Source organism: Malus domestica, chromosome 02, assembly GCF_042453785.1.
Source record: "Malus domestica chromosome 02, GDT2T_hap1".
NCBI lineage: Eukaryota > Viridiplantae > Streptophyta > Magnoliopsida > Rosales > Rosaceae > Malus > Malus domestica.
In genome coordinates this window covers 27,075,590-27,146,375 of record NC_091662.1, presented here as the reverse complement: position 1 = coordinate 27,146,375, position 70,786 = coordinate 27,075,590, and the positions used below count along the sequence as shown (strand labels likewise).

Genomic DNA, 70,786 nt, shown 5'->3' with positions numbered 1-70,786 from the left:
AAGTAATCATGTCGGGGATCTGGCTCTCGAAATTCGGAAAGTGGTGCCTCTTCGATTTTTGAGAAAGCAATTCTGTTGGAAGTCTAGCTCTTGAGATTCAAAGAACGGTGTTTCTTTGATTTTTGAGAAAGTAATCATGTTGGGAGTCTGGCTCTTGAGATTCGGAGGGCGGTGTCTCTTCGATTTTTGAGCAAGTAATAATGATATTCCTTTACCCTTCTTGGTCATAGCAATGTAGTGGGAGCTGCAAGCTTCACATGTTTTAACTTTGTCAGAGTGCTTTGAAAAAGTGGTCTGTGGTATCTGGAAAGTTGATGTTGCGTGTGAAGATTGCAGACAAATTTTATCCAAGGAAATCTGGCTCTCGAAATTCGGAGAGCGGTGCCTCTTCAGTTTTCGAACAAGCAATCATGTCGGGGATCTGGCTCTCGAGATTCAGAGAACGGTGCCTCTTCGATTTTTGAGAAAGCAATCCTGTTAGGAGTCTGACTCTTGAGATTCAAATAGCAGTGTCTCTTCGATTTTTGAGAAAGTAATCCTGTTGGGAGTCTGGCTATCAAAATTCGGAGAGTGGTGCCTTTTCGATTTTTAACCACGTGGTCGTGGGTTCGATTCCCACAGACGGCGTCAAATGTTGATGCACAAAATCAGTGGGGACTTTGGTACAACAGAAAATGTTAAGTTTGTGACCTTCGCTAGATTGCTCCGGTCACTAGTGTGGATAAGTATGTAAATGAATAGGGACATGGAAGCAAACACAAGATGTACATGGTTCACCCAGATTGGCTACGTCTACGGAGTAGAGGAGTTCTCATTAATTGTGACCTTTAGTGAGTACTAGTGAATGATTTAGTACAAATGACATTAGGAAATATTGTGAGAGAATGATCTCTATTTATAGAAGAGAGATTCTAGTTTCATTCTGACATTGACACGTGTCGTGTTGTGATTGGCTTCTGATGTTGACACGTGTCGCGCTATGATTAGCTTCTGGTGTCGACACGTATCGTGCTATGATTGGCCTCCTGGTTGTAGGGAAACTCTTCTGGGTCCTTAATGGTATAACGTTGACCGGTGCTCATTAGTTTCGGGATTAGTCAAGTATGACACAAACACATCCCAACTTTACTTTGCTTGTTTATATATATTGTGTTTCATAAATTAATATAATAACAACAATAACAAATAACTTAATTATTTCTTAAACATAATAATGCGTTGTGGTTAATATATTGGAGAAACTATATTTATAAGGGATGTGATATCCACACGCTCCTTTTTACTTCTCTCACACTTTTTTATTTTTCAGCCGTCGGATATGATGAATTGAAGAATATCAAAGATAGAAAATAACAAATGATGTGGGAGAAGTAAAAAGAGGTGTGTGGATAGCATGCTCAATTTATAAAAGTATTATTACTTTAATTTAAAGTAGGAAAAAAATTGCACTATTCATCTTTACGATGAAATGAGACTTCAATATGAACTTATTCAACCCTTTTGTCATCATCCATTTCCGGATTGGTCCTTTCTTCACAGTTGGGTTGCATGTTGGGCCGGGTGCGGTAGTGAAATGACCCTTTAGCCGCTTGATTCCAGATCCAACGGCCACCAAATGTGGGCATTTTTGGTCATTTCTCCTTAGGAGGTTGGGGTGGTTTGTCCGTCTCAATCGGTTGGGTTGAGAGGGTGGGCTAGCAGAATATCAAGGAGGGATTTGGGGTAGACAAAGTGATTTCAAGGAGGGGTTTGGGTTGATAGAGCTTTTAAAAATATCTCTCCACCTTGAGCCCAGCGGCTATCCATTTTTCATCTCTTGCATACTCAAACCTAGCCGCTCCACCTCTCTTTATAAAAGAATAGCTATCAAACCCTTCCAATCCGATTCGACCATAACTCTGCAACAATGGTGAAGGAGGAGAAATATCTAAAAAAGGATTGGCTAAATTTCATAATACATTAAAATATGTGAGTGACCGTTACAACATAAAGGAAGTGCCCAAACTAGTGCAAAGCACGTGCAACAAAATACCAACTGGATCCTAAATTAAACCTTACAAAACAGCCCATAACTAGAGATAGGCAACTGTTATAGTGGACGGGTAACCGCGGTTATTTACTCATAATCGTTTATATTCATACCCGCATAACCGTTTACCCGTTGGGTAATTGTATAAACAGTTATATCTATACCCACAACCGTTTATAAACGGTTAACTATACCCATAGCCGTTTGCCCATTTAACCATAACCGTTTACCCATTTAACCATAATTTTACCCGTTTTTGAACATGTTTATCCTTTTTTTTTTACCCATTTACCTATTTTTTCACCCGTCTACATGTTTTTTTTTTAACAACTTGAAAATTACAAAAGAAAAACTTGTCATAATTTTCATTTTCTGACAATTAAACACTATTATAGGTACATTTTAGTTTGTATTTCCCTATTTTAATCATTTAAATACTCAAACAATTCCAATAATTGAAATAATAGTTTACGAACGATATTTTTCTGCTACACCCAAGCAAGTCTTTAATTATAATCCATATGATTACAAAGTAAAGCTTCTAAAAACAAAAATTAGTCATTATAATCCATATGGATACCCATTATAACCACGGGTAGTTCATTTGATCATCTTCTTTTCAATGCATTTTAAACAATTCTCTGTTTTATACCGATACAGATACAAAGTGTTTTATTTGAACAATTCTCTGTTTCCTTCCTCTCATGCAATACAAAACCAAAAACGTCCAATTTAATTTCCGTTGCAGGTTCAAGAGAATATTATTGATGCAAAGTAACCCTCGAAAGAATTTTTTTTTTTTTTCAGTAGAAATAGAGTACCTGGTGAATCAGGACCGATGGATACTCGTTATAAATGCGGGTAAACAGTTATTCATAATCGAAATTGTGAATTTTACATAAGCGGGTAATCTCGGTTACTTAAACCCATAAGTATTTTGCTCATCCTCACCCATGACATAAAAAAGCCCAACCATTACATTTTATTTAATCTTAAGCCCAATCGTTCTTACCATTTTCCTCCCTTTCTTGTTCTTCAACTCCGATTCCAATCAAAACTTGTGCTCCATATTTCAGTAGCCCCTTCCCCTCAACCTTCTGCCAACATTGCAAGGTTTTAATGATTCCGACTGTGATTCAAAATTGGAAGGATATTTCAGAGATTTTCAAGGTTTGGTTTATCTGTTTTAGTTAAACTCTCGTATTCTTGTGTTTGTATCTCAGCCACCAATTTAATTTCCTTTCCCACACCTTTTGCATGTTGAAGTCCACTTGAACATAATCTCCCTAGAACCTACGAGATTGGTTCCGCCAACACCCAGCATCGAGGTTGGTCTCAAACCATTCATCATCATTTCAGAGTTCATGTCTCGGCCTTCCCAAACGCATCCTATTGCTGTTTAAAATATTTTACGGTTCCTTTGCTTTTTAGGTATTCTAATGCTGATTGGGCTGAGTGTCGGATTTCTTGCTATTTCATCGGCCAAATCATGTCTCTTGGAGCTCCACCAAACAACCCACCCGCTCAATTGCCGACTTTTGCTTGTGCCGAATCTTTGTGGCTTACCTTTGTTCTTCGTGAACTTCGGTATCACGTGTCTACTTCAAGTTTATTGTTTCGTGACAACTACCACTTACTGTTGGGTTACGGCTCAAAGTTAAGATGATGCAAAAATTAGGTTTGTGTCGTCTGTTTCTTTTTTGTGTCCTAATTGGGTTTGGATTTGACGTTTTGGTTGGATTCTTTACTTGGTGGGGAGATTGTGTTAATTACCTATGTGATTAGGATTTAGATTTACTTCCAATTAGGATTAGTATTCTTATTGTAACCTAACTCTTATGCACTATAAATAGAACCTCAGGGTTAGCGTATTTTGTGTGCCTTACCATTAGTTTAGAGAGTTTTCTCTAATTCAGTTTTGGATGAAGGTCACCGTTTGGAATCATGAGTGGAAAATTCATGGCTCATTCGTTTAGCAATTTGTTGAGAATTAATTTGAGTTAGAGAACAATTTGGGAGAATCTTCTTCGTTTGTTTGAGTTCTCTACTCGTTTGGTTTATGGTTTGTAATTTGTGAGATTTGGGTTGTGAGAGTTAAACACTCTTTTGTAACCTCTGTTTGTTTAGTGAAATTCTTCACCATGCTTCGCCCTGGGCATAGGCTTTGCACCAAACCACGTTAAATCTCGTGTTCAGATTTTAAGATTGTTTGTTTTAGCTTTCGTGCGACGTTGATATTTGGTACTTTGTTAAAATTCACTTTCGTTTGTGCATAAAAATAAAACACTTACATGCCCAGTAATTCGATGTTTCATAATTGGACTAATAATTAAAACGTTATGTCACTCTACTAGTTGGTGATTTTGCCACGACAATCTATCCTACCAGGGGCTGGAAAAAACTCACAAAGGCATTTTAACCTATCACTAGCCACCATCATATGATTCACTAGTGCCAAGAATCAAACCAAAGACGTATTGTGTGAAAGACAAATTTGTAATTCGTTTCCCGACTACTGTGCCACCCTGTGATGGTCGGAGGGAATCAAACCCTTGAGTTAGCATAATTCGTTAAGTTATGGAATTTGACGCTAGTTTATTATCTCTCCGAGCCCCGATAAATCTAATGGAAAAGACAAACTTGATAACACAAGAATGAATAAGAAGCTAAAAAAGATATGTGTTTATCCGTTCTCTTCGGTTAATCACAACAATGTTCTCAAAATCTGTCACCCAGCTTCGTTTCCGTCGCTAAACTTTCTTTTTAGATGTGGCTAAATCTGGCGAGGTAATGTGATGTAAAGTGGGCATATTCATATGCATTTCCCTTTTTTTCTTCTGGTCGTGCAAATCCATTTCTTCCACATCCCTCACCACCCTTCCTTCCCATACTTCATACAATTCTTTCTTGTATTTTCCCTCCATCTCCAACAAAAAAAAAATACTAATAGCGAAATAGGCATTAAAAGGGCACTAAGTTTTTATAAATCAACTCTAAAAAAGAAATATATATCTCTTAAATAAAACTAAAAACGATACGAATATCATAGGGGTCGGGTTTTATTGACTGAGCTTTCAAACGTACAACAAAAACATGATTTGAAGTTAAGATTGAGCAGGATCACCATATTTCAGTAGGATGTCCCGGTGCCAGAACACTATACTACACAAGTACAGCATGGTTATTTGTTTAGAAATTTAGAAGCTTACACCTTTTGCTACTTTATCCTTGTTCCTTGTCATTGCATTTCAAGTTGTAAGCGTTGTTACTCCACCTTCTTCACAATCTCTTCCAGTGCTTCCCACAATTTTGGGTCATCAAAATCTTTAATAACAAAGGAGGCTCCCGCATTAATCAATGCTTCCTCGGGGTTCCTTGTGCCTAAACCCACTACTGGCATTCCGGCTGCTACTCCAGCCTTCACTCCCAAAACAGAATCCTTGACAACCAAAAGTTGAGCAGAGATGAGCGCAATGTATGTCAAAATTTTACTGAAGATCGAATGCTATTGTTAATTGCACAGCACAAAGTTCTGAGAGACAAACCTCAAAGATGAAAGCATGCTCGTTTGACAGGTTAAGCTTTTCAAGAGCCGTCAAGTAAGGATCAGGAAATGGTTTTGCTCGTATGCATTCCTCTCCAAGAACAACAATTTCAAAGAAATCCGTGAGCTTCAACTTTGATAATATTAGCTCGGCATTTAGTTTTGTAGCATTTGTTACTGCAGCCCTTCTGAAGCCTGGTTTTTCAATCCATTGGCGCAACCTAGGGAGGCCCTTAAGAGGTTCTATCTTTTCAGATATAAATCTGCAACATCACACTCAGTAAATCAAGTTGAGACAAGAGATAGGGTCTTTTATAATTGAAAGAAATAATTCCACAACTTGATACAGAAATAGAATTCCCTATTAGTCAACGAAGATTGTAGTTGATACAGTTTAAGATAGTTTCCTTCCATCCACAGAAGTCTAACAAATAATACCAATGTGTCATATACCCGAAATGTATTTAATATCAAGCATGCAGTTTCTTGACAGATTTTTGAAGTTACCTTCGGAACATGGCTTCCTTATCTACCAAAAACTGTCTTGCTCTTTCGATATCCCAATCAGGAAAGAGGATACTACAAAGATACTCATTATGAACTCCAGCTATCTTCTCACTGAAGAATTCCTCAGTGATAGGAACCCCACCATTAAAACCTACCTGTGGTACACCAAAGAGTGAGTTGGAGAAAAGTGCAGTGTTTGTGCATATGTGTGAGAGAGAGTGTGTGATTCGGAGAAAAATGCCGTGTTTGTGCATATGTGAGAGAGAGAATGAGAGAGAGAAGCCTACTTCTTGAAGCATTTCACGGAAAGCATAATAATGGAAGGGATCTGAATCACACAATGTTCCATCAATATCAAATAGAATTGCTTCTAGAGGTGCGACACAAGCTAGAGAAGATTTTCTGTCATCACAAAATAGAAGGTGATTAAAGCAAGCAATCAGTCACAAAAGTTGAAAGTATATGAAGGTGATGAAACTAAGTTGCTATGTCTAGTGGTTCGGCCCAATGAAGCACAACAGTTTGTTCTAAAAGTAAACATTACTTTAGGTTAACATATATCACAGTTAAAAATCTTTAAATGCTAGATAAGATACTATAGCTTTCTTGCCAATTGTGGTGAGTCTTAACATTTCACAAAATGCATACACAAAGATCTCTTAATAAAACTACGAATATTATAGGATGCAGAAAATTATCGCAGTGCTAAGAAAGATTATGAGCTTCGGCCTTTTGTCCCGCTTAGCCTTTTTTTGAGTTTAAGGTATACTAAGTTGGCAAAGTAAAGCTGATAACAACAGAAGACAAATAACTTTTCAAACGTATCACTGTGCACACACGGCAAATAGATTTGCAATCAAAATCCCCTTAGTCCCAGGATCAATGTCTGAAGGGGTCGAACCCTTTGAGCGAATAAGAATATACATATTTGTTAAGGTAGGATAAGGATCGAACTTTTTCAACTGTCCATTATATCAACCATTGATCCCCATGCCTACCATTTGAAGTCCTAAATAATTTCACTTCCTAAATAATTTCACTTATTATATCAACCACCGGAGACAGAAAACCTTTTAAACGCTTAGAAAGACGCCAATCCCCAACCCAAACCACAAGCAAGGGGAAAAGAAAGGTTTTAGTTAGACAGAACAGAACTTTTCCTGAAGTTGACAAGGAGCGGATTTCCGCTTAGTATGCGGGTTTCCAAATGTTAATAAGAGTTCAAACACATACAGCTTTACATTAAAGGTCTAGTGAATCGCCAGCGAAAAGGCTGATGCAACCTGTTCAGCTAAGCAATTTGCCAACCATCCCAAACAAAATTAAAAAAGAAACAAATTGACAATTTTGTTTGTTTGCTTGTTCAGAATCAAGATTGGAATTCATAAGAACAATGCTATTCTCAATCAAGCCGATTCCTGTAAACCGGAATTCAAACTAAATCACTCAAATTATTTTCATGACATAAAATGTTCATAGCTAATGAACAAGGACAGCAATGCTCTTCTAAAGATATAATTTTTGCTCAACAATTATACTTCCATGCAATACGACGAAAACTCTAACAAACACTGATTCATACAAAAGTTACCACATTTATGAAAAAAATAACAACATCAGCAGAAAATTATGCTTTGCAGAATCAAAAATAATTTTTTAAAAAAAAGCAAGAAAATAAAAGAAATACCTATCGAGCGGGTGAGCATTTGATGAAAGGGAGGCCATTGTTAGTGAGGTAGATCCGGATTTAGTGGGGTTGCGTGTGTGAGTTTTCTGGATATGGGTTTTGGGAAAGTGGTGAGAAGGAACAAGACGAGAAGAAGGGAGAGCGAGCATAGTATGGAACGTGAGACGACCTCTCTCCACTTTTATGGGGTTGTCGATTTTTTTTTTCCTTCTTTTTTCTTCTTTTGAAATGGAATATGCTATCTAAGAGTTGCAAAATGCCATTTTAATTTGAAAGAAGAAGAAGAATCAATGGCTTGAGCAAAAAAAAAAGAATAAATGCTTTTTATTTGGAAAAGAACTATGATGCACGGATACTTCTGTTTGGTCCCGTATCCCGTATCCGATACTTGATCAGATACGATACTTGCCTGATACTCTCGGATACTCGTCTGACACGTATCCTGGTTGATGGACACGAATTTGACATGATGGATATGTGTATCCTACATTTAGGATACACGTATCCTACTTTTAAGATACATTTACACTTTCAAAAAAATGTAATGAGGAAGAGAAAATTAATAGGAGACATCTATAATTGAAATTTGCTAAATACAAAGAGCTTCCCTCTAATTAAAACCATGAATACGACTCTCACACTTCTTCTACTGTATAAAGAGGATTAGATTTCGAACTTTCCTTATCTAACAACTCAAATGTACTTGAATTTGAATGATGAATTATGTTTTAAAATGTATATTTTTGTTGCTATATACATTTTTATTTGCCGTATCCATAGCGTATCGTAACTTAATTTTTAGAGATTTTCCGTATCGCCGTGTCGTGTCGTATCGTATCGCCGTATCCGTATCCGTATCCATGCTTCATAGGAAAAGAAGAATACATACCATCTTCCCTCCTGTCCTGAGGAAGTCCGGTGAATAAATGACATCTTATTTGGAGAGGAATAATTAGTGCCGGCGAATAAATCTAACGGCCCACATACACCGGTCAGAGGATCCCGACCAATTGTCTCGGAGAAGATCCAAATCCAATAAAGCTTCCAAAAATCTCTCTCCCACCTCGAGCCCAGCGCCACCCTGCTTTCTTCTCTTGCATACTCAAACCTAGCCGCTCCACCTCTCTTTATAAAAGAATAGCAATCAAACCCTTCCAATCCGATTCGACCATAACTGTGTAACAATGGTGAAGGAGGAGAAATGTCTAAAAAAGGATTGGCTAAATTTCATAATACATTAAAATATGTGAGTGACCGTTACAATATAAAGGAAGTGCCCAAACTCGTGCAAAGCACATGCAACAAAATACCAACTGGATCCTAAATTAAACCTTACAAAACAGCCCATAACTAGGGATGGGCAATAGTTATGATGGGCGGGTAACCACGGTTATTTACCCATAACCGTTTATATTCATACACATATAGTCGTTTACCCATTATGTAATCACATAAACGGTTATATCCGTACACATAACCGTTTATAAACGGTTAACCATAACCGTTTACCCATTTACCCGTTTTTAAACCCGTTTATCCTTTTGTTATTCATTTACCTATTTTTTCACCCGTCTACATGTTTTTTTTAACAACTTGAAAATTACAAAAGAAAAATTTGTCATAATTTTTGTTTTCTGACAATTAAACACCGTTATAGGTACATTTTAGCATGCATTTCCCTATTTGAATCATTTAAGTACTCAACAATAATTGAAATAATAGTTTATGAACGATATTTTTCTGCTATATCGAAACAAATCTTTAATTATAATTCATTTGATTACAAAATAAAGTTTCTAAAAGAAAAAAGTAGTCATTATAATCCATATGGATACCCGTTATAACTGCGGGTAGTTAATTTGATCATCTTCATTTCAATGCGTTTTAAACTTCCTCTAAGTTTGAAAGACCAATTCTTTTATACAGATACAGAGTGTTTTATTCGAACAATTCTCTGTTTCCTTCCTCTCATGCAATGCAAAAACAAAAAAGTCCAATTGAATTTCCATTGCAGGTTCAAGAGAATATTATTGATGCAAAGTAACCCTCGAAAGAATTTTTTTTTTTTTTTTTTTTCAGTAGAGATAGAGTACTTGGTGAATCAGGACCGATGAATACTCGTTATAACCTCGTGTAATACCCATAAACCACTCATTTAAATTTCATGGATAAATGGTTATACCTATAACCATTTGGTCATCTAAACGGTTACCCATAACCGTAACTGTGAACTTTAAATGGACGCCATGGGTATTTCGTAACATAAAAAAGCCCAACCATTACATTTTATTTAATCTTAAGCCCAATCGTTCTTACCACTTCCCTCCCTGACTTGTTCTTCAACTCCGATTCCAATCAAAACTTGTGCTCCAACTTTCAGTAGCCCCTTCCCCTCAACCTTCTGCCAATATTGCAAGGTTTTGATGATTCCGACTGTGATTCAAAATTGGAAGGATATTTCAGAGATTTTCAAGGTTTAGTTTATCTGTTTTAGTTAAACTCTCATATTCTTGTGTTTGTATCTCAGCCACCAATTTAATTTCCTTTCCCATACCTTTTGCATGTTGAAGTCCACTTCAACATAATCTCCCTAGAACCTACGAGATTGGTTTGGGTTCTAGTTTTCCACATCAACCCGACGAATCCGCCAACACCCAGCATCGAGGTTGGTCTCAAACCATTCATCATCATTCATCATCTCAGGTCCCTTAATAGATTTGCCGCTGCTTATTGGGCTGAGTGTATTCATCATCATTTTAGGTATTCTAATGCTGATTGGGCTGAGTGTCGGATTTCTTGCTATTTCATCGGCCAAATCATGTCTCTTGGAGCTCCACCAAACAACCCCCCGCTCAAGTGCCGACTCTTGCTTGTGCCGAATCTTTGTGGCTTACATTTGTTCTTCGTGAACTTCGGTATCACGTGTCTACTTCAAGTTTATTGTTTCGTGATAACTACCACTTACTGTTGGGTTACGGCTCAAAGTTAAGATAATGCAAAAATAGGGTTTGTGTTGTCCGTTTCTTTTTGGTGTCCTAATTGAGTTTGGATTTGACGTTTTGGTTGGATTCCTTACTTGGTGGAGAGATTGTGTTAATTACTTATTTGAATAGGATTTAGATTTACTTCCAATTAGGATTAGTATTCTCATTGTAGCTAAGTCCTATGCACTATAAATGGAACCTCAGGGTTAGTGTTTTTTGTGTGCCTCACCATTAGTGTAGAGAGTTTTCTCTAATTCAGTTTTGGATGAAGGTCACCGTTTGGAATCATGAATGGAAAAATCCATGGCTCATTCGTTTGGCAATTTGTTGAGAATCAATTTGAGTTAGAGAACAATTTCAGAGAATCTTCTCCTTTTGTTTGAGTTCTCTACTCGTTTGGTTTAGAGTTTTTAATTTGTGGGATTTGGGTTGTGAGAGTTAAACACTCTTTTGTAACTTCTATTTGTTTAGTGAAATTTCTCACCATGCTTTGCCTTGGACATAGGCTTTGCACCAAACCACGTTAAATCTCTTATGTTCAGATTTTAAGATCGTTTGTTTTAGCTTTCACGCGACGTTGATATTTGGTACCTTGTTAAAATTCGCTTCCATGTTTGTGCATAAAAGTAAAACACTTACATGGCCAGTAATTCGGTGTTTCATAATTGGACTAAGAATTAAAACGTTATGTCACCCTACTAGCTGGTGGTTTTGCCACGACAATCTACCCTATCAGGGGCTGGAAAAACTCACAAATGCATTTTAACCTCTCACTGGCCACCATCATATGATTCACCGGTGCCAAGAATCAAACACAGGACGTACTGTGTGGAATACGATCTTGTAATTCATCTCCAACTACTGTGCCACCTTGTGATGGTTGGAGGGAATCAAACCCTTGAGTTAGCACAATTCTTTAAGTAAGGGAATTTGACGCTAGTTTATTATCCCTCCGAGCCCTGATAAATCTAACGGAAAAAAACAAACTTGATTAAACAAGAATGAATAAGAAGCTAAAAAAGATATGTGTTTATTCGTTCTCTTCGGTTAATTACAACAATGTTCTGAAAATCTGTCACCCAGCTTCGTTTCCGTCTCTAAACTTTCTTTTTAGATGTGGCTAAATCTGGCGAGGTAATGTGATGTAAAGTGGGCATATTCATATGCATTTCCCTTTTTTTTCTTGTCGTCGTGCATATCCATTTCTTCCACATCCCTCACCACCCTTCCTTCCCATTCTTCGTACAATTCTTTCTTGTATTTTCCCTCCATCTCCAACCAAAAAAAAATACTAATAGCGAAATAGGCATTAAAAGAGTTTTTATAAATCAACTCTAAAAACGAAATATATATCTCTTAAAACTAAAAACGATACGAATATCAAAGGGGTCGGGTTTTATTGACTGAGCCTTCAAGCGTACAACAAAAACATGATTTGAAGTTAAGATAGAGCAGGATCACCATATTTCAGTAGGATGTCCCTGTGCCAGAACACTATACTACACAAGTACAGCATGGTTATTTATCTAGAAATTTAGAAGCTTACACCTTTTGCTACTTTATCCTTGTTCCTTGTCATTGCATTTCAAGTTGTAAGCGTTGTTACTCCACCTTCTTCACAATCTCTTCCAGTGCTTCCCACAATTTTGGGTCATCAAAATCTTTAATAACAAAGGAGGCTCCCGCATTAATCAATGCTTCCTCGGGGTTCCTTGTGCCTAAACCCACTACCGGCATTCCGGCTGCTACTCCAGCCTTCACTCCCGAAACAGAATCCTTGACAACCAAAAGTTGAGCAGAGATGAGCGCAATGTATGTCAAAATTTTACTGAAGATCGAATGCTATTGTTAATTGCACAGCACAAAGTTCTGAGAGACAAACCTCAAAGATGAAGGCATGCTCGTTTGACAGGTTAAGCTTTTCAAGAGCCGTCAAGTAAGGATCAGGAAATGGTTTTGCTCGTATGCATTCCTCTCCAAGAACAACAATTTCAAAGAAATCCGTGAGCTTCAACTTTGATAATATTAGCTCGGCATTTAGTTTTGGAGCATTTGTTACTGCAGCCCGTCTCAAGCCTTGTTTTTCAATCCATTGGCGCAACCTAGGTAGGCCCTTAAGGGGTTCTATCTTTTCAGATATCAATCTGCAACATCACACTCAGTAAATCAAGTTGAGACAAGAGATAGGGTCCTTTATAATTGAAAGAAATAATTCCACAACTTGATACAGAAATAGAATTCCCAATTAGTCAACGAAGATTGTAGTTGATACAGTTTAAGATAATTTCCTTCCATCCACAGAAGAAGTCTAACTAATAATACCAATGTGTTATATACCCGAAATGTATTTGATATCAAGCATGCAGTTTCTTGACAGATTTTTGAAGTTACCTTCGGAACATGGCTTCCTTATCTACCAAAAACTGTCTTGCTCTTTCGATATCCCAATCAGGAAAGAGGATACTACAAAGATACTCATTATGACCTCCAGTTATCTTCTCACTGTAGAATTCCTCAGTGATAGGAACCCCACCATTAAAACCTACCTGTGGTACACCAAAGAGTGAGTTGGAGAAAAGTGCAGTGTTTGTGCATATGTGTGAGAGAGAGTGTGTGATTCGGAGAAAAATGCCGTGTTTGTGCATATGTGAGAGAGAGAATGAGAGAGAGAAGCCTACTTCTTGAAGCATTTCACGGAAAGCATAATAATGGAAGGGATCTGAATCACACAATGTTCCATCAATATCAAATAGAATTGCTTCTAGAGGTGCGACACAAGCTAGAGAAGATTTTCTGTCATCACAAAATAGAAGGTGATTAAAGCAAGCAATCAGTCACAAAAGTTGAAAGTATATGAAGGTGATGAAACTAAGTTGCTATGTCTAGTGGCTCGGCCCAATGAAGCACAACAGTTTGTTCTAAAAGTAAACATTACTTTAGGTTAACATATATCACAGTTAAAAATCTTTAGATGCTAGATAAGATACAGCTTTCTTGTCAATTGTGGTGAGTCTTAACATTTCACAAAATTAAAAAAGAACAAATTGACAATTTTGTTTGTTTGCTTGTTCAGAATCAAGATTGGAATTCATAAGAACAATGCTATTCTCAATCAAGCCGATTCCCGTAAACCGGAATTCAAACTAAATCACTCAAATTATTTTCATGACATAAAATGTTCATAGCTAATGAACAAGGGCAGCAATGCTCTTCTAAACATATAATTTTTGCTCAACAATTATACTTCCATGCAATACGACGAAAACTACTAATATTTTTGCTCAAAAATCTTTAAATGCTAGATAAGATACAGCTTTCTTGTCAATTGTGGTGAGTCTTAACATTTCACAAAATGCATGCACAAAGATCTCTTAATAAAACTACTAATATTATAGGATACAGAAAATTATCGCAGTGCTAAGAAAGATTATGAGCTTCAGCCTTTTGTCCCGCTTAGCGTTTTTTCGAGTTTAAGCTATACTAAGTTGGCAAAGTAAAGCTGATAACAAGTAAACAGAAGACAAATAACTTTTCTAACGTATCACTGTGCACACAAGGCAAATAGATTTGCAATCAAAATCCCCTTAGTCCCAGGATCAATGTCTGAAGGGGTCAAACCCTTTGAGCGAATAAGAATGAACATATTTGTTAAGGTAGGATAAGGATCGAACTTTTTCAACTGTCCATTATATCAACCATTGATCCCCATGCCTACCATTTGAAGTCCTAAATAATTTCACTTCCTAAATAATTTCACTTATTATATCAACCACCACTGGAGACAGAAAACCTTTTAAATGCTTAGAACGACGCCAATCCCCATCCCAAACCACAAGCAAGGGGAAAAGAAAGGTTTTAATTAGACAGAACAGAACTTTTCCTGAAGTTGACAAGGAGCAGATTTCCGCTTAGTATGCGGGTTTCCAAATGTTAACAAGAGCTCAAACACATACAGCTTTACATTAAAGGTCTAGTGAATCGCCGGCGAAAAGGGCTGATGCAACCTGTTCAGCTAAGCAATTTGCCAACCATCCCAAACAAAATTAAAAAAGAACAAATTGACAATTTTGTTTGTTTGCTTGTTCAGAATCAAGATTGGAATTCATAAGAACAATGCTATTCTCAAACAAGCCGATTCCTGTAAACCGGAATTCAAACTAAATCACTCAAATTATTTTCATGACATAAAATGTTCATAGCTAATGAACAAGGACAGCAATGCTCTTCTAAACATATAATTTTTGCTCAACAATTATACTTCCATGCAATACAACGAAAACTCGAACAAACACTGATTCATACAAAAGTTACCATATTTATGAAAAAAATAACATCAGCAGAAAATTATGCTTTGCAGAATCAAAAATAAATTTAAAAAAAAAAGCAAGAAAATAAAAGAAATACCTATCGAGTGGGTGAGCATTTGATGTAAGGGACGCCATTGTTAGTGAGGTAGATCCGGATTTAGTGGGGTTGCGTGTGTGAGTTTTCTGGAGATGGGTTTTGGGAAAGTGGTGAGAAGGAACAAGACGAGAAGAAGGGAGAGCGAGCATAGTACGGAACGTGAGACGACCTCTCTCCACTTTTATGGGGTTGTCGATTTTTTTTTTTTCCTTCTCTTTTCTTCTTTTTGAAATGGAATATGCTATCTAAGAGTTGTAAAATGCCATTTTAATTTGAAAGAAGAAGAATCAACGGCTTGAGCCAAAAGAAAAAAAAAAAGAAAAAAAAAAAAGAATAAATGCTTTTTATTTGGAAAAGAAGAATAAATGCCACCTTTCCCCCTTCCCCCCGCGCCCCACGACCCGGTCGCCGAGCGAATAAATGTCGTCTTATTTTGGAGAGGAAGAATTAGTGCCATCTTATTTGATAGGAAAATAAGGATAATACTACATATCCAATCCACTCCTTCTAAATAATATGGTTTTATCATTCAAATGGAAAATCATTTAAACAGTTTATCTTAAATATTTTACTTGGTATTCATTTCGATTTTATACATTCGAATAATTCTACAAACTTCAATTGCAATGATTTTTTAAGAGATAGTACTTGGATGAAAATTTTAAAATATGTACGATGAAAATACTCTCTGAACTTTAAAATTTAAATTTAACTAAAATACCATTTTATTTGATAGAAGAAAACTTCAATTTTAGTATATTTTATTGATCTTATTTACGATAAAATTGAGCAATGCCTCTAAATTGCAATTTGTAGGCTTTATTACACTTTTTTTACGCTTTCAATTTAATTCTGAATTTCCTAACTTTTACTTAGTGCCAAAAGTCTTCGCGCTGTTAAACCTAAATTAAGTTGAAATTGTGAATGTTGGATTAGGGGTTTTGGATGGTTTTAAAATGAACCACGAGTTTTCAGTTTTAGAAATTTACATGAGTTCTTAAAATTGCATCAGTGTAAACTTTATGTCAAATTGATTTTTCAGTCTACCGTAACTAAATGATATGATAATTGTTGATATTATTCTATATACTGATGTGGCTATGTGATGCCCACATTACCTTATTAAGATTGAATGAGTGAAATTTTTGCTAGTAAAGTCGACAATATTCTATTTTTAAAATGGTAGTTATTGTTTAATGTCATAAAAGCAGTATGAATGTCCACTGTAAAAGTAGTGGGATGACCTACATGAAAACTTTGTAAGATGGATGATTAAATTTCACTATTCATTTTTAGACTTTGTGAATAATGTTTCGCTTTCCTATTTAGGTGTGCCACTTTACTATATAATGTCAAATGAAAAACCTCTATATAAAGAAGTGAGTTTGCATCAGTGGACATTAGAAAACAACATCATTTTTTCCTTGCAAACAACAAAAGCTCAAAAGTCAAAACAGAAAGCAGGAAGGAATTATACAAATTTCTCTCACTTATTTTCTTATGTATTCTTCTCCCTTTATCCAACATAAGTAAAGAAAACAAGACAGAGCGATTTATCTTGTTCCACTTCGATTTCTAGCAAATGTTCTTTCTCTTTTTTGCCTATTTTTAACACGTTATCTAGCACGGTGCCCTAATCCTAACTAGTTTTCATCTCCTTCATTGAAAAATGTTTCCTATAATTCGACATTGGAAGGGAGTCAAAGATGTTTTACGATATCTTCATGAGACAACATACAGGGTCCTATCTACTCCGAGAAACCCATAAATGACCAGAATCTTATTGGATATGCAAATATTGTTTTTCTCTTCGATCTGCCTAAAGCCCGCTCACAAATTGGATGTGTTCACTTATGGAAATACAACAATCTCATGGCGCTCAACAAAGCAAACACTAGTTGCTACATTTTTCAATCACCTAGAACTACTTGCTCTCCATGAAGTAAATCGAGAAAGTTTTTTTTGTTAAGATCAATGATTCATCACATCCAGAATTCATGAGGTTTACCTTAAAAAGCACACTCATGTATTGCTCAAATGAAGAAAGGATTCATTAAACGCGATAAGACTAAACATATATCTCCAAAGTTGTTCAACACACATGACCTTCAGAAAGCTAAAGTTATTAAAGTCAAATAGTCAAACAAATTCAATCCAACAATAATCTAACAGACTTATTCGCCAAATCTCTACCAAAGTGTACATTCTAGAAGCAGGTGCATGGTATCAGATTACATCAACTTATTAATCAGTCAAATTGAAGTGCGGAATCAGGGGGAGTACCCAAGACATGTGTGTTGTACTCTTTTTTCTTTGACTAGAATTTTCCCCATTGTGTTTTTCCTAGCAATGTTTTGATGAGGCAACAAAAGTGCACTCAACACTATATAAATGATCCAAGGAAAGTTGTATTCTTTTCCCTCAACTACGATTTTTCTCATTGAGTTTTTTTTCGAACAAGGTTTCAATAAGACAACCGATATTGATATATAGGCATCCAAAGAAGAGTGTTGTAAAACCAATATGAATGTCCACTATAAAACTAGTGGGATAGCCTACACAAAAACTTTGGAAGATGGATGATTGAAATTCACTATTCATTTTCAGACTTTGTGAATAATGTTTTGCTTACTTATTTAGGTGTGCCATTTTTTACTGTATAATGTCAGACAAAAAACCTCTAAATAAAGAGGTGAATTTGTGCCATTGTTACATTGAAACAACTTCACTTTTTTTCTTACAAACAACAAAAGCTCAAAGCAGAAAGTAAGAAGAAATCATACAAGTTTCACTCACTTATTTTCTTCTGTATTTGTCTCCCTTACCCAACAAAAGTAAAGAAAACAAGACAAAGTGATACTTATCATGTTCCATTTTGATCTCTAGCAAATGTTCTCTCTTTTGACTATTTATAACATTTAAACTAATTTTTATATTTTCTATGTTTACACCGTATAAAATACTTATTTTCTTTATAAAAAAATATTCTTTTATAGTTTATCTCTATTATTATATATATTTTAGGAAAAATTACACTTAGAGTATACTTTCAATACTTAATTATATATTGAGACAACACATTTCAAGAAAGGACATCTTTAAAACCCGCATAAGATGACGTCATGTCTGGTTTTTCTGTTAGAAACTAAGTTCCCGTATTCTGTTAAATAGTTATCAGTGGTGATCTGAATCATTCGAATTATATTTTCATTTCTCTGTTGTTTTTCTTTCTCTTTGAAGTTTATATGTTCCGATTTATATTTTGTCATCTCCCTTAATTATCTCTTGCCATAATTTCTATTCAAATCATTCAAGTTTTCTTCGAAGGTAAGTGTTTCTCTCAAGTTTATCTCTCTGAATTTTGTGTGTTCCGATTTAGATTTTCGAAGTGTTGTGTGTTTTTGAATTTATTTTTGTTTAGATTCTGAAAGAGTCTCTAATTTTTCAGTTTTTATTAGTTGCATTGAATTTTTGTAGATTGTTCTTGTTTAGCATCAATAATACTTGTGTAGCATTAGTTTTATATAAACATTAATTTTCAACTTAATACTTGTGCAGTATCAGCTCATAGAATCTTGTAAAATCAGTTAGCATAAGTTTTGGTGTTAGGGGGGTTGGCGAAGGTTATTAATATGTATGCAACATCAATTCATAAAATCGTGCAGAATCAATTGGCATAAGTTTTTTTGGGGGGTTGGGGGTGATCTCCTCATAAACATTTAATAATTTTCAACATAATACTAATGCAACATAAGTGTACGGCATCAACGTGCAACATCAATTTTCAATGAAGTACTTTGTGCAACATCAGTTTTGTGTTGCACTGTGTTATAGATATTTGTGCATGATCAGTTTTTTATTGATTATAGATTTACATTTTAAAATGCATAGATATATGAAATTATTTTTGTGCAGCATCAGTTTAACTTTTTGTATTATTTTTTTTGGATGTAGATCATGTCTGTTATTAAAGTGTTGAAGTGTGTATATGAAAATTGTGCAGTTGTTGTGTCACTTTATCCGCATATTATTTATGAAGATTTGTGTGGGCAATTAACTTTGAAGTTTCCAAGTTTGTCATCAGGAGGCTTTCCCTTGAAATATTCATTACATGGAGGTGAATCAAACTGTTTATTAGAATGCAATGAAGATATTCAGACCATTCTATTGCTGAATAACTTGATTTCAAATACAGTTGTTGATGTTTATGTTCAAGCTAAGAATGAGATGTCTATGTTTCTACTAGTAATGTGTTGTCTTGCATAAGTGAAGTTACTAATATTGGAGATGAGAACCAATTTTTGGGTAAATATGGCTCTTATGGACCTCACTATTATGCAACAAATGAGTAGCAGAGTTATATTTCTTATAAGGGTCAAAGTTATAAAGATGGTGCAGTTGAGTTTCGTAGAAAACTTACACAATATGTTATTGAGGTTGGTTTTGTTTTCAAGTTCACTATGAATGATTGGAAGCGTGTTATTGTTGTTTGCTCAAAGAAATTGTCGGAATGTGTTAATGGCGTGTTCATGCTATTATGCAACAGCCTAGTGGTTGTTTTATCATTAAAGAAATTAAATAACATTCATACTTGCACATGATGTATTCGTCAAAAGGAGAATAAAAGGTTTGGCCCTTCTGTTTTGTCCTTTGTTGGCTGCCAAGGTTTGTTTGAATCCGTCTATTAAGGCAAAGAATGTTATGAGAGAAATGAAGAAGAATTATGGTCTTGATGTTAAATACCATGCAGCTTGCGTGTGGCAAATATATTGCATATAATGAGGTTAATGGTGATGAGGCTCTCTCATTTGGATTTTTGCCTTGGTACCTTGATTAGTTTGTGCATCATTAGTTCTATATAAACATTTATTTAAAAGACAATGGATTAGAAATCAGTTAATAGATTAAAAAAGAAATGTAATATTTGAAATCATAATAATTTTCAACGTAATACATGTGCAGCATCGGTTTTATATAAACAATAATTTTCAATGTTATAATTGTGCAACATCAGTTTTATATACATGTTTTTATAACAAGGAGTTATTGGGGAGAATATTGTTGTTCCCAATTTTGTAAATTTTATATCATGAAGAAAATGGATGAACATATTGAAAAAGCTATGTAACATTTGAAATTGATAGATTAAAAAAAATGTAACAATCGAAAAAACATAAACATATATATATATATATATATATATATTGTAAAAGTGAGTTATAACAATGTAATTTTAAACATTAAAGTTCATAACAATTGAAATGTTAGCAGTCCAACTTTTTTTTTTCTTGGTTTAAGATGGTTTTTGTTTGTCCTTTACTTCAGCTGCTTGTTTTTACTCCTCAAACTTCATACTCCAACTGAATCTATGATGTATTCTTTGAGATGCAACATCACGGTACACATAGTTGACTTCCTACTTGGTTAAACATTTTTTCATATTTTTGCCTTTTGCTATTTTTTAGATGTAGTACATCACAAATACACCATAATTGTATCTGTAAAATAAGTTTGCATAATTAGCATGCAACATCAGTTAAAATAGATTGATGCAGCATTAGTTATGAAAGAATATAATTAGTATGCAGCATCAATTAAAGCAGACTAAAAATACAACTTGATTTATGGAAGAATATAACTTCAGTATGCAATATTAGTTATAGCAGACTTATTCAGTATGCATAATCATTATTTTATATGGAATCTAATGATTGGTGTAAAATCATTTTATCACTGAACATTTATCACTGAGCATTAGTTATACCAGAATTAGTATGAAGCTTTCATTCAGTATGCATAATTATTATTTTATATGGAGTCTAATGATTAGTGTAGAATCATTTTATCACCGAACATTTATCACTGAGTATCAGTTAGACCATAATTAGTATGCAGCATCAGTTATACCAGAATTAGTATGCAGCATCAGTTATACCAAACTTAATAATGTGCAGGATCAGTTATACTAGAATTAGTATGCAGCATCAGTTATACCAGAATTAGTATGCAGCATCAATTAAACCAGATTATATAAATTTTTAGCATACATTATTACTTATACCAGAATTAGTATGCAGCATCAGTTATACCAAAATCATTCAGTTGATGTCATTTTAATTTTTTTTATAGCAAACGTATGATTTTATATAAAATATAAACAGAAATTTTAAGCTAAATTAGCTTGTTTTTGGATTTACCATTTTGTCTCGCTGAGTCATCGTCTTGATTTTTTAGTTTATCTTGGCTTCATGTTTTTATCATCCATGCAGATAGTGTCATTTGAAATTCTTCATCTGTTTAATCATTACCTTTTCTCGACACATCTAAAACATTTATTTCATCATCATCCTCTTCTTGCTACTAAACATCAATCATGTCATCATCAGCATCACCTTTAAGAAGTTGAGGTGCCACTACGGTTTCATCATTATTGGCTACTTGCTCAGGTCTCACTACCGTTTCAACTTCTTTAGGATCTTCATATTGAAGCACTAATTGTTTTGACGGTTTAGCTTTCTTGGCATTTGGTCCCTTAGCTACTTTCTTTTCCATTTTCCTTTTTTTTTTTATGCAGGTGGAGGATCGACAAAGTTATCATCATCATCTTCTAGGAGCTGTTGAATTGACTCCTTAATTTGTTTTGCATTGTCCATCTGTGAAAGGTTAAAGAGTTATGTTTTTTGATAATTTGTTTGAAAACAACACATAACAGGCACATGCAGAATATCTTTTCACACAAAGTACATGTAGAATCATGTTTTACATAAAATTATATGTAGCATCAGTTTTACCTCCAAATCTTCATTTGCTTCTTTATAGATTTTTTCATGTAGATTTGACAAATCCCACTTCATTGTGGTTAGTGAGCATTTCTCCTTTCCTTCTATTGGGTTGATGATTGTGGTGTGATCACAAATCCAATATTGTAGACAAAATAAAAGTTAGAGATGTGTATATTTTTATAAAATAAGACAAAAACTGATTTTCTTTATTAGTTTTTGTTTGCTTACCAGTAAAAATACAACAGCGCCACTGACGGTTGGTTGTTTGTCTCTTTTTCTCTTTTGTGTTCTATCGATTGATTCCATTAAGTATCTTGTTGTTTCCTTTGCCCAATTGTACTAATTTATGTTATCGATGGAGTTGGAATTCTTGGCCAAACTCCAAGTGAGCTTCTCCGCTGAGCTTTCAAGCAGATTTGTGTTTAAGAAATAGAGAATTATAAGGCAGGCTGTATCTTGATCCCCTTCTGTTGTCTCAGTATCTAATGCAACTTGAATTGCTTGTGCAATTTCTCTTTTACCAATTCTTGTCATTTCTGATAAGTATTTATCACAAATCTGTTTTCTTTCAGCTTTGGGATTCTGGAGTCGCTTGTTGACTGAGGGACTTCTCTGCCTCAGTTTGGGATCCCAAATATGCATTAAACATCATCAGCATTTACTTTGCAATATCCATTTTTGAATTTGAACATTCCATTTTTAGTGTCATACAAGTTCACTATATGTATGACATCCTAGTTTGCTTTTTTCATTTGTAATTCACTATTTATATAAGTTTTCACTAATCTGCCAAAGGGTGACTTATATATGAATGCTAAGACTTATGGTTTTTCTTCAAGTTTTGGCTTGAGCTCTTTTATTAGTTCTGCAAAGGCCAAGAGATTTAGTCTTATTTGAGCATAGTTCTCATCTGCTGCTCAACGCTTTACGGCAGGAGAAGCTGATTTCTTTTTTATTGAAAAATGTTTTACTTTTGTCGTCATCTTCATAAAAAAAATGAAATGATCATGAGTATAATAAATTATCAAATAATAAGAAGTCATATAAATGACAAACTAGATGCAAAGGGCAGATGCTTAGCACACAAGCTAGATGTAGCATCACTAAGCACACAAACTATATGCAGCATCACTAAGCACACAAGCTATATACAGCATCACTTAGCAAACAAGTAGATGCATCATCACTTAACGCACAAGTAGATGCAGCATCACTTAACGCACAAGTAGATGTAACATCACTTAGCAAATAAGGTAGATGCAGAATTGGTTGTTAATGCACAATGTAGATGCATAATTGTGCAAAACCAATTTACAAATAGATAGTAGAACCATAATTAATTTACAAAATGCAACATCAGTTCAAAGTGTGTTAATGCACAAAATCGGTGAGGACTTTGATACAACAGAAAGTGTCAAGTTTGAGACCTTCGCTAGATTGCTCCGGTCACTAGTGTGGATAAGTATGTAAATGGATAGAGATAGGGAAGCAAACACAAGATGTACGTGGTTCACCCAGATTGACTACGTCCACGGAGTATAGGAGTTCTCATTAATTGTGAAGGGTTTACACAAATACATAGGTTCAAGCTCTCCTTTAGTGAGTACTAGTGAATGATTTAGTACAAATGACATTAGGAAATATTGTGGAAGAATGATCTCCTTTTATAAAAGAGAGTTTCTAACTTTGTTCTGACATTGACACGTGTTGTGTTGTGATTGGCTTCTGATGTTGACACGTGTCGCGCTATGTTGGCTTCTGATGTCGACACGTGTTGCGCTGTAATTGACCTCCTGGTTGAAGGGAAACTTTTCTGGGTCCTTGACGGTATAACGTTGATCGGTGCTCGATAGTTTTGGGATTGGTCAAGTATGGTATAAACAAAGTGCATGATCAGTTCAAAGTGCAGCATCAAAGCTAGACGGTCAATGTTTTTGCTTACAAAATTTAGACGCATATTTATTTTCTTTTTCATATGATTAAGAATCAATTTACAAATAAAATGTAGAACCAGAATTAATTTACAAAGTGCAGCATGAGTACAAAGTAGATGCATAATTGTGCATAATCAATTTACAAACAGAAAGTAGAACCAGAATTAATTTACAAAGTGCAGCATAAGTACAAAGTGCAGCATTAATTCAAACTGCAGCATCAAGATAGACGGTTAATGTTTTTACTCACAAAATTTAGATGCATATTCATTTTCTTATTCAGATGTTTAACAATTAGTATACATATAAACTAAAAAAGCTTGAAACATCTAAAACATTGAAATTGGTTTTTCACGAACTGGAACATTAAAATTTTTTGGTAAAATCAAGTGCAAAAAATACTTGATATGTGACAGCCTGTCCCGAAATATTTATTTTCGACAGTGTAAAATTACTTATATACCCTTGGACAGTTTGTGTGGTGGTGTGGTAGGTTAGATTTTGGACCAATTAGTGCTAAGTCTTATTAATTTGGAACCAATTAGGACTTAGATGATATTTTCTTTGGTTTTGGTTGGTGACCCCCGTGGACCACATACACACACACACTCTCTCTCTCCTCCCTCTCGGATTTTCTTCATTATATGTACAATTGTACGGACGATCTTCAAACCAACCCATTTCTTCACAGATTGAGCTTGTAGACACCATCAACATCTTCATCTCATCGTCACGAACCATCCATACCTTTCTTTGGACGTGAAACCTTTGATCTCCCGAGAACCTGAGAACCCAAATTTGAAGTATTGTTCATGTACACGTAAATGTGAAGTTTTCAGAAGATTTTAACCTTTTGGAAGCTTTAGAACGTCTTCACGAAGCTCGGAGAAGAAAAACGAGGTGTTTTGGACGTTGGGAAGTCGAGTTTAGCGAGTTTGAAATTTGGTCGAAACTATCGTGCTTTCTCCGGCGAGATCCCGTGATTTTTAAAGCTTGAAATTGGTAAGATTGTGTTATATTCGTCCCAAGCTTCAATTTGGTTCAAGTTTCAAGGAATTTGGTTGAGAATTGGACCAGATATGAAGGTTTTTGAATTTTCTAGTTTTCCGACGACGGCGACGACTGACGAGGTTCACCAGAGAATAAAGAAGAATATTCCGTCAAAGTTGACGGAATATTCTTAACTGAGGGTAACGACGTCAGGTAATTTGGACGAAATATTCCTTTATTTTAACGGAATATTCCTAACGGCAGTTAGGGATTTCATTAGGCTTCCCTGCGTGTGGGACGTCGGAAAATTTTTCTAAAAATATGGGGATGTTCGTGAGGTTGTGTAGATCACGTTGGTATATTCAAACACCCCATTTGAGCATTGTATGAGAAGTTATTAGCTAGTATTGGTTATGTGCTTTAAATTAACATTTTTATAGTTGTTTCGCATATAGGAGAGACTGATCCTGAGGACGAACGCATTCAAGGACGACTCGGGGGCTACGACCCTTCGACATACCAGTGAGTGGGGTTTTGGTTTTTAGTATATACTAGCAATCTTGCCCGCGCGTTGCCGCATGTTTTAAAAGCGCATGCATAAAATTTGAAAAATGTTTTACAAACATGTATGTGTCTTCATCGTATTTACAGGAAGGAATAAACATATAGAAATAACAAATGGTACAGTTTTGTTCTAGTAACTGGAAAAAAAAAAACACAAAATTAGCAACAGGAACAACAAAAACCCAAAATCAAATAAGTCAAATTCAGTTTTTCATCATGTTTGTGCAAAAAAGAAAATCATACATCACTAACACGCAAAAGCGATTCAGCAAACTGACTTCGGTCAGGTTCAAAAACTTTGGAAGCAAAAGGAGCATAATGACCTGCAATACACTCCATTCAATTAAGAAAAGCTGGAATAGTTGTATCATTAACCAAACTGATATGATCTTTGCCATGCAAAACATATTTGATACATCTATTTAATAAATAAGAGTTAACAGTTTCTGGTCTGCATTATCTTTGGAATAATACCAAATTATCCAAAAATTAGAACCAAACAGAGTGTTTGTTATTGATCTACCATATACAATATATGTATTGTTCTCCACCCATGTGAGAACGCTATTTGACAACGAAAGCAAACGAAATACCTCACCATTCAGAAAAATTGCCACCATCAATGTTCTTAATCCCCAATATAAAAAGTGCTAATTTTCACAATGGTAATTGAATCACACACCTTAATTCAGCATTACATCATTGTTTAATTTAACTCAACATATGGTTGAATTCATAATTAAGCTCTAATTAATCACTAAAGCTCTCAAACCTTTGTAAAAGCTTCAAATGATTTTAAACTAAAAGCTTCAAATGATTTTAAACACTCTGCCTTTCAAAGCCTTTTGATTTCTACATACTAATCTAAAGAAAGCTGTATTTAAGCATTTAAGCTTTTAAATTTTTGTAAAACCCTTAACCAATTTTGAATACTTTCCTTTTCAAAGCTTTTTCCTTGCTCATCATCACTGACTCAAACCAATAACGAAGACAACTCCAAAAAATAAGTGGAAAGCACACTGAGTTTCTCTTCTTAAAAAACGATTAAAATCTGAAGTAACCCCACACACCAATCAGAACAAATCGAGTCTCCCTTCTTAAAAAACGATTAAGATCTGAAGCAACCACACACACCAATCAGAAGCAAAGCGAAAAAACATTACCAACTCAACTTATATCAGACTTTCTTCCAAACATATACAATTCTGGACCAAAAAATTACTCACGTGGAAAACCAATTTATTAGAACCATCGTAAACACAACAGATAAAACCAATTTGGCAAGGCTCATTTCAAATAAACACAAACTAAGAATAAAAAATTGCACATAGTTGTTTTAAACATACCTAAGCTCAATATAATTTCTTTATCAATAATCTGAAGAGGTAGCACATGATCAGCCTCCAATTTGACAAAAAAATTTGTCCCAACCTCCAGATCCGCAAAAAAAATAAAAAACAGAAACAAAGAGCTTAAATTTCTTACCCTAGAGATCAAAAAATAAAGATCAAACGTTGAAAACAAACTGACCTTAAAATTTTGATCCCAACGATGGCAAGATGAGAACAAAACGCTAACCAACAAAGGGTTCGACACTGGAGAAGACCGGAAACCAAATCCCCAATAAAATTAAAGTCAGGATCTCTTTTGAGACTATTTTGCGAAGAAAGAGCAAAGATTTGGCAGCAAAAGAGGGAGCGATGAAGGAGAAAATCGCAGAGCAACGGAGATGAAAAAACGAAGAGAAAAGGTAAAGTAAAAACGATGCGATCAAAGCAGAGAAAGAAACGATGAAAGACGCAGAAGGGCATAACCGACTTTCCACTGTAGAAAAGTGGAAACAGTAAGCAGAACAAAGAAGAAACCGAGGTCAATTTCGTCAAATCACTGTTAATGAACAGTAACCGAAACTGAGTTTTAATATATATATTTTATATACTTGATATTTTCCCAGAAAATGCGTTTAAATGAAAGTATGCTTTGAAATGCCATGCATATAAATTTATATTCAACATATGAATTAGTATATGATGCATAATATATAATTGTGGTGTTGTGGATGCTCAGGTAAGCTCAGGTGAGTTTATGAATTGTGAATGTGAATAACGGTTGTGATTATTTGAGAAGCATAAAGCTCATAACCTGCACCCCGGGTGATTGTGATTTAGTCAGAGATATGATACATGCCTGTTTATAATGTCACCTCTCGCACTATATGCTCACATTGGATCCAATTTGGGTGCACAGTCTTGTCGTACATACCATCATAAGTGGTTCTGACTCATAGGTGACTAGCGAATTATCGTACAACTATCATGAGAGCGTAGCATTAAGCATAACTATATTACACCCAGTCTTTTCGTATAGACCATTATAATGGTTCCGACTTATGTGCAGTGTAATGCCGTATAGGTCACTTGTGGTGACTCTGGCTAGATTGACTAATGAGCTATGAATTCAGCCGTACAGACTTCTGCAGGGGTTCTGACTAATATGTTATTTTTCCATGAATTTATTTTCACCTGAGTTACTTATTCTGTTTTATATTTTGGCTTGGCATACTTATGAATATGGATATGTGAAGCATGAATTGATATATATATATATATATATATATATATATATATATATATATATTCTATTTATGGGAAAATTATACATGTTTTACGGCGAGGGGTTAGAGCATTTGATAATGAAATGATTTTGAAAAGCTTTGTTTTTGCCCACTCACACTTTCTGTTTTGCGCACCTCCAGGTTTTAGATAAGCTTGTTCGTTGGTGGCTCACGAGGATTGATTGGAGGTTCTGACAGACTATCACCAATGTAGGGCATCTTTGGGTGTCATTTAATTAGTACTTGTTTTCTGGACTGAACTTAGGCTAATTTGTGAATTCACACATATTCTAGTACTCATCTTAGATGGTACTCTTATGAATTGGTTTTTAATTAATCATATTCTCTATTATCATTATTGCTTCTGCATTGTGCACATGGCTACGTCACCCTCACATGACGGCTAGCATGCCCTGATTCGGGTCGGGGTGTGTCATGATAATGCACGCGTTTTTTTACAGTTTTCTTTTGCAAATTCAAGTGCAAAAACACTTGATAATACATCCAAAAGTTTGATAATGCATTCGTTTGTTACAGAGTTTGAATTATAATAATTTGAAAGGACGATTTTGAGTAGTAGGAAAACCTTTGAAACACTAATCTTTCTGGACATCCGGCTGAACTTTGTGAATCACTGAAAATTCGACTTGAAAGTTTCGGAAACTATGGAGATTTTAGGGTTCTTTGTCTGGGGAAGTATCTTTTGCATGAGAGGGAATTTGAAATGATAGGTTTGGGGAAGAGGAATGCAAGTATTGAATGGGAAATGGGAAGAAACCGGTTGGTTTTAATGATTTTTGTCGTGTAGTGGTTAACGTGGCCCTTTATTAACAATTATAGTCGAGTGGCATAGGTTGTAATTTTAGTCGGTCCGTTTCTTTTTGGGTTGGGCTTGGTTTTCTGTTATTGGGTTTTTTGTCCCTCTTTGTAATGTTTTAAAAGGTGTGGAGTTGTGTGAAATATGATATATATTTGTGTCTCTATAAGTAAGGCTCCCTATATTTTAATTCTATTTATACTCTAGAAGATTTTAACAACCACTAATTTTTTTACGCTTCTACCCTAATTTTTTAGTTATTACTATTTGCAAACTTTTTATGTACTTATTTATTCTTCAGGGCAAAACTATAATGATTTTATTAGCATTTTAAGAAAAAGTACAAACTTCAAATAGTGCATTATGGATTAAATTTGAAGGATCCTTAAACAAAAAGGACTCAAAACATAAAACAACGGCAACTTGGCCATTCTAATAGCCACCATATCAAATTTTTGGGTGTGACAAGAACGAGAACACTTCTTGCACCAAAGACAAAGAAACTTGAATAGTGGTTTTAAAGTTTTACCCAGAAACTGGCGACTCACCGGAGAAGAAGGGAGAATATTCCGTCAGTTTTGACGGAATATGCTAACGTCGTCAGTTAGGGTTAACGGTTACCGTTGGGTTTTAAAGGAATATTTCAGGGAATATTCCTAACGGCAGTTAGAGAATCCATCAGGATTCCCTGCGCGTGGCCGCGAGTCTTGCTGTGCACTTGTCGGTGCGTGGCGGCGCGTGGGTGGATGAAAAATTATTCTAAAAATTTGGGGATGATCCTAAGGTTATGTAGGTCATTGTGGTATATTCGTATACCCAATTTGAGCTATGTATGAGAAGTTATTAGTTAGTTTTGTCTATGTGCTCTAAAATAATGTTTTTATAGTTAGTTCGCATATAGGTGAGACTTATCCCGATGTCGAGCGTATCCAAGGGCGACTCGGGGGCTACGACCCTTCGACTTACCAGTGAGTGGGCTTTTGGTTTTCAGTATATATTATATACTTGATATTTTCCTAGAAATATGTGTTTAAATGATAGTATGCCATAAATGCCATGCATATAAGTTTATAATTCATATATGAATTGGTATGTGATGCGTTATATATATAATTGTGGTGCTATGGACGCTTAGGTAAGCTCAGGTAAGTTATGTTTGGTTATGTGAATCATCGATGATGTGATATGTGATTGAATTATGTTGAGCTCATAAGACTGCACTTAGGGTGATTGTAATTTAGCCAGAGTTATGGCACTTGCCTGTTTATTATGTCACCTCCCGCACCATATGCTCATACTGGATCCAATTTAGGTGCATAGTTTTGTCGTACAGACCTTATTTATGGTTCCGACTCATAGGTGACTAGTGATTTATCGCCTATCTATTATGTGAAAGTAGTATTGAGCATGATTATATTACACCTATTATTGTCCTACAAACCTTTTTATTTGGTTCCAACTCTTGTGCAGTATGTTGCCGTATAGGTCATTGTAGTGACTCCGGCTATAGTGACTTTTGAGCTATGAATTTAGACGTACAGACTACCACAGGGGTTCCGGCTAACATGTTATATTTCTATGAAATTATTCTTACCTAAATTGCTTACTTTGTTATATCTTGGCATGTCATACATATGAATATGATTATGTGAAGTATGGATTGAGTTGATATATTTCATATCTGATTATGTATATGCTTATATTCTGATTCTGGGATAAATTATATATGTTTTACAGCGAAGGGTTAAATATGTTGATAAATGAAATGATTTTGTAAAACATTTGTTTTTGCCCACTCACGTTTTCTGTTTTGTGCCCCTCCAGGTTTTAGATAAGTTTGCAATTGCTGAGTGCGAGAACTTCGGCGGTTCTGACACATCTAAATAATTGTAGGACATCTTATGGTACTGTATAATACTTATCCTACTGGACGGCACCTAGACTTTCTATGCTCTGATTAGGAGTGTTTACTTCTGTATATTACTCCTAACACTTCATGTTTAGTAGTGCACTCTAGTAGTTTGGTTTTAAATTATTCATATATTTCTTATTAGTATTGCTTTTGCATTGTGCACATGGCTACGTTACTCTCACGTGACGGCCAACATGCTTTGATCTCGGTCGGGGTGTGTCTTTTAATTTTTAAATTTTTAAATTTTTTTAAGGTAGGTGAAATTATAAAGTGAGGTTTATTTTTTTTATTTTTTTTTAACATTGATATTTTTACACTAAAAAAATAAGGAATTCGTCTAAACCACACAATAAGCAACATAATTTAGTATCGATTTCATGATCCACGAGAGTCGAACTAACCTTTAAGACGAAGAGGTTCAAATTCGCCTAAAAATAAGACAACAGGATGGTTTAGCAGCTCTCTAAACCTCAAAAACCTATCTTATCAGTTGAACATTGTTTTTCATGGAACAAATACCTGAGAAGGTGGATTGATTGAGCAGGGAAAATGATGAGCAGGGCTTGCAGTCTCTTCCAATTGTGGCAGACCCCTAACAGATTACCACTCACACTCTCCAAAATTTCAAAAGGTTTTCTCTCTCTCTCTCTCTCTCTCTCTCTCTCTCTCTCTCTCAAAAGGTTTTCTTTATTGGCTATGGAATCCATGCTTGCTTCTTGATTACTGCCATTAATTAGTTCCTGAAACTCTTTTTTTTTGCCATTACTGTTTTCTGAAATGATTTGAATCTTAATGCAGGTCCTCACTTGATACCGAGTGCTAGAAATTATCCGGTTCTGTGCTTCTGCAAGGAAATACAAACTAGCACATACGAAGTTGTCAAGGGAAGCTATGTACCGTCAGCCGTTGTAGAACGGGAAAGCAAATAGAAGGTATTTTTCCTTGGTATCTGTATTTGTTTGGTAACTCCGCCGTGTAAGTTTATCTTATATTGCCGGTCCCAAGCCCGGATAAAGGAGGAGGGGGAGGGTGTCAGGTAGTCGACAGCCGGCACTCCATGATTACGTCGAATCCTTATGAAAATGAATCCAGAATGAAATCGCGCTAAAGCTAGGGCGTCACCCGTAAGTGGCGCGCTGTGTGGCCCGAGCACAGTGATAAGTAAGCAAGGGTCGCTGTATCTCCATCGGCACCCGGATGCAGTGTTAAATGAGCAAGGGGGCCATAGAAACTTCTTTTCGAACGACTCCACTCAAAGTTGTTTGGGAGCATATGCTCCTATCAACTTTACACGGGACACACAAAAGAAGTACTTTGATCCTATTAGACGGGGAAGGGTGAAGAAGCTAGGACAGAAGGGTAGAGTTCAAGAGAACAAAATGCGTTTAGGAACGTGGAATATAGGAACCTTGACGGGAAAATCTATGGAAGTAGTAGAAGTTATGGTGAGGAGAAGGATAAATATTATGTGCCTACAAGAAACTAAGTGGGTTGGTCGTAAGGCAAATGATCTAGAAAACTCAGGGTTTAAACTATGGTATTCGGGCACAAATAGAACGAGAAACGGTGTTGGCATCATCGTGGACAAGACCTTGACACAAGATGTTGTAGATGTCAAAAGGGTAGGAGATAGAATCATGGCAATCAAGATTGTAATAGGACAAGAACTTATCAATGTGATTAGTGCGTACGCACCTCAAGTAGGGTTGGATACGAGTTCGAAGGAGAAATTTTGGGAAGACCTTGGAGACTTGGTGCAAGGAATTGCTCAGACGGAGAAAACAGTAGCTCATGGGTACCACAGATAACTTTGCCAAAGTTCTCTGACAAAGTTGAGACACGTGAAGCTTGCAGCTTCTACTACATCGCTCTGACCAAGAAGGGTAAAAGAATAGCAAAGAAACAACACTAACAAAGTTTAGACACATAAATTTTGAAGGTCTAGCTACCATATTATTACCCACAAGGGTAAAGGAACAGTACCACTGCTGGATAATTAGAAAGTCACGATGTGTCAACCTCTGTGCTTCGTGGCAAGGTAGACTAGCAAACATGCCCAACCTTTACTCACATTCGAGAAAACACTCCCAACAAGATTGCTTGCTCCAAAATCGAAGAGGCACCGCCCTCTGAATCTCGAGAGCCAGACTCCCAACATGATTACTTTCTCAAAAATCGAAGAGACACCGCTCTCCGAATCTCGAGAGCCAGACCCCTAGCAGGATTGCTTTCTCAAAAATCGAAGAGGCATCGTTCTCCGAATCTCGAGAGCCAGATCCCCGACAAGATTGCTTGTTTGAAAACCGAAGAGGCACTACTTTCCCAACTTTAAGAGCTGGATCTCCTTGGATAAAGCTTGTCTGTAATCTTCACACGCAACATCAGATTTCCCGATACCACAGACCACTTTTTTCAAAGTGCTCTGACAGAGTTAAAACATGTGAAGCTGGCAGCTCCCACTACCGTGCTATGACCAAGCAGGGTAAAGGAATAATATTATTACTTGATGTTAAGGAGACTCCTATATATGTCGACCTCCATCCCCAACGGACAGGCAGACCTGCAAAAATGCTCAACCCTTCCTCTTATATGAGAGGGCACTCCCAACGAAGCCTTTCGAAATATTCATCTTTCTTTCCCCCCGATAATACCTCTGTAAACAAGCTATACTAGAGCAAGAATATCTCATATCATCAGGGTTAAAAGCAAGAGTATCCCATATCATGCTTTTTCCCTATCTTTTCCTTTGGCCTTGTTCTTACTTGCAAGACAAGGAGAAAGAGAGCAATCAGTCAGCACTTGAAATCAAGCTTCCAGCCAGGAACTGACTGCCTGGAACCCCTTACCTGATTACTTACCTGGCATTGCTCTCGAGTACTCATCTTCAACATCTTATTCTTCCAGGGAAGATACCGCATCTGCCTAAGGAACAGATAGGGCAAGTGAGAAGGATACCAGGAAGCATGTGGAGACAAGCGTAACAGCACACGTGCTGATACATCCACTACTCTGTCAAAAGCAAAAGTATCACATATCAGCAGGGTCGAACATACTCTAGATTCGATGGACTTGTTTTGACCCTCAAATTCTTCAGTCGGCCTTATACTCTGGAGGAAACCAGAAAACCCTCCAGCCCAGTTCAAGAATAAGCCCATGGAAAGTTACTTCTTCAAAAGCAAAAGTATCCCATATCATCTCTTCTCATTTTTCTTCTCTTTATCCTTCATGCTGCCTGCAAGATAGGGAGAATGTGAACAATCAGCCGGAGCTCTGATTGCTTACCTTGTCTGTCACCTCTTTCAGCAGATCCCCTAGCTCGGTGACTTGGGGAACTCCTACTACATGGTTTGTATCGCGCTTGACCAAGCCTGAAACTACAAGTAAGCTTCAAGTGAATTTGATACATTACTTTGTGCATCTCCACCAGTTACAGATACCACCCCTGGATGGAGGAAGAGTACTTCCAGAGAAGATGCCACATCTACCTATGAGACAGATAAGGCAAGTCAAGACGATACCACACTCCGGTACTTAGAAGTTTCGTGGTTACGAGATCATTCTCCCACAATATTTCCTAATGTCATTTGTACTAAATCATTCACTTGTACTCACTAAAGGAGAGCTTGAACCTATGTACTTATGTAAACCCTTCGCAATTAATGAGAACTACTCTATTCCGTGGACGTATTCAATCTGGGTGAACCATGTACATCTTGTGTTTGCTTTCCTATCTCTATCCATTTATATACTTATCCACACTAATGACCGGAACAATCTAGCGAAGATCACAAAAAGTGACCATTTTCGCTACCTAGGATCTATCTTGCAAGAGAACGGAGAATTAGATGGAGATCTCAACCATAGAATACAAGCTAGATGGATGAAGTGTAAGAGTGCATCCGGCGTGTTGTGTGACCGTCGTAGGCCATTGAAGCTCAAGGGAAAATTTTATAGGACGACAATAAGGCCAGTGATGTTGTATGGCACAGAATGTTGGGCGGTGAAGCATCAACACGTACACAAAATGGGTGTAGCGGAGATGAGGATGCTTCGTGGGATGTATGGGCACACGAGAAAGGATAAGATTGGGAATGAGGATATCTGAGGTAAAGTAGGAGTAGCCAAAATTGAAGGAAATATGAGAGAAACTCGGTTCCGGTGGTTTGGACATGTGCAAAGAAGGCCTACTGACGCTCCGGTTCGAAAATGTGACTACGGGACAGAGGCTCAGGGCCGAAGGGGTAGAGGAAGACCTAGGAAAACTTTGGAAGAGACCCTAAGAAAAGACTTGAGTACTTGGATCTAACGGAGGACATGAGGCCAGTGATGTTGTATGGCACAGAATGTTGGGCGGTGAAGCATCAACACGTACACAAAATGGGTGTAGCGGAGATGAGGATGCTTCGTGGGATGTATGGGCACACGAGAAAGGATAAGATTAGGAATGAGGATATCCGAGGTAAAGTAGGAGTAGCCAAAATTGTAGGAAAGTTGAGAGAAAATCGGTTACAGTGGTTTGGACATGTACAAAGAAGGCCTACTGACGCTCTGGTTAGAAGATGCGACTACGGGACAGAGGTTCAGGGCCGAAGGGGTAGAGGAAGACCTAGGAAAACTTTGGAAGAGACCCTAAGAAAAGACTTGAGTACTTGGATCTAACGGAGGACATGACACAAAACCGAGCGCAATGGCGTTCTAGGATTCATATAGCCGACCCCACTTAGTGGGAAAAGGCTTTGTTGTTGTTGTTGTTGTTGTTGTATCTGTATTTGTTTGGTCTCATGGAATGGGCACATCTAACCGTACATAAGGATAAATTACTAGCGAGTGAAGCAAAGCAAGAAATGATATGAAATTATAAATTGGTCCGGAAAAGGGAAAAGAATAAGGAAGCGAAGGTTTAACATTGTGTAATTATTACTTTCTAGTTTCATGGAAATAGTATAATTTCAAGAGCATTGAGTTAGTAATTGGTTTGCTCTTGTGTTCTTATTACAAACTATATGTCTTTGACATTATATATGAATACCTTCCCTCATTACTTCTACTACTACCATTTTCTTATTGGACGATGAGAGTACGAGAGGTTGGAGAGATCCTATGAATAAGTATCAGGGTATAGTGCAAATTAACACGAAATTCAGGATTTAAGCATAAATGATTGCTGCAAAAAGGGTATGACCTTCTGGAGCAGTCAACGAGGGAGTTGGGTTTTGTTGATCAATGACCACCATGAATAACGTCTTTGAAGTTTGGGATTTAGAAATTTCTGACTGCTGTTATTGGGTGTGCATCTCATACGATAGGTTGCAGGAATAGCTTCAATGACGAGTTCTTTTGAGTAAATAATCGATCTTGTTGACAACTTGAGCAAGTTTAATATCTTAATGCTGTATGTTAGTGGATTGTTGTCAATTTGTTTACTTGGTATTCTAGTGTGACAGAACAGGAAGGGCATTGTTCTCTCAAGTTTAAATAAGTTTCACGCTTATATCAAATTTTATTTTATTTTTGTGATGAATACCTTCTTGCATCTTTTACCACTCATTTATTTTGGGACAAAAATATTGGAGGAAGTAATGATGGTACCATGGTTCCCAATATTGTAATTTTAGGAAAAATCACCCGAAAATCTTGAAGATGTTGGTGCATTCCAAAAGCTACCCATGGTGATGCCATCTGTTGACATTCTGTATTCGGCACTAAGGAAGGCTAAGAGGATTACACCAACAAAGGGTATTTGTAATGAGAATTTATATTATATCTATTTTAACAAAAATACATTAGATCAGAATTGCAGGGAACTTGGTTTGTAGGTCCCCTACTGCTAGTCTGCTGCCCATGATTTTGATATCTTATTTTCAGGTATTGCCAATATTGCAAAGCGAGAAAGAAATAGAGGTTCAAAGCAACTTGATGCATTGATGAAAGTTTGTTCTTAACTTAAATTTAACATTTTATTATATTTTCTTTTGTACTGTTTTTATATGAAAGACTGTTCAATGATTACTGACTAGCTTTTTGTTTTCTTCTGCAGGAACTGGCAATTCCATTGAGAACTTATTCGGAGAATTTTCCAAATAAAAAGTGTCTTCACCCTTATGAACGATCTCTTATTGAATTAACTCTTGGGGATGGAAATTATGAACAGGTACATACGGAGCAAATCATGGCCAATTTTCAATGCAGAATAAATCAAGGATGTTATTACTGTAAAAAGTTATTTGGAATAACTTCTTGATATTCTCATAATGATGTGGAAAACATGCTCTCTCTCCTTGTCTTTGTGAATGATTTTAATGTATACCTTTCAAACTAGTTTTCCGATTGTATCTCCATCAGGACTGAATTATACTATTTTGTGACACTAAGAGAATGCAGACAGGTATTAGACTCTCATCAACTGGTCGGTCTTCAACTTTTTTATTTGATAATTACAGGTGTTGGGAAATGTGGATGCTTTGAGGAAGAAGGTTGTGTCTATTGGAAAGGAACATGCATCTCTTTGTGCTAAGGTGGATACAATTCCCAATTCAAGCTTTCAGTGTGGAAATTTATGACCTTTGACTGAATTCCTTCACATTGTCCATCATGATTGCATATGATGCACTTATAGTTGGCATCTTATGCTTCTTTCTTTCAATTCTCAGACACCTCCTTAATTTTTATGTTTATGCTCCATTGTATATAGCATTGAAACGTTAGTTAAAATTTAAGTGGTATTTTATGGTGTGTTACATTATTCTTCCATGCCTGTTTCATATTGGCTTCCATTTGTTAACTACTTAGCATTCTTGAAATTTCTCACCTACTTGTCCTGTATTAGCCTTATGAGGATTACCTGCATCTTCTCTTACCGAAAGCTTCCCCATAACTGTAGGATTACATCAAGGCTCATCCTTAAATCCTTACCTTTTTGCGTTGGTAATGGATGAGTTAACAGGACATATTCAAGATGATATTCCTTGGTGTATGCTTTTCGCAGACGATAATGTGTTGATAGATGAAACTCAGGAAGGGGTAAATGCGAAGCTTAACCTTTGGAGAGAAGTGTTGGAATCTAAAGGTCTTCGCCTAAGCCGATCAAAGACAGAATATATGGAGTGCAAGTTCAGTGCAAATGGAGGCCAAAATGAGTTAGGGGTGAGGATCGGAGATCAGGAAATACCAAAGAGCGATCGTTTTCGCTACTTAGGATCTATCTTACAAAAGAACGGAGAATTAGATGGAGATCTCAACCATAGAATACAAGTTGGATGGATGAAGTGGAAGAGTGCATCCGGCGTGTTGTGTGACCGCCGTATGCCACTGAAGCTCAAGGGATAATTTTATAGGACGGCAATAAGGCCGGCGATGCTATATGGCACAGAATGTTGGGCGGTGAAGCATCAACACGTACACAAAATGGGTGTAGCGGAGATGAGGATGCTTCGTTGGATGTGTGGGCGCACGAGAAAGGATAAGATTAGGAATGAGGATATCCGAGGTAAAGTAGGAGTAGCCAAAATTGTAGGAAAGTTGAGAGAAAATCGGTTACAGTGGTTTGGACATGTACAAAGAAGGCCTACTGACGCTCTGGTTAGAAGATGCGACTACGGGACAGAGGTTCAGGGCCGAATGGGTAGAGGAAGACCTAGGAAAACTTTGGAAGAGACTCTAAGAAAAGACTTAGAGTATTTGGATCTAACGGAGGACATGACACAGGATCGAGCACAATGGCGTTCTAAGATTCATATAGCCGACCCCACTCAGTGAAGAAGGCTTTGGTGTATTTAACACAATACGTTGGAAATGAAGCAAAACTTATTTATTGATATCTTCGATAAGTTACAAATATGTACATATACATGAGTCAAAATAAACAAACAAGAGGGAGCTTTCACAAAGGTTGCTTAGGAGAAGTCTCAGCAGTCGGTAGAGCCCCAGAAAGAGAAGGCATCGGAGAGGGATTATTCGGAGCCTCAGTACTGGATAGAACCCTAGAAGGAGGAGGCATCGGAGGTTGATCATTTGGAGCTTCATTATACGGTACAGCCTCAGAAGACGAAGGCAATAAATGCCTTTGGAACAAACCCACAAACCGTTGATGATCAAGTAAAACCTGACCATCAGATTCCTTCATCTGGTCAAGCTTCCTCTTCATGTTTGTAGTATAGTTATGTGCGAGCCGGTGTAACTCTTTATTCTCATGCTTGAGCCCTCTAATCTCCTGTTTGAGACTCATCACTTCAGCCGCCAATGATTCAACTTGGCGAGTTCGAGCAAATAGGCGTTGGGCCATATTAGACACAGAACCTGCACACTGAATACTCAGAGCCAAAGAATCCTTAACAGCCAATTCATCAGACCGTTTGGAAAGTAGTCTGTTATCTTTGGGAGTGAGAAGGTTCCTGGCCACCACCGCAGCGGTCATATCATTCTTCATCACGGAATCCCCAACGGTAAGAGGATCAGTAGGGGATAAGAAGGATGGGCGCCATATGTTGTCTGGAGAAGGCGTGGCTGCCTCTTCAACAAGGTTCAAGTCAAAACGACGGTCGAAGGGGCCAGACATTTTCAAAGGTGTTGAAGAGAGAAGAGGTCGGACTAATCAAGATCTTAGAAGTGCAAGAAGGGAGCTTCTATTAGTGAATATTCAAGTGTGCTTTGAAACTTAATGCCAGCCTCTATAAAAATCTGCACTCGGCGGAGCTTCAGAAATAGAAGAGGTGTTTGCTTTCTCAAAAGCTGGGTTGCTCAGAGACCACGAGGGCCGATCTCAGAAATCGAAGAGGCGTTTGCTTTCTCAAAAGCTGAGCCGCTCAAAGACCACGAAGACCGATCTCAGAAATTGAAGAGGCTTGCTTTCTCAAAAGCTGAGCTGCTCAGAGACCACGAGGGCCGATCTTAGAAATCGAAGAGGCACCTGCTTTTTTCAGCCTTGTCAGCACCTGTCACATGCACACTCAGCTTTGCTGAAATTACGGGCATTCTGTTGAAGATTTCTGGTGAAGTAGAAAGCACGTGAATCTTACTGTTCAATCATCCACTTTTCACACGCACCATCAGCTCAGGGGTACCACAGATAACTTTGCCAAAGATCTCTGACAAAGTTTAGACACGTGAAGCTTGCAGCTCCCACTACATCGCTATGACCAAGAAGGGTAAAAGAATAGCAAAGAAACAGCACTAACAAAGTTTAGACACATAAATTTTGAAGGTCTAGCTATCATATTATTGCCCACAAGGGTAAAGGAACAGCACCACTGCTGGATAATTGGAAAGTCCCTGTGTGTCAACCTCTGTGCTCCGTGGCAAGGTAGACTAGCAAACATGCCCTACCTTTACTCACATTCGAGAAAACACTCCCAACAAGATTGCTTGCTCCAAAATCGAAGAGGCACTGTTATCCGAATCTCGAGAGCCAGACTCCCAACATGATTAATTTCTCAAAAATCGAAGAGACACCGCTCTCCGAATCTTGAGAGCCAGACTCCCAGTAGGATTGCTCTCTCAAAAATCGCAGAGGCACCGTTCTCCGAATCTCGAGAGTCAGATCCCCGACAGGATTGCTTGTTCGAAAACCGAAGAGGCACCGCTTTCTCAATTTCAAGAGTCAGATCTCCTTGGATAAAGCTTGTCTGTAATCTTCACACGCAATATCAGCTTTCCAGATACCACAAACCACTTTTTCAAAGTGCTCTGACACACGTGAAGCTGACAGCTCCCACTACCGTGCTATGACCAAGTAGGGTAAAGGAATAGCATTACTACTTGTTGTTAGGGAAACTCCTATATATGTCGACCTCCATCCTCAACGGACAGGCAGACCTGCAAAGATTCTTAACCCTTCCTCATATCTGAGAGGGCACTCCCAACGAAGCCTCTCGAAATACTCAGCTTTCTTTCCTCCCGATAATACCTTTGCAAACAAGCTACACCAGAGCAAGAATATCTCATATCATCAGGGTTAAAAGCAAGAGTATTCCATATCATGCTTTTTCCCTGTCTTTTCCTTTGGCCTTGTTCTTACCTGCAAGACAAAGAGAAAGAGAGCAATTAGTCAGCACTTGGAATCAAGCTTCTAGTCAGGAACTGACTGCCTGGAACCCCTTACCTGATTACTTACCTGGTATTGCTCTCGAGTACTCATCTTCAACATCTTATGCTTCCAGAGAAGATACCACATCTGCTTGAGTAACTGATAGGGAAAGTGAAAATGATACAAGGAAGCATGTGGAGACAAACGTAACAGAACGCGTGCCGATACATCCACTACTTTGTCAACAGCAAAAGTATCCCATATCAGCAGGGTCGAACGTACTCTAGATTTGATGGACTTGTTTTGACCCTCGAATTCTTCAGTCGGCCTTATACTCTGGAGGAAACCAGAAAACCCTCCAGCCCAGTTCAAGAATAAGCCTGTGGAAAGTTACTTCTTCAAAAGCAAAAGTATCTCATATCATCTATTCTCATTTTCTTCTCTTTATCCTTCATGCTACCTGCAAGATAGGAAGAATGAGAACAATCAGCCGGAACTCGAAATCAAACTTCTGATCTGGGACTGATTGCTTGGAGCTCTGATTGCTTACCTTGTCTGTCACCTCTTTCAGCAGATCCCCTAGCTCAACGACTTGGGGGACTCCTACTACATGGTTTGTATCGCGCTTGACCAAGCCTGAAACTACAAGTAAGCTTCAAGTGAAATTGATACATTACCTTGTGCATCTCCACCAGTTAAAGATACCACCCCTGAATGGAGGAAGAGTACTTCCAGAGAAGATGCCACATCTACCTATGAGACAGATAAGGCAAGTGAAGACGATACCACACTTCGGTACTTAGAAGTTTCATGATTACGAGATCATTCTCCCACAATATTTCCTAATGTCATTTGTACTAAATCATTCATTTGTACTCAGCAAAGGAGAGCTTGAACCTATGTACTTGTGTAAACCCTTCACAATTAATGAGAACTCATCTACTCCGTGGATGTAGCCAATCTGGGTGAACCACGTACATCTTATGTTTGTTTTCCTGTCTCTATCCTTTTACGTACTTATTCACACTAATGACCAAAGCAATAACTTAATACTTTCTGTTGTACCAAAGTCCTCACTGATTTTGTGCATCAACAATCCTTAAGTCCTTACCCTTTTGCGTTGGTAATGGATGAGTTAACAGAACATATTTAAGATGATATTCCTTGGTGTATGCTTCTCGCAAATGATATAGTGTTGATAGATGAAACTCATGAGGGGTAAATGCGAAGCTTAACCTTTGGAGAGAAGTATTGGAATCTAAAGGTCTTCGCCTAAGCCGATCAAAGACAGAATATATGGAGTGCAAGCTCAGTGCAAATGGAGGCCAAAATGAGTTAGGGGCGAGGATCGGAGATTAGGTAATACTAAAGAGCGACCGTTTTCGCTACCTAGGATCTATCTTGCAAAAAAAACGGAGAATTAGATGGAGATCTCAACCATAGAATACAAGTTGGATGGATGAAGTGGAAGAGTGCATCCGGCGTGTTGTGTGACGGTCGTAGGCCACTGAAGCTCAAGGGAAAATTTTATAGGACGACAATAAGGCCGGCGATGATGTATGGCACAGAATGTTGGACGGTGAAGCATCAACACGTACACAAAATGGGTTTGGACATGTGCAAAACCGAGCGCAATGGCGTTCTAGGATTCATATAGCCAACCCCACTTAGTGGGAAAAGGCTTTGTTGTTGTTGTTGTATCCCTAGTCCATTTTTAATCTCTTATCACCGTTGGAATTTCGCATATGCAAAATGCTCGGGATCCTAGCCTAGATTAAAACATAAGAAAAAAAATAAAAAATTTGGAAGTAATTTATTAATTCTAGAAGACAATATTTAACAAAGGCTTGTATATTTTGTGGCAGTCAACGACGAAGAAGGAAGCAGAGGCAAGACTAACTGAGGTCATTTCTATTCTTTACCCAAAAAAGAAAAACTCCATTTCAGCTGTGCGGATAGATATTTACTCTGTTACCACTATCTCTCCAGGGTATAAAGAAAGTTGAAGAGACATTTAATCGTGAAGGAAAACATGTTGATGATTTGCTACACATAGCCAAGGTACTTTGCTTTCTGAACTTGGTTCTATAGTGGTTCTTGTTTTGGGTTTTTCATTTTTCATTTGAACTTAAGGAAGGCATGACATGTATAGTGTATTATGATAGTTAATTAACTATTTAATTGTTTCAATACACATCATATCTATGTTTTTGATATTTTATAGATATGGCGTCTGAGAATCTGATCTTGCACCACAAGATTTTCAATATTCTATAAAAATTTATGTCAGGAAAAATTTGTATCATTCAGTTTCCTTTAATTTAAAAGGAAAACTAATGAAAAGGGCTTGAAAACTTTGAGTTTTAATGATAAGGACAAAATAAAGGGTAAAGTGAATAGTACCAGGATTGACTTTTTAGTGTAAAAATGTGGTTTTTCGTTAAAGTGAACAGTATCAGGTGCTTTTCGTTAAAGTTCTCTTAATTTAATGCTCTGTAGAAGAAAAAAGTATGTGTAGCCTATCATTTTTATCACTAAATTTTGTACCATTTTTAGTTGTCTAATTTTTGTTTTTTTGGCAAACAACAGGGGTGAAACACCCCAAAAGAAACTACACAACATCAGAATTACAAATGTTCCGAGGCCTAGAAACCCCAAATAAGTCATCCATCAGCACAGAACTAATCCACATAGGAGGGTCATTAATCCAACAAATGCCCAAATCAAGGTTATAACTCCAGTTCGACAGACTTGTCTAAATTTCCCTACCTCTAAGAAAAAAGAAGGAAAAGAAATCATACTACCTGGTTGCATCATACGTTCAATTATAATTAAAAACGTTTTCTCTGTGGATCCATGCCTTGTTTAGGAATGCATTTTAGAACCTTTATTGGGTTGATTTATGCAACTCTGGTTTGTTTAGTCATGGTGCTTTTTTCCCCCTTTTGAAAGCCTGTCTGTTTTAACCATTTATACTTGCAGACTCTGCGAGCAATGCCAGTAGTTGATCTGGAAGCACCAACACTTTGTCTTGTTGGAGCTCCTAATGTTGGGAAGTCATCTTTGGTTCGTATACTCTCCACTGGGAAGCCTGAGGTATCCACAATTTCCATGACAAATATGTTCTTTTTGCAGAAAAATAGCCAATAAAGGTGTTAATGAGACAAGTTGAATGAATGGTGGCTAGATTGGTCAATTGTATGATTTAATTTGCTTCAGCAATTAGGAACCTTGAATATTGCTATTGGAGTTGGTATTTTTTTATATATTTCCAGAAGGATATTTCGAATGGGACTCCATTGGTGGTGTGTTGAAACCCATTAATAATCAAAATGAATGAATGGAAATCCGAAAAAAGAGAAATGCAAAGGAATACCAAAAGTGGAGTGGCCGAGAGAAAATTATCAAAATGATTTCTTTCTTAATAAAACTTTTGGTGATCATCTGTAGGATTCAAGCTGGTTGCATTATATTATATATTATTATTCAGTGTCCCTAGAGGGGAAAAAATTTTTCCCATTGATACTTCACTTCTATAAGTACGTATGATCTTTATCATCAAAGAAATTTGCATAATATGTTTAAGACTTTTGACGTGGTAGTAGTAACTACAATGGAGACTCATGATTTAAATCCTTTTACCTTTCTTTTCGGAGAGGATTAGAAGTTAATCGTGTTGAAGGAAAATGTGTTTCAGAGAGCAGGGGTTTTCTTATTTGGTGTTCTGTGTACAATGTTATTCTACATTCCTTTAGTTTAATATCTTTTGGTTCGGGGTATACTAGGGTGAGGTTGGGTTTGGTATTTGGGATGTTGACTTAGTACCATGGAAGTTGTACTGTGAATCTAGAGTCTGTTGAGCAGCTCCTGTATGCATCGAATGATATTTGTGGCTGGCCCAATTGAGCATCTGTTTCTGTACAACAACAACAACAAAGCCTTTTCCCACTAAGTGGGGTCGGCTATATGAATCCTAGAACGCCATTGCGCTCGGTTTTGTGTCATGCCCTCCGTTAGATCCAAGTACTCTAAGTCTTTTCTTAGAGTCTCTTCCAAAGTTTTCCTAGGTCTTCCTCTACCCCTTCGGCCCTGAACCTCTGTCCCGTAGTCACATCTTCGAACCGGAGCGTCAGTCGGCCTTCTTTGCACATGTCCAAATCACCAGAGCCGATTTTCTCTCATCTTTCCTACAATTTCGGCTACTCCTACTTTACCTCGGATATCCTCATTCCCAATCTTATCCTTTCTCGTGTGCCCACACATCCCACGAAGCATCCTCATCTCCGCTACACCCATTTTGTGTACGTGTTGATGCTTCACCACCCAACATTCTCTGCCATACAACATCGCTGGCCTTATTGCCGTCCTATAAAATTTTTCCTTGAGCTTCAGTGGCCTACGACGGTCACACGACACGCCGGATGCACTCTTTCCATCCAGCTCGTATTCTATGGTTGAGATCTCCATCTAATTCTCCGTTCTCTTGCAAGATAGATCCTAGGTAACGAAAACGGTCGCTTTTTGTGATCTTCGCTAGATTGCTCCGGTCATTAGTGTGGATAAGTATATAAATGGATAGAGATAGGAAAGCAAACACAAGATGTACGTGGTTCACCCAGATTGGCTACGTCCACGGAATAGAAGAGTTCTCATTAATTGTGAAGGGTTTACACAAGTACATAGGTTCAAGCTCTCCTTTAGTGAGTACGAGTGAATGATTTAGTACAAATGACATTAGGAAATATTGTGGGAGAATGATCACGTAATCACGAAACTTCTAAGTATCGGAGTGTGGTGTCGTCTTGACTTGCCTTATCTGTCTCATAGGTAGATGTGGCATCTTCTCTGGAAGTACTCTTCCTCCATCCAGGGGTGGTATCTTTAACTGGTGGAGATGCACAAGGTAATGTATCAATTTCACTTGAAGCTTACTTGTAGTTTCAGGCTTGGTCAAGCGCGATACAAACCATGTAGTAGGAGTCCCCCAAGTCGCCGAGCTAGGGGGTCTGCTGAAAGAGGTGACAGACAAGGTAAGCAATCAGAGCTCCGACTGATTGTTCACCTTCTCCCCATCTTGCAGCAGCATGAAGGATAAAGAGAAGAAAAATGAGAAGAGATGATATGAGATACTTTTGCTTTTGAAGAAGTAACTTTCCACAGGCTTATTCTTGAACTGAGCTGGAGGGTTTTCTGGTTTCCTCCAGAGTATAAGGCCGACTGAAGAATTTGAGGGTCAAAACAAGTCCATCAAATCTAGAGTACGTTCCACCCTGCTGATATGGGATACTTTTGCTTTTGACAGAGTAATGGATGTATCGGCACGTGTGCTGTTACGCTTGTCTCCACATGCTTCCTTGTATCCTTCGCACTTGCCCTATCTGTTCCTCAAGCAGATGCGGAATCTTCCCTGGAAACATAAGATGATGAAGATGAGTACTCGAGAGCAATGTCAGGTAAGTAATCAGGTAAGGGGTTCCTGGCTGGAAGCTTGATTCCAAGTGCTGACATATTGCTCTCTTTCTCCTTGTCTTGCAGGTAAAAACAAGGCCAAAAGAAAAAACAGGGAAAAAGCATGATATGGGATACTCTTGCTTTTAACCCTGATGATATGAGATATTCTTGCTCTAGTATAGCTTGTTTGCAGAGGTATTATCGGGGGGAAAGAAAGCTGAATATTTCGAAAGGCTTTGTTGGGAGTGCCCTCTCAGATATGATGAAGGGTTGAGCATTTTTGCAGGTCTGCCTGTCCGTTGGGATGGAGGTCGACATATATAGGAGTCTCCCTAACAACAAGTAGTAATGCTATTCCTTTACCCTGCTTGGTCATAGCACGGTAGTGGGAGCTGCCAGTTTCACATGTTTTAACTCTGTCAGAGCACTTTGAAAAAGTGGTCTGTGGTATCTGGCTCTCGAGATTCGGAGAACGATGCCTCTTCGATTTTTGAGAAAGCAATCATGCTGGGGGTCTGACTCTCGAGATTCGGAGAGCAGTGTCTCTTCGATTTTTGAGGAAGTAATCATGTTGGGAGTCTGGCTCTCGAGATTCGGAAGGCGGTGCCTCTTCGATTTTGGAGCAAGCAATCTTGTTGGGAGTGTTGTCTCGAATGTGAGTAAAGGTTGGACATGTTTGCTAGTCTACCTTGCCACGAAGCACAAAGGTTGACACACAGGGACTTTCCAATTATCCAGCAATGGTACTGTTCCTTTACCCTCTCTTCGATTTTGAGAAAGTAGTCATGTTGGGAGTCTGGCTCTCGAGATTCGGAGGACGGTGCATCTTCAATTTTGGAGCAAGCAATCTTGTTGGGACTGTTTTCTCGAATGTGAGTAAAGGTTGGGCATGTTTGCTAGTCTACCTTGCCACGAAGCACAGAGGTTGACACACAGGGACTTTCCAATTATCCAGCAGTGGTACTGTTCCTTTACCCTTGTGGGTAATAATATGGTAGCTAGACCTTCAAAATTTATGTGTCTAAACTTTGTTAGTGCTGTTTCTTTGCTATTCTTTTACCTTTCTTGGTCAGAGCGATGTAGTGGGAGCTGCAAGCTTCACGTGCTCAACTTTGGCAGAGAACTTTGGCAAAGTGATCTGTGGTACCCATGAGTTATTGTTGCGTGTGGGAAGTGGGTGATTGAACAGTAAGATTCATGTGCTTTCTACTTCACCAGAAGTCGTCGACAGAATGCCCATAATTTCTGCAAAGCTGAGTGTGCGTGTGACAGGTGCTGACAAGGCTAGAAAAGTAGATGCCTCTTCGATTTCTGAGATCGGCCCTCGTGGTATCTGAGCAGCCCAGCTTTTGAGAAAGCGAGCGCCTCTTCGATTGATTCGGAGAACGGTGCCTCACCGATTTTTGAGAAAGCAATCATGCTGGGGGTCTGGCTCTCGAGATTCGGGGAGCAGTGTCTCTTCGATTTTTGAGAAAGTAATCATGTTGGGAGAGTGGCTCTCGAGATTCGGAGGGCGGTGCCTCTTCGATTTTGGAGCAAGCAATCTTGTTGGGAGTGTTTTCTCGAATGTGAGTAAAGGTTGGGCATGTTTGCTAGTCTACCTTGCCACGAAGCACAGAGGTTGACACACAGGGACTTTCCAATTATCCAGCAATGGTACTGTTCCTTTACCCTCTCTTCGATTTTTAAGAAAGTAGTCATGTTGGGAGTCTGGCTCTTTAGATTCGGAGGACGGTGCCTCTTCGATTTTGGAGCAAGCAATCTTATTGGGAGTGTTTTCTCGAATGTGAGTAAAGGTTGGGCATGTTTGCTAGTCTACCTTGCCACGAAGCACAGAGGTTGACATACATGGACTTTCCAATTATCCAGCAGTGGTACTGTTCCTTTACCCTTGTGGGTAATAATATGGTAGCTAGACCTTCAAAATTTATGGGTCTAAACTTTGTTAGTGCTATTTCTTTGCTATTCTTTTACCCTTCTTGGTCAGAGCGATGTAGTGGGAGCTGCAAGCTTCACGTGCTCAACTTTGGCAGAGAACTTTGGCAAAGTTATCTGTGGTACCCATGAGCTATTGTTGCGTGTGGGAAGTGGGTGATTGAACAGTAAGATTCATGTGTTTTCTACTTCCCCAGAAGTCTTTGACATAATGCCCATAATTTCCGCAAAGCTGAGTGTGCGTGTGACAGATGCTGACAAGGCTGGAAAAGTAGGTGCCTCTTCGATTTCTGAGATCGGCCCTCGTGGTCTCTAGGGAGCCCAGCTTTTGAGAAAGCGAGCGCCTCTTCGATTTCTGAGATCGGCCTTCGTGGTCTTTGAGCAGCCCAACTTTTGAGAAAGCAAACGGCTCTTCGATTTCTGAGATCAACCCTCGTGATCTCTAAGCAGCCCAACTTTTGAGAAAGCAAACGCCTCTTCGATTTCTGAGCAGGCGCCTCTTTGATTTCTGAAGCTCCGTCGAGTGCAGATTTTTATAGAGGCTGGCATTAAGTTCCAAAGCACACTTGAATCTCCACCAGTAGAAGCTTCATTCTTGCACTTCTAAGATCTTGATTTGTCCGACCTCTTCTCTCTTCAACACCTTTGAAAATGTCTGGCCCCTCCGACCGTCGTTTTGACTTGAACCTTGTTGAAGAGGCAGCCCCGCCTTCTCCAGACAACATATGGCGCCCATCCTTCGTCTCCTCAACTGGTCCTCTTACCGTTGGGGATTCCGTGATGAAGAATGATATGACCGCTGCGGTGGTGGCCAGGAACCTTCTCACTCCCAAAGATAACAGACTACTTTCCAAACGGTCTGATGAGTTAGCTGTTAAGGATTCGCTGGCTCTCAGTGTTCAGTGTGCAGGTTCTGTGTCTAATATGGCCCAACGCCTATTTGCTCGAACCCGCCAAGTTGAATCATTGGCGGCTGAAGTGATGAGTCTCAAACAGGAGATTAGAGGGCTCAAGCATGAGAATAAACAGTTGCACCGGCTCGCACATGACTATGCTACAAACATGAAGAGGAAGCTTGACCAGATGAAGGAAACTGATGGTCAGGTTTTACTTGATCATCAGAGATTTGTGGGTTTGTTCCAAAGGCATTTATTGCCTTCGTCTTCTGGGGCTGTACCGCGTAATGAAGTTCCAAATGATCAACCTTTGGCTCATCTTCTTCCTGGAGTTCCGCGGAGTGGTGTGACTTCAAACAGTCAACCTCCGGCGCCTTTCATTTCTGGAGCTCTGCCGAGTGGTGAGGCAGCACCTGATCGTCCTTGAAGATCCCCTCTTGTAAATTTGATTTGATTTGATTTTTTTTTTTTTAAAGTATGTATAATGCAAATTTATGTAAAATTTCCAGAAAAATAAATAAAATGGACCTTCTATTTCTCTCTATGCATTTTTATTATTATTATTATTATTTATTTATTTATTATTTTTTTCTTTTTCTTTTGGTGCTGGATGCACCAAGTTCCATTGTCTTTATCTCACCTTTTTCTTTCCTTTACTTTTAGGTCTGCAACTACCCGTTCACAACAAGAGGAATACTAATGGGTCATATTATATCAAACCATCAAACTTTTCAGGTTGGACAATTTCTCTAATATTTAGAATGATATATATTCTTGATTTTCAGTCTTAATTTATATCTAGAAGTTGACTACAGGTGACAGACACTCCTGGCCTGCTGAAGAGATGTGATGGTAAGTGACTGCCATTTGCTAGTTGTAGGTATCTTATAGTGTGGTTATGTTTAATTGTTGCACTCATTGATCCAATATGCAAAATGTCGATGTTAAATGCCAAAATTTAATATAGTTGGTTGACACACTGGCCCCTTCTGAAAACACAAGCAATTATGGTACATTGTTGAATGAACTGTTATGACGTATTTATGACCATTGCTGACTCGTTTGAGTAAATGGAACTTGGTTTAGAGTCTGATCAAATATATCAGGTCCGACAGGATTTTGGTTCAAATATGACTAGTAACTTTGAGGATAACTCCAACAGAGCATAGGGAAACCAATTTCTTTCTTTTTACTCTGCGTGCATATAATTTTCAAGTCATTACAACACTCCAAATTTATGCAATCAGTTAATTCATTGTCTCTCAAAGTTAACCCTATCTGGGGAACTTGACTTGAGTTTGTTCAGAACTGTCTCATTTCAGTTTTGTATAAGTTAATTTGTATATGAAAAACGTAGGAACTTGTGCTTCTAATGCAAATCCTTTATGGACCATATATATGCAATAATATGATTTGACAACACATGATCAAAGAATAATAAGTTTTCTTCGCCTCTAATGGTTGGCATACAAGTTTTGTTTTCCACTGGATAGGCTTTTGGACGATATCAAAAGTTGGAAACTGGTAATACATACTAGTATATTTGACACTGCATCGGAGGAAAGGTATACTACTGGAAATTCTTGTCACTGTTATCCTACTCCGGTTAAAGCACCACTTGGGTGTAGTGTGTGTGTGTGTGTGTATGCTATTGGAAATTCTTGTCCTGTGTATGCCTTGGTTTCCTTTGCATTGAGGTTCGTTTTCAGTATAATGACATAGGTTATTTGGGTTCGGTAAGAAGAAAATGTTTCTTCACCACTCATTGGTACATTTTTTTTCAGTTACATGACTGATTGTGGTCAAGATATGTTATGATAAGTTTTTTATTTTCAGCTTGTCTGTGGTTGTGGTTGGTGCTTATATTTTTTGTTGCTCGATTGGTTGTCATTGCATTTCCTTTTTTTTTCTTGAATCTTTCAGAGGACAGAAATAATTTGGAAAAATTGACACTTGCTGTCCTCTCACATTTACCGACCGCAATTCTCTATGTCCATGACCTCTCTGGGGAATGCGGGACCTCACCTTCTGACCAGGTATTGCGTGGTTTTATGTACGACTACTGGATTCATTACAAGACGTGAAACATAGTTTTAATGGCATTAAATTGAATTAACTAAAATGGAAGGGATTAATCTCACAACAGATTGAGCGATGTTTGAGAAATAAGTATAGTTACTTTTTTTATGGTAATTCACCTCTGTAGAAATAATTCCCCCTTCACTGTTGTGCTTTTGTTCTTCCTTTGCAGTATATTAAATTCATGGTTTTCTATGACGACCATGCAGTTTGTCATATACAAAGAAATAAGGGAGAGGTTTGGTGAACATTTGTGGCTTGATGTTGTGTCCAAATGTGATCTGTTGCAAAAGTCTCCTGTGCTATTTGCCACTGATAATGGTGATGATTCTGATCTTAAGTTGGAAAGGTACCGGAAATTGGGTCCCGATGGAGCTATTTATGTGTCAGTGACGAATGAAGTAGGGCTCACCGAGGTAATCTTTATATCATACGTTCACTCTCCAAATATAGTGTTGAGCGTTCAAGCCTTGAGCTCGGTTGTTTTTGAACTTTCCAAAAAGGGATAAAGAAGCTTTATACCCGGCCTTTGGAAACTTAAATTGGCCATCTCTTGTATTATGCGATTATGTGCTCTGCTTCGTTATGAACTTCTTGCTCGGTGTTTGTAGTTTCATACCAATTAAATAGGAAACAGAAGTATTTTCTTGTCAACTAACAATTCGCACTTGGATGTTTGCGCTGCAGTTGAAGATTAGAGTGCATGAGATGCTAGATTCACAGATGAAGGATCCAAGTTCAAGAAAGCAACCAAGAAAAGCTTGAAGTTGTTACTTGAGAGCAAATTCTGAAGTTGAAAAATATCGGTGGTTGCTTCTCGTGGAGTGACAATTCGTTTACGAATGTGATCCATCCCCAAGAAAGAGAAGCCAATTGTCAGTATTCTGCTTCCGAACAAGCGGAAGTCTGAAGACCTGCAGCATCCAAGGCAAGTGCTTGTATATATACACACACTGCTGACTTTTCGGATTGTTTGGTCCACTTGTGATCGTGATGATCTATTTAGGCAGCCAAGATGATTCGGAGAAGCTGAGTTAAATTCCTCGAGTACGTATGTTAGAAGGGAGTACTGAAACATTACACATTTTCTTGGACAGTAACTAAGAACATGTTAGTTGGACGACGCTATTGCACTAAAAAATTTTCTCAATCGCAGTAATGGATGCATACTTTGCCAAAGCCTCTTGCAACGCTTAATGCATATTAGAATTTCTCTTGTTCACGCCTTGTCTCTTCAAACTTGACGATAAATTTGACGATACAATTGGGAATCAATTTCATTTGCGACCAAGACAGCAAAAATGAACGAAATTATACGCAAGCATTCACCCGGGGAAAAAATGAGTTGCGTCATATCGATCCTTTTCACCAGTAAAATCATGAGTATTCACAATATGAGGTAGAACATTGCATTTAACGATTTAAGCGCGGCGCTTCTTTATGCTTGAGAGTATGTTCTCTTCATTGTATATTGAAAACATATTCTCTGTATTAACCGGAAAAAAAACCCACGTATTCTCTGTTTATAGACTCGGTTGAGACTTGAGCCCTAGCCGGTTGCAGCTAAACTCTGTTTTCTAGTTTTTTCCTGTTCCAGTAGGCGTATTCCTCTGCTGTAATCAATGGACTGCCTTTTGCTTAACCAAAGAATCAATTAATTCGAAAGCAATACAGCACCTGGGTAAAAAATAGAGAGTTGGGTACAGGTTGCCATTCCCTCCAAGGTTGCTCGTGTTATTTAAACATGGAACGATTGACTCTGTCAATGCTGATATCGGATATGGGTTCTATGGGCTGATCATCGTCACCAATTGGAGCAGAGCTCAAAGGATCCCTACTGAATTCATCTGCAAAAGAAAATGGAAGGTCACACATAACTAGATCAAAACAATGAACTGAAAGCCTGGAACCACGACCCAAAATTCTGATCACAAAAGGGAAGGCTATCAACTCTCACCGTAAACAGTATATAAGGAAGAAGGGGGAGGGGTGGACATGAAGTTGAGGCCACAGTAAAATCCCAGTGCTAATACCAATGTCATCATAGCGTAAGCTGGCACGGCCAATGCCCAATACCTGAAAATAGTACCATAAATTCAAAAGAGCAATCTTGTTACTTTGTTAGGAAGTGCTTTTCTAATGGTTAAATCTGCTTCTGACTGTTTGGCAACAAAAAGTAAAAAATGCTTATGGGTTACAAAAGCATAGTGCTATCTAGAGGAAGCACTTCAAAGTGCTTTTTCAGTTATTTTTTAACAGACAGCAACTTCATTGAAAAGCCAGGAAGCTAAAGCCACAGGGAACAGAAAAAGATAAAACAGACGATAAAGGTTGGCAAGATAGAAGACGTTGCAATATGCTAAGACGTCAACCCCAAAAAAACTACCGGACTAGACAGTGCTCAACGGTGGACATGGCAAACCATCCCTTAACAAAACATGAACCAAGGAGGAAGGGGGTCGATTTAACCAAACGTCATAGTGCATCCTCCTTTTTCCATGGATGCAAAAACACTTCCAAGAGCTTTTTCAGTAAACACTTGGAATTTTTATAAACAATTTCATCTTGCTTTCAATATTAGCGCTCCTAACCAAAGCGCTTATAACGAATTCCCCAAAAGACCCTAATTTCTGATTCATAGCGCAAAGTTCTTGTTACCGACCCAAATGACTATAAATTTCTCAAACCATGACAAACATTCTCAAAGTTGCAAGAAGCTAATCATCTAATCATTTGGACAAACAAAACAATGGAATCGATGGAGGATAACCATCTTGAACGAAAACTTAATAAACACAAACGATTGAAAGTGAAACCAGAGGGCACTGACCTGCTGGGATAGTAAAAGATCCCAATGGAATGCAGCCAAGACTCAGGAACATATGCCCACACCAAGAATATAACTGCTAACATAACAGCACAACACACAGTATACCCAAAATAAAGAAATATAATTAAAACAAGTATTTGTTTTCCGAACTGAAAAAGAATGAAGATTGGAAGCAGTGTTTGAAATTTTCACAAATTTGCGTTATTTCCAGAAATTTGCATATCGATGTTTCCACCGATACCGATATTTTAAACACTGATTGGAAGATGAAGAAGGGGACCTGTAGCCACAACAGTAGTGATGGAACCAACAAAGCCATAGACTTCAGAAGGCTTGGGGCCATGAAACCCAGAAGCCTTATCATCTGGATCCACAAATGACACAGTTGCCCTCCTCTTCTTTGACACACTCAGGATTCTTCTGGGGCTGCAAACAGAATATGAATCCTCCATTCCCTTCAATTCTTCTTCTTCTGGGTTTCCACCCAATTCTTAAAAATCTAGAAATTACAAGGAAAAATAAAAAGCATAAGATTGAAGAGAGAACACCCAAAATTTAGACAGACAAACAGAGAGAGAGAGAGGGGGTACCTGGAAAGGGAAAATTACAGATTCCCAACTTGTCTCAGCAAGCTGAGTTTTTGTGGGGCTGGGATTCGAACTGAACTCAGTTCTCAAAATTTTGGAAAGAAAATCTGAAAGCGTGAAAGATTTTCATGGAGGATTTCTGAAATTTATCAACCGAATTATGCATTTGACAGACGGACACGACGGAGGGAGGGAGGTGGAGCTCGCGGCGTTGGGGAGGGGAGACTTTGAAAACTACCATATTTTGTACCAAAAAATGATTTTTAGCTTATCTTTTGCGATCTTACAAATTTAACCAAAAATCCATACAAAAGTTCTAAGTTGCCCCTCCATTCCTTGTCTCTTCTTCCCCCTTTCTTCGACTCCCACCAACCCATCCCATCCCACCCCACCCTACCTGTCTCTTCTCCAAATCCACCACCACCGACGCACCCACCCTACCTGTCTTTTCTCCAAATCCACCACCACCGCGCACCCGCTGTGACCGGCACCACTACCATATCTCGCTCTCTCCGTACGATGATAGAAGATTTCCAAAAATACGAATCATGGGTTGTTCTAATTTGCTTCCATTAAAGCATTTCTGCGTATTTTGAGAGCTCATTTTTTGTAAACCATTTCCTTTTTGTTTCCCTCGTAATTTCTTCAATTAGAAAAGTCGTCATATTCTACTATTATGATGCTACTTATTAGCTGCATGTCATATTTTTTACATACTGCGCAGCCGGTGAAGTTCTAGTTGCATGTTATTGGTGCACATAAGAGCTTGCTAATTAAGGTAGTAATTCACAAGTTGTTGAGAAGCAACTAGTTGTCTGCAAATTGTAACAGTGTAGTAGTAATTTTCTTTTGTTTGCAGGAAACTTTCAGATTACAAGTTGTTTTACTACCATTGCCAATCTCAGGTATGCCACATATGTTTCTTTACATAAGTTATGAGTGCCTAACTGGATTTGGGAGAAGAGACAGGGTGGGGAGCCGAAGAGAGGGGAAAGAGACGAGAGGAGAGGGGGCAATTTAGAAGTTTTACATGATTTTTTTGTTAAATTTGTAAGAATTGTAAAAGGTAGGCTAAAAATTAATTTGTGGTACAAAATATGACTAGTTATCAAAATTTGCCGTTGGAGAGAGAGAGTCGCATGACGTCGTTGCACTTGAAACCTCTTAAAAATACAGAGGATTAATTATATTAACACCACGTGAAATTCATCGCGTTTCTTGGAAAACCCTTGACATTTGAACAATTACTCTAACAACCGCTACAGTTTTACTTTACTTTCGTATTACCAATTAAAAACGAATTTACTCTTGCATTTAATACTTGAAAATAAAAATGAAATACTAGGAAAATCATATTTTTAAACCAAATGAACGTGTCATCAATAAGAAAAAAAAACACGTTAATCGACACTTAATTAATAATCCAATAATCTACAACTACATCATTTAATTTATAAATTTGATTTAAAAAATTTAGTTCCCAAGCATTACCCAATAAAAAAGAAGTCCAAAAAAATGTCAAATTAAAAAATTACATGAAACACCATTAATTTCTTTTCCTGTTTATTGTAAATAATTTTTTTATTTTCAATAATTAACCATAAGGGTAAATTCATCTTTAAGGAGGTGATGTTAAAGTGCAGTGTAATTTCTCAAACTTGAGGGGATTTTGTGAAAACACGGTTAATCTCCAAGGGTGTTTAGTGTAATTAGCCCAAAATGTAATTCATTTTGAGTTGCAGCATTTACGTAAATGGCTAAATTATTTGGTTGTCCGAAAATGTTTTTTATTATTATTTTTTAGAGTTCGGAAGAGTTTTGTATAGACATATAGATTTGGTTGGGCTAAATCAGTTTTTATCCAAACTCAAGGGCGCATTGTAAAGGGATTCAAACTAGCTTTTCATCAAATGCCATCTCCAACCGAAGGAGGGCCAAAATGTCATGTTTAGCCCTATAATCCTGCAAGAAATTATATTTTAATGAATAGTGACAGACCATATTTTATACCATCTCCAACTGAGGGGGCCAAAAGGCCATAGGCCAAACATAACCCCCTCAATAATTATTATTTTAATTGAATTAATATGGTTAATTAAATTAAGAGAACTTTAACGAAAAACTCCCGATATTGTTCACTTTAACGAAAAACCACATTTTTATACTAAAAAGTCAATCTTGGTACTATTCACTTTACCCTTTATTTTGTCTTTATCATTAAAACTCAAAGTTTTCAAGCCATTTTCATTATTTTTCCTTTAAATTAAACTACTATATTAAATTAAGGTTTTTGGACATATTTTGAGTGTTACTTGTTGCTAAATGAATAAGCCTTCAGATTTCTTATATTTATATCATCTCAATAATTTTTCGGATAAGATTTCGAGTGACATATGTCGCTAACGTGAGTAACTCTCTAGATTTCTTATCTTTATGTAATCTCACTGATTTTTCAGATAGGATTTCGAGTGACACTTGTCTCTAAAGTGAGTAACTCTCCATATTACTTCTCTTTCTCCTTCATCTCTCTTGTTTGATCTTCCATTGCAGTTTGTCTTGAGTTAGAAAATGGCCCGTTGAAACACCCTTTTGCATAAAGGAAGCATAATAACGAAGAAAGTGTGGTATTCTTGCACCTACCACAAACCCATGCTTGACATTCTAATGCTAGGTAATTGTTGGAGGGCAAGTGGGCTAGGCTGGAGGGCTAGCTGGGTGAAAATGGCCAGCCCGTTGGCCTAATTTGGGGATTTTGGCTCGGTGGGTCCCACAAGCCCTTTGGCCTAGCCCTCGGTTGGAGACGATTTTTGTGTCATTCCAAGCTATTTTTAGCCTTATGGCCCTTTGGCCGGGTCTCTTGGAGATGGCGTTACTTTCTCAAAGTTAAAAGAGAGTCTGTACAATTCATTGAAGTATCGGATACTTCAGATTTTTAATAGATAAATCTTTGGTCAAAAATACAAAAATCAAGATTTAATGGTTAAAATACCTAGAGTATCATATATTGCGGAACATCAAAGAATCTTTGTAAAATAGAAGATACATTGCGTTGCTCAAGAGTATCTGATACTCCTAATCTTGTACCATAAGATATGATGTGAATCATGAAAGGCACATTAGCATGACGTACTTCTCCAATAAGTATTGAATTTGAAAACAAACTTCTACCCACCCTAGGATCCAAAAAAGCTAATAACATCAAATCTTATATATATATATATATATATATATATATATATACCAAATGGGGGGCGGAAGCCTATCTACTGATGATGGTAGAAATTATGAGGACAACAATCAAGACTATAGTCCTTATGATTATTGAGAGTACAGATATCATACCAGATGTTATAAACAGATAGGAAGAACATAACAAATGATTCGTCGGTATTTACCTTAAATTTAAGATACTCAATGAATTGACTATGTTGAGGCACAAAATCAGTAAGGACTTTGGTACAACACAAAGTATTAAGTTTGTGACCTTCACTAGATTGCTCCGGTCACTAGTGTGAATAAGTATGTAAATGGATAAAGACATGGAAGCAAACACAAGATGTACGTGGTTCACCCAGATTGGCTACGTCCACGGAGTAGAGGAGTTCTTATTAATTGTGAAGAGTTTACATAAGTACATAGGTTCAAGCTCTCCTTTAGTGAGTACTAGTGAATGATTTAGTACAAATGACATTAGGAAATATTGTGAGAGAATGATCTTTATTTATAGAAGAGAGTTTCTAGTTTCATTCTGACATTGATACGTGTCGTGTTGTGATTAGCTTCTGCTGTTGACACGTGTTGCGCTATGATTGGCTTCTGATGTCGACACATGTCGCGTTGTGATAGGTTTCCTGGTTGGAGGGAAACTCTTCTAGGTCTTTGACGATATAACATTGACCGGTGCTCAGTAGTTTCGGGATTAGTCAAGTATGGTACAAATAGTGCTCCCCTAAGTTCCCGAGTGAGGGAAGTTCCTCGGTTGGGGACTTGCAAGATCCAAGCCATTGAGTAATCACGAAACTTCTAAGTACCGAAGTGTGGTATCATTTTCACTTACCTTATCTGTCTCATATGTAGATGTGGACTCTTTTCTGGAAGTACTTTTCCTCCATCCAAGGGTGGTATCTTTAACTGATGAAGATGCACAAGGTAATGTATCAATTTCACTTGAAGCTTACTTGTAGTTTCAGGCTTGTTCAAGTGCGATACAAACCCTATAGTAGGAGTCTCCCAAGTCGCCGAGCTAGGAGATTTGCCGAATGGGGTAACATACAAGGTAACCAATCAGACTTCCAAGCAAGCAACCTGGATCGGAGGTTCGACTTCGGTTTCCGGTTGATTGTTCTCTTTCTCCTTGTGTCGTAAACAGCAACAAGGATAAGGAGAAGCAAATGGAGAAGAGATGATATGAGATACTTTTTCTTTTGAAGAAGTAACTTTCCACATGCTTATTCTTAAACTAGGCTGGAGTGTTTTCTGATTTCCTCTAGAATATAAGGCCAACTCAAGAATTTAAGGGTCAAAACAAGTCCATCAAATCTAAAGTACGTTCAACCTTGATGATATGAGATACTTTTGTTGTTGACAAAGTAGTGGATGTATCGACACGTGTTATGTTACGTTTGTCTCCACTTGCTTCCTTGTTTCCTTCTCACTTGCCCTATATGTTCCTCAGGCAGATGTGGTATCTTCTCTGGAAGCATAAGATGTTGAAGATGAGTACTCGGGAGCAATGCCAGGTGAGTAATCAGGCAAGGAGTTACAGGCAGTCAGTTCCTGACTGGAAGCTTGATTCCAAGTGCTGACTGATTGCTCTCTTTCTCCTTGTCTTGCAGGTAAGAATAAGGCCAAAGGAAAAGACAGGGAAAAAGCATGATATGGGATACTCTTGCTTTTAACCCTGATGATATGAGATACTCTTGCTCTGGTGTGGCTTGTTTGCAGAGGTATTATCGGGGGGAAAAGAAGCTGAGTATTTTGAGAGACTCTGCTGAAAGTGCCCTCTTGAATGTGAAGAAAAGTTGAGCATTTTTTTTTATTTGAAGGTCTACCTGGTTGTGGAGGATGGAGGTCGACATATATAGGAGTCTCCCTAACAAGAAGTAGTAGTGTTATTCTTTTACCCTTCTTGAAAAAGTGGTCTGTGGTATCTGGAAATCTGATGTTGCGTGTGAAGATTGCAGACAAGCTTTATCCAAGGGAATCTGGCTCTCGAAGTTCGGAGAGCAGTGCATCTTTGGTTTTCGAACAAGCAATCATGTCGAGGATTTGGCTCTCGAGATTCAGAGAATGGTGCCTCTTCGAGTTTTTGAGAAAGCAATCCTGTTAGGAGTTTGACTCTTGAGATTCGGAAAGCAGTGTCTCTTCGATTTTTGAGAAAGTAATCCTGTTGGGAGTCTGGCTCTCGAGATTCGGAGGACGGTGCCTCTTTAATTTTTTAGCACGTAATCATGTTGGGAGTCTGGCTCTCGAGATTCGGAGAGTAGTGCCTTTTCGATTTTTGAGCAAGCAATCTTGTTAAGAGTGTTTTCTCGAATGTGAGTAAAGGTTGGGCATTTTTTCCAATCTGCCTTGCCACGGAGCACGGAGGTTGACACACATTGAGACTTTCCAGTTATCAAGCAGTGGTGCTGTTCCTTTTCCCTTGTGGGTAATAGTAGGGTAGCTGGACCTTCAAAATTTATGTGTCTAAACTTTGTTAGAGATCTTTGGCAAAGTTATCTGTGGTACCCGAAGAGCTGATGTTGAGTGTGGAAAGTGGTGCCTCTTCGGAATTCGGAGAATGGTGCCTCTTCGGAATCCCGAGAATGGTGCCTCTTTGATTTTTAAACCAACGACCCTGTTGCCTTTTCTTTTATAAGGGCACCAATTGTGTGCAAGAAGTACATTCAGAGAGTTATTGATTTGAGGAATTTTCCCCTTACTTCAGAGATTTATTGCACCTCATTTCTCCTTCATCATTTCTGAGAATGTCTGGCCCATCCGACCGTCGTTTTGACTTGAACTTTGGAGAAGAGGCAGCCATGCCTTCTCAAGACAACATATGGCGCCCATCCTTCTTATCCCTTACTGGTCCTCTTACCATTAGGGACTCTGTGATGAAGAATGATATGACCGCTGCGTTGGTGGCCAAGAACCTTCTCACTCCCAAAGTAACATACTACTTTCCAAATGGTTTGATGTGTTGGCCGTTAAGGATTTTCTGGCTCTTAGTATTCAGTGTGCAGATTATGTGTCTAATATGGCCTAACGCCTATTTGCTCGAACCCGCCAAGTTGAATCATTCGCGGCTGAAGTGATAAGTCTCTAACAGGATATCAGAGGGCTCAAGCATGAGAATAAACAGTTGCACAGGCTCGCACATGACTATGCTACAAACATGAAGAGGAAGCTCGATCAGCTGCAGGAATCTGATGGTCAGATTTTACTTGATCATCAGAGGTTTGTGGGTTTGTTCCAAAGGCATTTATTACCTTCTTCTTCTGAGGCTGTACCACGTAATGAAGCTCTAAATGATCAACCTTTGGTGCCTCCTCCTTATGGGGGCTCTGCCGACTGCTGAGACTTCTCCTGAGCAACCTTTGTGAAGGCTCCCTCTTGTTTGTTTATTTTGATTCATGTATATGTACATATTTGTAACTTATCGGAGATATCAATAAACAACTTTGCTTCATTTCAACGTATTGTGTTAAATACACCAAGGCCTTCTTCACTAAGTTCTTTGAATTTTTCCTTTTGTTAAAGCTTGTATGTTGAAGCTTTGTGAGTGAAGCATGTAGGTTGAGGTAGTGCTCCCTTAAGAGTGAGGAAAACTTCTCGTTTAGAGACTTGAAAAATTCAAGTCACTGAGTGGTCGTGAGACTTCCGAGTATCAAGGTGCAGTAGCATATGGTAGAAGTCCCCCAAGTCTTCGGTCGAAGGAGTTGACGAATGAGGTGTCTTGCTAGTAGCCAAGTTTCCAAAGTAACAAAACTTCACCATTTTCCTTTCTAAGTGGTAGCCCAAAACTCCTTCTTCATACATATTTATTATGAAAGTTGTTAATTCCAAAGAAGATGAGGCCTAGGCAATTTTTTTTTCGAATTTTTCGAATTTTTGAATTTTTGAATTTTTGAATTTTTGAATTTTTGAATTTTTGAATTTTTGAAATATATATATTTTAAGCTTTATAGGTAAAGCTTTAAGGTTGAAGCTTTGTTGGGTACCATGAATTGATTTTGCTTCACACTATCTTGATCAAGATAGTGTGAAGCTTTTATAGTGAAGCTTTTGTGTTGAAGTTTTGTAGGTGAAGTTTTTGTAGGTGAAGCTTTTGTGAGTGAAGCTTTTGTAGGTGAAGCTTTTGTGAGTGAAGGTTTTGTTGGTGAAGCTTTTATGGGTGAAGCTTTTATGGGTGAAGCTTTTGTGTTGAAGCTTTGTAAAGCTTTGGAGTTGAAGCTTTGTAGGTGAAGCTTTTGTGTTGAAGCTTTTGTAGGTGAAGCTTTGGAGTTGAAGCTTTGTAGATGAAGCTTTGGAGTTGAAGCTTTTGTGGTGGGGGAAGCTTTTGTGGCGGGAAAAGCTTTTGTGGGTGAAGCTTTTGTTGGTGAAACTTTTATAGGTGAAGCTTTTGTAGGTGAAGCTTTTGTGGTGGGTGAAGCTTTTGTGGGTGAAGCTTTTGTTGGTGAAGCTTTTATGGGTGAAGTTTTTGTAGGTGAAGCTTTGGAGTTAAAGCTTTGTAGGTGAAGCTTTTATGGGTGAAGCTTTTGTGGTGGGGGAAACTTTTATGGGTGAAGCTTTTGTGGTGGGGGAAGCTTTTGTTGGTGAAGCTTTTATGGGTGAAGCTATTGTGGGTGAAGTTTTTGTAGGTGAAGCTATTGTGGGTGAAGCTTTTGTAGGTGAAGCTTTGGAGTTGAAGCTTTGTAGGTGAAGTTTTGGAGTTGAAGCTTTTGTTGGGTACCATGAATTGATTTTGCTTCACACTATCTTGATCAAGATAGTGTGAAGCTTTTGAGAATTTGTAGTTGTTCTCCATTGTTGAAGCTTTGTTAGGTACCACGAATTGATTTTGCTTCACAATATCTTGATCAAGATAGTGTGAAACTTTTGAGAATTTGTAGTTGTCTTCCATTGATGAAGCTTTGTTGAATTTATTTTTTTTTATTTTTTATTTTTTTTGGGAAACTAGAAATTTGAAAATGTGGGAGAGACAACATATACAAATTTTGCTTCCACACTGTTGAGCAAGAGGTTGTGATGCAAGCCACACCTTGTAGTAGTCGAAGGTTTGGATGAACCATATGAATTGAATTTGCTTCGAACAGTCTTGAATTTGCCTCGAAGGTTTAAGAATTGTAGTTGCCCTCCATTGATGAAGCTTTTGTTGGCACCATAAATTGGTTTTGTTTCACACTGTCTTGATCAAGAGTGTGTGAAGCTTTTGAGAATTGTGGTTGCCCTCCATTGATGAAGCTCTTGTTGGCACCATAAATTGGTTTTGCTTCACACTGTCTTGATCAAGAGTGTGTGAAGCTTTTGAGAATTGTGGTTGAACTCCTTTGATGAAGCTTTTGTTGGCACCATAAATTGGTTTTGCTTCACACTGTCTTGATCAAGAGTGTGTGAAGCTTTTGAGAATTGTGGTTGCCCTCCATTGATGAAGCTCTTGTTGGCACCATAAATTGGTTTTGCTTCACACTGTATTGATCAAGAGTGTGTGAAGCTTTTGAGAATTGTGGTTGAACTCCTTTGATGAAGCTCTTGTTGGCACCATAAATTGGTTTTGCTTCACACTGTCTTGATCAAGAGTGTGTGAAGTTTTTGAGAATTGTGGTTGCCCTCCATTGATGAAGCTCTTATTGGCACCATAAATTGGTTTTGTTTCACACTGTCTTGATCAAGAGTGTGTGAAGCTTTCTACGAGTTGTAGTGTTTGCATTATTACAGAGGGGAAATGTCTGAAGCAGATGCAAGAGGGCTGAATAACTTGATCTTCGTATGTCATGCACTGAAGTTGTTGTTGGCTTGCAATAAGACTTTGTTGATGACTATAACTCTTGTTGGGCAAAAGTGCTCCCCTAGTTGAGTTGTCAAGCTTGAGGGTTTTTGATTATTTGTGAATGCTAGGAGTTCACATGTACAAGTTGTACCACTCGTCTTCTGGTAGGTGGAATGAATGGTGAGCTGCTTTCATCACTTGGTTAATGGTACGAAGGTGAGTTCCTTCATCACCTTTCATCACATTTCATCACCTGGTTGGTGGCACGAGGATGAGTTCCTTCTTCACCTGGTTGGTGGCATGAAGATGAGTTCCTTCTTCACATGGTTGGTGGCATGAGCGGTAAGTTGCCAAATGATATTAGAGTACTGGTTGTACATTTCATCACTTGGTTGGTGGCATGAAGGAGAGTACGAGTTGTACATTTCATCACCTAGTTTGTGGCATGAAGATGAGTTCCTTCTTCACTTGGTTAATGGCATGAGTGGCAAGTTTCCAAATGATATTAGAGTACGGGTTGTACATTTCATCACCTGGTTGGTGGCACGAAGATGAGTTCATTCTTCACCTGGTTGGTGGCATGAGTGGCAAGTTACCCAATGATATTAGAGTACGGGTTGTATATTTCATCACCTGGTTGGTGGCATGAAGGAGAGTACGGGTTGTACATTTCATCACCTGGTTGGTGGCATAAAGATGAGTTCTTTCTTCACCTGATTGGTGACATGAGTGGCAAATTGCCAAATGATATTAGAGTACGGGTTGTACATTTCATCACCTGGTTGGTGGCATGAAGATGAGTTCCTTCTTCACATTTGATCACCTGGTTGGTGAGAATAAGGGCAAGGTGTCGAGGCACATTATAGCAAGTGTCGAAGACACAAAGTATGTTGAACCCTTTCGAAGCACAGTTGGCGTATGTATGGATGTGTTGGAATGTATGATGTTTATGTATGAATGTGTTGGAATGTATGATGTTTATGTATGAATGTGTTGGAATGTATAATGTTTATGTTGATTGATATGAGTGATGTTTATGAATGTTTTGCTATGCATAAAGGGATTCATGCTTTTGATATGTGAACCATGTTGGTTGTAGCACTTAGTATCACATACTTTGTGTCAAAGTACGCATGCTGAAACTCTGAGTTGGAGTATAAGAGTAGGTTAGCGTAGACCAAGTGTTCCAGTGCTAGGAACACAAAAGACTCAGAAGAAGTTGTCTGAATTCCCTCTTCTTTAAATATTTGTCGAATGGCTTGTGTGACAAAAGATCTCAAGTGGTTAGGAGTTAAAACATTTGTAATGTGTATGCCTTCTAATAATAGCATTTTCTTCAGTACCTAGTCCTCCACTTTGAAAGAGTGAGGCTTGGCCCCATAGTCATAATAGTCGACGGTACGTTCACCCCTAGTTGTCTTGATACGAACTTTTATCCCTCTTGTTGTAAGAGGCTTGCTGAGAGTAAAAATCCTTCCTCTTACCAAAAGACATATACGTTTGGTGACTTAGCGAGTAGCTAAATGAGGCAGGAAATTATGCAATAGGTGTCTGAATGGCCAATATCTCCTCACTTGGTAGAACTTGACTTCCACTTCCCATTTGTTGATAGAGGTTAACTATATGGGGGTTCCCTTGGTATGTCATTGCTTCGGCGGAGGCGTGGTTGTAAGCATGTGTCATCACCTCAGAGTAAGTATTCCAAGTGTTGGCATTAATCATGTACTTGAAGAAACAATCACGTAGGCCTATTGTGAAGGCCTTGAAGGCGGTCTTGTCATTTGCCTCAGCGCAGCGAGAATACTCATGGCTGAAGTGACCAGCATACTCTCGTAGTGACTCGTCCGGCTTCTGGCGAATAGTGTACAAGTCATCTGCAGAATGCAAGTGATCAGTTTTGAAGATGTGTTGAGAGACAAATAGTTTCCTCAATTCCTCAAATGAGTCTACTGTCTCAGGTGGAATACGGCAATACCAGTTTAGAGCTCCGTCAGAGAGGGTGAAGGGGAAAAGAAGACATCGCTCTTCGTCGGTGTGCATCCGATATGCCATGGTGGACTCAAAGAGGTTAAGGTGTTCAATTCGGTCCTCCCTTCCAGTATAGAGTTGTAAACCAAACTTTTGTTTTGTCTTCGCTTGAAGAAGGCTGTTGAGGATCCTTCTTGTGAAAGGGCCAGGTTTGGGTTGGTTCCAGTCAGGTATATCGGTCTGACGTTCGGCCTTCAACTTGTTTACTTCCTCAATGAGCTGTAGGATAAGGGGGTCCTGAGTGGAGTCATGTACTACTGGAATTTTATTTCGTAAGTCTTCATCGCCTCTTGGAAGTAGGAAAGTTTGAGCAAAGGTGGGTGGTTTTTTCTTGGACTTGCCGTACTGACTACTAGGGCGAGTCTATCGGAATACCTCAAAGTCCCCCGTACCTTTATGTTCCTCTGGGACCTATCGTTCCTTCCCTAGATTGGCAGCTGACCTGGGTTGTGGGAGGGGACCGAGTCTTTCAGAAACCCTTGGGTCATTGATCTTCGAGCATATGTGGAGGAGATTCTCTCGACGTTGCTTTAGGAAGTCTCGGCAGTCACGATAAACAGCTTTCGATCCTTCCAACCCTTCTGCAAGGAGGTGTTTTCCTCCACTTCTTATACTTCAGGTTAAAGCATCTGGGTTGAGAGAAGTCTCATGTTGATCAATGTTTTGATGATTAGCTCGCTTCTCATCAAGGATACCCAAGTCGAAGGGAGGTGGCCCTCCGTGTTGAGGGGCACCCAGATAATGGTTGATGTCCATAGGGGCAACGAGCTCGCGTGTTTGAGTTCGCCTAGTTTCGTGGAGTGTCTCAAAGAGCTTCTCATACTGCTCTTAGATGACCTCATTCTTCATTGCTATCTTGTTGTTTTGAGTTTCTAACTCATCGAATTTAGCTTGAAGAGCAACCCTCTTTCCTTCCTTCTTTCGTTGCTTCGCACTAGGTGCAAGAAGGGTGTCATTCTGTGTGCTGTGGCTTCCTTCGCTCCCCATGTTGGAGAGGGATGCCTGGTCAAAAGAGAGTTTAAAAATGGTGGAAACCAGCTTGGCAAAACTGAAGAGAGTGGGAATAAGTATCGTTCCCACAGACAGCGCCAAATGTTGATGCACAAAATTAGTGAGGACTTTGGTACAACAGAAAGTATTAAGTTTGTGACCTTCGCTAGATTGCTCTGGTCACTAGTATGGATAAGGATGTAAATGGATAGAGATAGGGAAGCAAACACAAGATGTTCGTGGTTCACCCAGATTGGCTACATCCACAGAGTAGAGGAGTTCTCATTAATTGTGAAGAGTTTACACAAGTACATAGGTTCAAGCTCTCCTTTAGTGAGTACTAGTGAATGATTTAGTATAAATGACATTAGGAAATATTGTGAGAGAATGATCTCTATTTATAGAAGAGAGTTTCTAGTTTTATTTTGACATTGACACGTGTCGTGTTGTGATTGGCTTCTGATATTGACACATGTCGTTCTATGATTGGCTTTTGATGTCGACACGTGTCGCACTGTGATTGGCCTCCTAGTTGGAAGGAAACTCTTCTGGGTCCTTGGTGGTATAACGTTGACCGGTGCTCAGTAGTTTCGGGATTGGTCAAGTATGGTACAAACAAACTCTGAGTAAGAATTTTAAGCCATTCAAAATCAGTGGTTATGAAAATATTCTTCATAACGAAAATAATGAATTAAAATTAATGATGCAAGTATAGATTTGAAAATAATTTTATTTCAAATTGGAAACCAACTTACAATTTCATCTACTAACGATTGATAAGGAAAACAGTGGTGCTTGCAGGCATCCTTGATTGAAAATTAAAATACAAGTGTTTGATAATTTTGCTGGTTGTGGAATGGAGCTGAATAATGATTTCTGTTCTCGAGAGAATTCGCAGAGGTCTTAGCTTTCTTTTTCGACCGAAGTCCCTTTCCTCTGAAAATGAATTCTTCTTTTGTAGAGAAAAGTGAGATGATTGAGGCCGGGAATCCCGCTGCTTTCTGTCATATGCATGTGCCAAAGGCTGTAAAGGCTGGCGATTGATGATATTTTTACTGTGGGTTCACGCTGCTGTTGGCTGAAATGATGGATGAACAGTAAAAAGTGATTTTACTATTCATAAATAATGTTGTGCCTGAATGATTGCTGCTACTGCTGATGCTACTTGCTGTGATAATTCACATGGCTTTTACTATGCAATTTACATGGGTAAAAACTTGAAATGATTACAAATTATTACATTTTTTAATTTTACAAATCAAATGGGTCTTGGGAATCTGGTTGGTAATCTACCCACTTGACTGGTTGAGACGAAGCGTCTAATGAGTCTGAACTTGAACTTTCTTCTTCTTTGTGTAGCAAACCTACTTCTGCCAAAAGTTTATCTGATAATTCTTTGAGCTGGGAGGATTTCTCTTTTTTCTCGAATTTGTTGTTTTGGAGGACCTGGATGATTTAGCTTTTGCTTTTCCTTTGAGGGAAGATGAAGGACTAATGTCTGATAAGGATTATGTATTCTTTGGGATTTCTGGCAATGCTTTTGTTATTGTTGCTGATGGGGATATCATTGGAACAGGTTCAATAGGAAATTCCGATAAGACTAAACTGATAATCTTTCCGTAATCGAATTTATCCCACCATTTGACCCACCGAGCGCGATAAACTTGACTTGTTTCAATCTCATAATTCCATTTCATGATCTAAATGACCTTGTATTTTGCCATGAACAACGAAATGAGAGTGACTCTGTCATCGAAACGACTTCGATCAAATTGTTTCTGGAAACCAGATGATAGAACTTGCATAAGATCTTCAGGTAGTAAGCTGGCTGTTGGGCCGTGCGCTGACCACCAATTAGGAAACCATGCTAGGAAGTTTAACCTGAAACTTTTATCAAATGTAATGAACCATGAGTGACTAAAGTTAGATGTTTAGTGAAGAAATATATTGGTCCATGCTTGAATGTAGTAAAAATAACTATATTTGTTGTTGGGAATGAGAACATTTTGAGTATGAAGTAGTTTGGTATGATAGAGGGGGAGTCCCCATTCTTGCTCAGTGAGAAATTTTCCAATATGGAGGGAATGGTAGAGTATTTTGTTTTGATGGGTGGTACTGTAAATAGGTTTGATAGCAATGCTTTCTGTCTCACTAAGAATTGCTTGATAAAATTTGAGGGTTTTGAAAGATTCAGTTCGTACATGATGGAAATTTGGGGGTAAGATTGTTTTGGCTATTTTTTCTGGGGTTTATTTTTTATCAGTATGGTTTGAGATGCAGAAAAGGTATTCCATTGGATTTTTCTTGACATAGGGAGATGTTTTAGCAAAGCTAGGTGTTATGGGGGTTGAAGGTGATGGCATTGATGAATATGGATCATAAGGGCTGGCTAAAGTCGTTTGGTAGTTTGGACGTAATTGTCCTATATTTGATCCTAAGGGAGTGAATCTATTGGTAATGGCTAGGGCCGATAAGGAATCGAGAATATATTCATGTTTTACTGGTGATGGAGGTGGAAGAGGGGCTAGAAACCTTCTCTGGCTATTGCTGTTTCCTGACATTCTTTATTTGCAGAAATTCTCTTGTTAAAAATTCTGGAATGCAATTGTGGCTGCCCTTAATGTACTCAATATCAAAATAAAAAATATTTAATATGGCTTGTCACCGTGCAAAAATCTGTTTGGATGCAATGTTTTGAACATCTTTCTGTAAAACATGTTTTGCAGATTTGCAATCAACACGGACTAAAATTTTTTTATTTAATAAATCATCTTGAAATTTGTTAATGCATAATACAATAGATAATATCTCTTTCTTAATAGTACTATAATTAGTTTGTGTAGGATTCCATACTCCTGAATGGAAACGAACAATTTGTTCAGGAGATCCGGAAGAAGTTTGCTACTTCAGGATACCTCTATAACCAATATCAGATGCATCGGTTTCAACTATTTTAAATGAGTTGGGAGTTGGAATGCCAAGACAGGGCAATGTCTTAACATGAATTTTAATTTGTTTGACTATGGAAGTATGAATGGTACACCAAGCTAGAGGATTATCTTTGAGATGATCAAACAACGGTTTACACTGCTAAAGAAGATGAGGATAGAATTCTGAAACATAGTTTAATGATCCAAGGAATCTTTGTAACTGGGTTTTGTTAGTAATCTGATATGGGAATTTATCTGCAAATTGAATGACTCTATCTATAAGTTGAATGGTAGATTGGTGGATATTGTATCTTAAAAACCTAACATTAGTCTGAAACAGTTTTATCTTAGAAGCAGAAACAACTAATCCATTGGATTTAATAATTCTAGCAAACAAATGTAAATGTTTTCAATGTTCGTCTATTGATTTTGAATAAATAAGCACATCATCAATGTAAACAATCGAAAAATGGCTATATTGATTAAAAATCTCATTCATAATATTTTGAAATTCACTTGGTGCATTCTTAAGGCCAAAAGGCATTACATTCCATTCATAGTGTCCAAAAGGAGTTACAAAAGTTGTTTTGTATTTATCATTTTCATGAATTTGAATTTGCCAAAAGCCTGATTTCATATCAAATTTTGAAAAAAATAACTGTTTGAGAAAGTCTCTTTATCAAATCTCTTTTGTAGGGGATTGGATACCGAATTCATTCCAAAACTTCATTCAAAGATTTATAATTAATAATATGAGAGTTCCTCTTTCTAATTCTACGTTCTTTTGAACATAAAATGCAGGGCATGACCATGGTGACTTACTCTTTCTAATAATACCTTTATTAAGAAGTTCTTGGATTTCAGTTTTGCAGAATTCCATAACTTCTTGACTCATTTGGATTGGTCTAGCTTTAGTAGGAATTTTGGATTCATTAAACTCCTTTATATAAGGAAGTTTAACAATGTGTTATTTTCGGTGCCAAAAGGCATTGGGAATGTCATAACAGACTTCATTAATAAGTTTCTTCTGAAAATTATTAATAGTTTCTAACAAAGATTTATTTGTTAGCTGTTCTTCAATTCGTTTATGATTAATTTCTTCTTTTAAGAAATTAATGTGTTATGACTTATTAGTAATAATACTAATGGTTTTTGAAATATTATTTTTCTGTAAATGTCTTAATTTTTTGAGATCTGTTTCCAAACAGAACTTAAACGTGACATTTTGTCCTAAAACTCTAGTGGTAATCATATTGTGATGAACCTTAAAAGGATATATGAGTGCTAAAAATGGGAG

The 70,786-nt window shown here is 37.9% G+C and overlaps 4 protein-coding genes and 3 long non-coding RNA genes across 10 annotated transcripts; 3 read left to right on the top strand and 4 right to left on the bottom strand.

Moving 5' to 3' along the window:
• The first annotated feature begins 2,977 nt into the window (after positions 1 to 2,977).
• LOC114821414 (uncharacterized) lies at positions 2,978 to 4,213 on the top strand. The gene is made up of 3 exons (XR_003768761.2): positions 2,978 to 3,199; positions 3,296 to 3,357; positions 3,461 to 4,213. It is a non-coding gene; the product is annotated as an uncharacterized lncRNA (long non-coding RNA).
• Positions 4,214 to 5,070: 857 nt separating this feature from the next.
• On the bottom strand, positions 5,071 to 8,096 carry LOC103407120 (haloacid dehalogenase-like hydrolase domain-containing protein Sgpp). Its single transcript, XM_029093502.2, has 5 exons — positions 7,768 to 8,096; positions 6,368 to 6,482; positions 6,081 to 6,235; positions 5,575 to 5,836; positions 5,071 to 5,468 (listed from the first exon to the last, which is right to left on the bottom strand). The coding sequence occupies exons 1-5, from the start codon at positions 7,914 to 7,916 to the stop codon at positions 5,295 to 5,297; spliced, it is 855 nt and encodes a 284-aa protein (XP_028949335.2). The 5' UTR covers positions 7,917 to 8,096; the 3' UTR covers positions 5,071 to 5,294.
• A 1,975-nt stretch (positions 8,097 to 10,071) lies between these two features.
• Positions 10,072 to 11,106, top strand: LOC114821410 (uncharacterized). The gene is made up of 2 exons (XR_003768750.2): positions 10,072 to 10,432; positions 10,528 to 11,106. It is a non-coding gene; the product is annotated as an uncharacterized lncRNA (long non-coding RNA).
• Positions 11,107 to 12,129: 1,023 nt separating this feature from the next.
• Positions 12,130 to 15,642, bottom strand: LOC103418438 (haloacid dehalogenase-like hydrolase domain-containing protein Sgpp). The gene is made up of 5 exons (XM_029093494.2): positions 15,156 to 15,642; positions 13,430 to 13,544; positions 13,143 to 13,297; positions 12,634 to 12,895; positions 12,130 to 12,527 (listed from the first exon to the last, which is right to left on the bottom strand). Exons 1-5 carry the CDS (start codon positions 15,302 to 15,304, stop codon positions 12,354 to 12,356), a joined length of 855 nt encoding a protein of 284 aa, XP_028949327.1. The 5' UTR covers positions 15,305 to 15,642; the 3' UTR covers positions 12,130 to 12,353.
• Positions 15,643 to 25,475: 9,833 nt separating this feature from the next.
• Positions 25,476 to 26,912, bottom strand: LOC114821404 (uncharacterized). Its single transcript, XR_003768749.2, has 2 exons — positions 26,772 to 26,912; positions 25,476 to 25,748 (listed from the first exon to the last, which is right to left on the bottom strand). It is a non-coding gene; the product is annotated as an uncharacterized lncRNA (long non-coding RNA).
• A 4,266-nt stretch (positions 26,913 to 31,178) lies between these two features.
• LOC103407242 (nucleolar GTP-binding protein 1-like) lies at positions 31,179 to 52,329 on the top strand. Of its 2 annotated transcripts, none has more exons than XM_029093470.2 (14): positions 31,179 to 31,399; positions 31,567 to 31,700; positions 36,384 to 36,504; positions 36,634 to 36,698; positions 36,806 to 36,919; positions 37,209 to 37,283; positions 42,655 to 42,693; positions 42,779 to 42,850; positions 43,772 to 43,885; positions 49,735 to 49,806; positions 49,887 to 49,923; positions 50,995 to 51,107; positions 51,360 to 51,566; positions 51,838 to 52,329. In XM_029093470.2, exons 3-14 carry the CDS (start codon positions 36,435 to 36,437, stop codon positions 51,913 to 51,915), a joined length of 1,056 nt encoding a protein of 351 aa, XP_028949303.2. In that variant the 5' UTR covers positions 31,179 to 31,399; positions 31,567 to 31,700; positions 36,384 to 36,434; the 3' UTR covers positions 51,916 to 52,329. The 2 variants fall into 2 exon arrangements, 1 of the variants encoding a protein (XP_028949303.2); XR_011578247.1 differs by having other exon boundaries at positions 31,205 to 31,399; positions 51,323 to 51,566.
• Positions 52,330 to 52,495: 166 nt separating this feature from the next.
• On the bottom strand, positions 52,496 to 55,227 carry LOC103406799 (phosphatidylinositol N-acetylglucosaminyltransferase subunit P-like). Of its 3 annotated transcripts, none has more exons than XM_008345796.4 (5): positions 54,571 to 55,227; positions 54,261 to 54,479; positions 53,981 to 54,053; positions 53,108 to 53,226; positions 52,496 to 52,997 (listed from the first exon to the last, which is right to left on the bottom strand). In XM_008345796.4, the coding sequence occupies exons 2-5, from the start codon at positions 54,430 to 54,432 to the stop codon at positions 52,885 to 52,887; spliced, it is 477 nt and encodes a 158-aa protein (XP_008344018.1). In that variant the 5' UTR covers positions 54,433 to 54,479; positions 54,571 to 55,227; the 3' UTR covers positions 52,496 to 52,884. The 3 variants fall into 3 exon arrangements, with proteins under 3 accessions (XP_008344018.1, XP_008344012.1, XP_070673508.1); XM_008345790.4 differs by having other exon boundaries at positions 52,496 to 53,027; positions 54,571 to 54,850; XM_070817407.1 differs by lacking the exon at positions 54,571 to 55,227 and having other exon boundaries at positions 54,261 to 54,562.
• Positions 55,228 to 70,786: the final 15,559 nt, after the last annotated feature.

Coding starts and splice junctions, on each gene's coding strand:
- LOC103407120 (XM_029093502.2), bottom strand. CDS start 7,916: ATGCTCGCTCTCCCTTCTTCTCGTCTTGTTCCTTCTCACCACTTTCCC. Junction 6,236..6,367: donor TCCGTGAAATGCTTCAAGAA/GTAGGCTTCTCT, acceptor GGTGTACCACAG/GTAGGTTTTAATGGTGGGGT. Junction 5,469..5,574: donor AGCATGCTTTCATCTTTGAG/GTTTGTCTCTCA, acceptor TTGGTTGTCAAG/GATTCTGTTTTGGGAGTGAA.
- LOC103418438 (XM_029093494.2), bottom strand. CDS start 15,304: ATGCTCGCTCTCCCTTCTTCTCGTCTTGTTCCTTCTCACCACTTTCCC. Junction 13,298..13,429: donor TCCGTGAAATGCTTCAAGAA/GTAGGCTTCTCT, acceptor GGTGTACCACAG/GTAGGTTTTAATGGTGGGGT. Junction 12,528..12,633: donor AGCATGCCTTCATCTTTGAG/GTTTGTCTCTCA, acceptor TTGGTTGTCAAG/GATTCTGTTTCGGGAGTGAA.
- LOC103407242 (XM_029093470.2), top strand. CDS start 36,435: ATGGTGATGCCATCTGTTGACATTCTGTATTCGGCACTAAGGAAGGCT. Junction 36,505..36,633: donor GAGGATTACACCAACAAAGG/GTATTTGTAATG, acceptor TCTTATTTTCAG/GTATTGCCAATATTGCAAAG. Junction 36,920..37,208: donor GGGATGGAAATTATGAACAG/GTACATACGGAG, acceptor TGATAATTACAG/GTGTTGGGAAATGTGGATGC.
- LOC103406799 (XM_008345790.4), bottom strand. CDS start 54,432: ATGGAGGATTCATATTCTGTTTGCAGCCCCAGAAGAATCCTGAGTGTG. Junction 54,054..54,260: donor CACTACTGTTGTGGCTACAG/GTCCCCTTCTTC, acceptor TTATGTTAGCAG/TTATATTCTTGGTGTGGGCA. Junction 53,028..53,107: donor TTCCTTATATACTGTTTACG/GTGAGAGTTGAT, acceptor GTTTTGATCTAG/TTATGTGTGACCTTCCATTT.